The sequence below is a fragment of the Zootoca vivipara genome, chromosome 6 (genome assembly GCF_965207765.1).
Source record: "Zootoca vivipara chromosome 6, rZooViv2.hap1.1, whole genome shotgun sequence".
Lineage (NCBI taxonomy): Eukaryota > Metazoa > Chordata > Lepidosauria > Squamata > Lacertidae > Zootoca > Zootoca vivipara.
Genome location: NC_142589.1, coordinates 79,563,394 through 79,621,663, shown reverse-complemented (window position 1 = coordinate 79,621,663; position 58,270 = coordinate 79,563,394). Strand labels below are relative to the sequence as shown.

General features: G+C 50.4%; 4 protein-coding genes across 16 annotated transcripts; all 4 read right to left on the bottom strand.

Annotated features, from left to right (window-relative positions):
* Positions 1-235: 235 nt before the first annotated feature.
* On the bottom strand, positions 236-10,720 carry C6H19orf47 (chromosome 6 C19orf47 homolog). 8 transcript variants are annotated; one of them, XM_088672779.1, is made up of 10 exons: positions 10,504-10,720; positions 9,679-9,741; positions 9,127-9,214; positions 7,858-7,972; positions 6,318-6,399; positions 5,312-5,446; positions 4,903-5,052; positions 3,716-3,786; positions 2,570-2,989; positions 236-2,103 (listed from the first exon to the last, which is right to left on the bottom strand). In XM_088672779.1, exons 2-10 carry the CDS (start codon positions 9,695-9,697, stop codon positions 2,086-2,088), a joined length of 1,098 nt encoding a protein of 365 aa, XP_088528905.1. In that variant the 5' UTR covers positions 9,698-9,741; positions 10,504-10,720; the 3' UTR covers positions 236-2,085. The 8 variants fall into 8 exon arrangements, with proteins under 8 accessions (XP_088528905.1, XP_088528904.1, XP_034975400.1 ...); XM_088672778.1 differs by having other exon boundaries at positions 10,647-10,720; XM_035119509.3 differs by having other exon boundaries at positions 236-2,989.
* Positions 10,721-11,486: 766 nt separating this feature from the next.
* Positions 11,487-33,653, bottom strand: PLD3 (phospholipase D family member 3). 2 transcript variants are annotated; one of them, XM_035119500.3, is made up of 12 exons: positions 33,520-33,653; positions 26,813-26,887; positions 25,989-26,054; positions 24,754-24,911; positions 23,356-23,539; positions 20,843-20,963; positions 19,850-19,977; positions 18,403-18,603; positions 17,387-17,526; positions 14,511-14,676; positions 14,281-14,380; positions 11,487-13,318 (listed from the first exon to the last, which is right to left on the bottom strand). In XM_035119500.3, exons 2-12 carry the CDS (start codon positions 26,837-26,839, stop codon positions 13,119-13,121), a joined length of 1,491 nt encoding a protein of 496 aa, XP_034975391.2. In that variant the 5' UTR covers positions 26,840-26,887; positions 33,520-33,653; the 3' UTR covers positions 11,487-13,118. The 2 variants fall into 2 exon arrangements, with proteins under 2 accessions (XP_034975391.2, XP_088528903.1); XM_088672777.1 differs by lacking the exon at positions 33,520-33,653 and adding an exon at positions 32,986-33,008.
* Positions 33,654-37,568: 3,915 nt separating this feature from the next.
* Positions 37,569-43,825, bottom strand: HIPK4 (homeodomain interacting protein kinase 4). Its single transcript, XM_035119497.3, has 2 exons — positions 42,127-43,825; positions 37,569-37,881 (listed from the first exon to the last, which is right to left on the bottom strand). The coding sequence occupies exons 1-2, from the start codon at positions 43,771-43,773 to the stop codon at positions 37,699-37,701; spliced, it is 1,830 nt and encodes a 609-aa protein (XP_034975388.1). The 5' UTR covers positions 43,774-43,825; the 3' UTR covers positions 37,569-37,698.
* A 6,368-nt stretch (positions 43,826-50,193) lies between these two features.
* Positions 50,194-57,778, bottom strand: ZNF569 (zinc finger protein 569). 5 transcript variants are annotated; one of them, XM_035119494.3, is made up of 6 exons: positions 57,169-57,778; positions 55,369-55,850; positions 55,149-55,230; positions 54,016-54,080; positions 53,359-53,485; positions 50,194-52,483 (listed from the first exon to the last, which is right to left on the bottom strand). In XM_035119494.3, exons 2-6 carry the CDS (start codon positions 55,780-55,782, stop codon positions 50,982-50,984), a joined length of 2,190 nt encoding a protein of 729 aa, XP_034975385.2. In that variant the 5' UTR covers positions 55,783-55,850; positions 57,169-57,778; the 3' UTR covers positions 50,194-50,981. The 5 variants fall into 5 exon arrangements, with proteins under 5 accessions (XP_034975385.2, XP_088528902.1, XP_088528901.1 ...); XM_088672776.1 differs by having other exon boundaries at positions 50,194-52,477; XM_088672775.1 differs by having other exon boundaries at positions 57,731-57,757.
* Positions 57,779-58,270: the final 492 nt, after the last annotated feature.

The following is a 58,270-nucleotide window of genomic DNA, read 5'->3' as shown; positions in this document are numbered from 1 at the left end:
CTGTGGTTAGCTGGAAATACAGGCCAAAGGCCTCTCCTGCAAGACTTCTCATTGTGTGTACACAAACAAACACCCCAGTGTCAAGACTTAAAGCAGGAAAACTATGAGAAGCTGGATGAGATTTGCCCCCATGGGCTGATCCAGCAGGTTCTGATTATGTGTCTCTACCGTGTCCCCTTTGTGAGGGGGGTTCCCAAAGAGATGCCGCAACTGAAGCAAGCTAAGAGGAGACTCATTTTATTGCAAGAGAACATTCCTTTATTCCCCTACCTGGGCGGCGGGGTGTGGGGAGTGCAGGAACACACCTGGCAGGCTCAGACAGCAGCACTGAGAACCTTGCTGCCCCCCATTCCACTTTTGGGCAACTGACAGCCGAATGCAAGGATACATCCAAATTGCACATTAACTGATGTTTACAAAAAAGTCTTTTTTTAAAAAAACCAAAAACTATCAACCATTACACCACAGCTCTTCTAGGTCTCCCCTCCCTAATTTAATCAATAAAAAAATATTTAAACCATTAGGAATCCCACACAGCTGCTGCCTTATCTGATAACAGGTGCCTGGGGGAGCACCACATCTCCTAAACCGTGCAGTTCGCATAATTCTTTCTAGGGCAGCTGGGGACACAGAAGGCACCTCAGAGCACAGGAAGTGTCTCTGAGCTCCATGCCAATCAGAAGCCAACACAAGGGATACTCCGACTGGCAGTGCATGCTGGGATACAGAGTTTTCGGTCAAATGCAAGAGTGGCCTGGGCTACCTCGCAGGTCACCCACAGTCCACCTCTGCCCCAATACCCCCAACAGCTCCCAGGGCACCCAGCTGTCGTGTTGGTTGGAGACAAGTCACTCACTCAGCCCGCAGGCTAGGCCAGCCTCCTGTTCCCTTACAGAACAACCGAGGCTCCATTTCCCCTCTCCCTCAAAGCAGGCTTCCTTCTTCACATGCATAAATGGGTGAGCACCTGCAGACTTGCCTCTCGGACAAAGCTGCCACCCTCTGGGTGCTGGCAGGATGGGCTGCAAAGGGCAGGCCCACCTTCCTGTTTACTGTCTTCTGTCCTGCTGGATTCCCCCACCATTAAACTGGAGGGAAGGTGGGGCAGGAAGGAACCGGCCAGGAGGGCCCCTCAAGCATTTCCATCTCTCCTGCCATTGCCCAAGACTCTTGGGCATACCACATCACAATGGCCTGTTTTCATTTTCCAAATATATATTGTGGGGAGGACAGCTGGCGTGGGCAACATCCTATGAAACTCAGACGGGGGGGCTCTAGCAGAGACCAAGAGCAGCAGGAGCCCAGAGGAGAGAGAGATGGCAGGTGGCTTGCATAACACCATCTCTCTGGGCAAAACAGGCCTGGCATGAGTGCCCCTCCTGCTGCTGTAGGGCAGAAACCTCTGAAAGGGGGAACCAGGCTCACATGGAAGCTGCAGGGTGAGCCTAGCTTCGCCACAAAGCAATGCGGGTGCCCATCGGGGTTGATGGACAAGCAGAGCAAGGAGATGTTAAAAACCAAACCCACTGCAATTCTCCCCGGAGTCTGACTTCAGATTTAGCCAGGGTCTAGATAGTGCATCTGATCTGGCTCAATGAAGGCCTGAAACTCTGACTCTGGAAAGGAAACCTGGCACTCTCTTCTCCCTTCCCAGCTGAGCAGCGCTGCTTCAGGAGGCTTGGGCAGGAGAGCCAGCCCAGTGAGGGACTCTTGACACATGAAACCATCTCCTGTCCCCACAAGAACCTCATCTCACATGCCACAGCCACAGCCAGGCCAGGAGAAATTACTCTCCTGCTCAAAGGAGAGAGATGGAACCCAAAGAGGAGCCGGCCAGAATTTTCCTCCTCCTGCTGGCAGGAGACAAAACTCAGCACTGGGACCCCGCTGGCCGACAGCGCGATCCCAACATCCAGCAAAAGGAAATTTCTGGTCAGCTGTTCAGTTGCCGTTCCTGGGATACAGGATGCAGGAAAGCAGCAGGTAAACGCTTGGGAAAGACGGAAAAGAAAGCACGGGGTGGGGGGGGGAGGGATCTACTGCCTCTTGCAAGCTCTTTTACGGGGCCCTCAAGGCACCTACTTCCTAGGAGAGAGCAAGGACCTGCAGAGGGGAAACAACAGAGACAGAGAAAGGACGGTTCAGTGCAACATGATTTCTTGCGCCTGGTGGGAGCCCTCACCCTGACCCCAGCAATGCTCCGTTGGGTGGGTGCCTCTAGCACTGGCAGCCGCTGCCTTGAGGTGGGCCATGCAGCCACACAAGACACCTCAGTTCTGCTCCAGCCCCACAGACCTGCGGAAACAGCTGGGACACTGAGCTTCACAGAAGCTGTCCTCCGCCTGGAGGCCGCGCAAGAGCCCGTTTGTGCTGCAGATGGGGGAGAGGGGGTGCCGACTTCAAGCTGTCCAAAGAGTGTCTCCCACACACATGCAGGCGAAGGGCGCGCCGGGGTGGGTGGGTGGGTGAGGGGCCCAGCTCACACCGCCTTCCTGCCCAACCGCTTAAAGACGCTGACGGTGCCCGTGTTGTCCATCTGGGCGCTGGGGCCCTCCGTGGTGCTGCTTACCTTCGCGCTGCCCAAAGTTCTCTTGATGGTGACCCGGAACTCAGACTCCGGCTTGCTCCTGGAACTGGTGACCTGGCTGTCCTGGGCCTCAGCAGGCAGGGGGCGTTTGCCCAGTCTCTTGGCCATGCCGCCTTGCAGCGGGGGCGGCTCGGCCTTCTTCTCCTTCTTTTCCGCCGGGCTCTTGCTCCCGAGCCGCTGGAGGGCGGTGGCGGCCGAGGCCTTCCGCTGGGGCTCGGAGCTGGTGGCTTTGGCTTTGACTGTCGCCCCGGCAGCCTTGGCACTCTCCTTGGGCCTGGAGGGCTTGAAGAATTTCTTCAGCACCCCGGCGTACTGCAAGACGGAGCTGTCATCGTCGCTGTCCACTGCTTTGTCCTCCTCGGCCTCCTGCATGTCCCCCAGGCGGCTGAAGACTCCCGTGGGCTGTGAAGACACCAGAGCGGCTCAGTGAGGGTGGGGGTGGCAATCACGGCAGAGCAGCTGGGGGCACCACCCTTACCCCACCCTCAGGGCCTTTGCTAGGCTCTGCAAAAGGGCTGCAAATGGCTCCGAGGTGGGCAGCACACCCCCTGGGGGCTGGTGGAACTGTATGGGGGGGGCACTAAGAGGCATGGGAGCGGCAGAGGAGCTCTGGAGGCGGTGATTTAAGACTCCTGCTAAGTGGCTTTAAACCAGACCCTGGGAAACTGGCATCACTTCGTCAAGGTAATCCATCACAGGAGGAAATTACTCAACAGTTGAAGCAGTTACTACATGTGCTAAATTACTACCAGGCTTTGAAAAGCAGGCATCCTCATCCAATTCATCTGTTTTGTTTTGAATTAATTCAACTATATAGTTTCAGATGGAATTTCAATAGATGTGCAATTGTTGCTTTTCCAATTTCATTGTGATCATCTTCCTTAGTGGGTTGTGGCAACAGCCCCGCTTGATATCAAAGTGCCACCTCCCACGTCAGAAGAGCTCTAGCGCCACCCTGAACCCCTTGGCCCCGGGAAGTGGAAGTCCACCTCCACCCAACCATACATGTTTAATCTCTGCCTTGCCAACCGCCCCCCCCCCCTTTTGTGGGACCCGAGGCAAGGAGAGCAGGGGAAGGTTCAAAAGACAAGTCCCTGGAGCAACCAGGTCCCACCCTCTTGCTCTCACCTTGCTTCCTGTGGTTGTGTCCACGCTGGTCTCTGCACCCAGGCGGTCAAACACGGAGGTTCTCTGTAGCCCTGTCAATAACAAGGTAGCAGTGGAAAGAAGCCACATAGAGTTAAAACGAGAGAAGGGCTTTTCAAAGGAGCAACAGGGGCCAATGTTTATTTCATAGCATGCATATAAGTATGTGTTTCACCCAAAAAAGCTTTTGAAGCAGCAAACAAGATTAAATAATATATTTTTAATGCACCCAAACTATTTCCAAATACTCCTTTCCCCAGCCTGATGGCATCAATCTCTGGAAGCCACACCATACCAGAAGTCCTTGCCCCTGCAGGTTAGGCAATACTGCCCAAAGTGCATAAGAAAAATTTTGCACCCTGGAGGCCTGCGTCCCCTCCCCCCCACACCAAGACTGCAAAACCTTTGCCAAGTGGCAATCTCACAAGTGGCTGCACCTGTGTGCGTGATGGGGTGTTAGTTCTGGCCAGAGCACGTCAGTCATGTGGAACAAGGAAGCTGGACTTTGCAAAGTGTCACAATTAAAAACAAAATTAGGAAGAGACAGGCATAAGCACCAGAACAAAAACAATGTCCAGTTGGGTGGTGGTGGCAGCAGCAGCAGCAGGGTGACGGCAGGGAGGGCACAGCGAATTTTGGCTGTTGGCTGAACCTGCTTAAGTTCGCCTCTTTTATTTGGGCTGTGCTTTAACTCAGCACATTCATTTTACCTTGGTTCTGAATTTGCTCTTTAAGTGCAGGGTTTGATTTCATTCACCTAAGTATACTGTCCTCTTGCAAAATGTCAGAGCCACAAGGTACAGTAACAAGAAGAACCCTTTGAAAGCCATACAGAGCCTCCCCTTAAAGTGAACGGCTGGCCATTCAAGGAAATGTCAAGCAACTGCAAATTCCATTATAAAAAGAAGCCTACAAGAGATTCCAGAAAGTACAAAGCAAGGGTGCCTGTCGCATTGCATCTCTGCCACAAGCGTGTTCCGCAGCATGGGACCAGTGACACTCAACACCAGTCTTGCAGTGGAGGCCAGCTGGGCCTTTGCACCACAGTGGAAAATTAACAGTACTCCTCCGGATGAGTCAAGGCGGCCACGGACCTGCCCCCATTTCCCAGCTTTAAAGGAAGCTGGCCGGCCTTCAGCCCCGCTCCCCAGAGGAAGTGGCCCAGGTACCTTTGGCTGCCTGCTGCTGCTCCAGGATCTTCTTGGTCCTGGGGGTGGTTCCCTTGGGCATATGGACAATGTACTTCCCTTCCATCTCTGCCGTGACGCGGCGCCGCTTCACTGGGAGCGTGGAATTCTCGGCCTCCGGACTGCAGAGAGCTGTGGCAGCAGGAAGAGGATGGGAGAAAGGCCAGCTCATGCCTGCCTTGAGTCCAGAGGCCTCTGGCTGGGCAACTAAAGGATGGGCATTCAGAGCCAATGGCAATACCCATGGGGAAAATCTGGGCACTAGTGGGGAGCAGAGAGCCATGCCTGGCAGAACTAGGGCTAGAAGAATTTTGAAACAGATTTTTTCTCCTCATTTCCCCAAAGGCTTCGATTTTGCAGATTCCAAAAACTCTCTCACACACACACCTACCTGCTTTGGCATTCTTTGCTGCCATTTTATTGGAGACCGTGATGGAGATTTTGGAGGTGCTGGTGTCGGGTCTTCGGACTGGGGTAGAAGGTGGGGAGTCTCGGCTCAAGCTGTTTGCAATCATCCGGGTGGCAGCTGCAGGAACATCATCATGAATCAAAGTTACACACCACTTTATGTGCCAAAATCCTTAAGCGGTTTTACGTATAACACAGAAAGATAGTCAGAAAAAAAGGGATATACAACGTTTAAAACCAAAAACACAAAGAAACACATCAGTAAAAGCAGAGAAGCCTTCAACAAAACATTCAGATAAATATCAATAAATAAGGAAACTTTGTGATGGATCTTTTAAGCTCGGGAATGGCTGCTTAAATAGATGTGTCTTTAGGAGGGGTTTAAAACTGGCCGCTATTTCTGCCTCGCCAACACCATATGGAAGGTTTTTTGCCCAGTGCCCATGTTGACGGGGCAAATGAGAGCCCAATAATAGCAGGAATGCCAGAGGAGTGATTTAAAAGATACAATCTGCAATAGGATTTGGGGAGCTCTCAGATAAGGCTTTCTCCTCCATGGAACTGCTTTGCCTGGAAGAGGTGGCCATGGAATCCTCTCCCACTGCCCGTGTTTTTCCTGCAAAGTGAAAACCATGCCCACAGCCAGACATATTATTGGAGCGGGGTCACTGCAGGGCAAGCAGGATGTCAGGTGGGGTAGTTCAACTGCAAGCAGGAGGCAGTGAAGCAGAATCAGAGCGGCACATGAGGGTGGGGAAGGCTCCAGCAGAACTACACTGTACGGACCAGTGGGGCTGACGTTGCTTGATATGAACAGACCTTCTTAGCATCCTGGGGTTGCTCAGGTGAGCTCAGAAAGGAGCAGCCAACTTCATGCAGTGAGAAGAGCAAGGGTCTTGGCAGGGAGAGAGAGAGACAGACAGAGACCGAGAGAGGAGGAAAGGCCTGGCCTCCTCCTCCATCTGAAGCCAACCACTTGCGTTACTCACCGCTGTTGGCATTCCGGCGGAGTTCAGAATGCAGGGTGGGTTGGCTGGAAGCCACCGATTCTGTAGCAGCCTTGCACATTTCCTAGGGACAGAGGGAACACCACAATGCAATAGTGAGGGGCAGATGAAGATGGTTCCCCTAGCAAAGTCACATTCTCCCCACAAATGCACCAAGTTCAGGCATGCCCCCCCAAAAAGAACCCTTTTGCAGGAAGGTAGAGGAAAACTATCCAGGTCTGAGATATGCATCACACTAGGAGATTAAATTCCTGGATGCTGGTGCATGGAGAGGAGTGGAGCACTGCAGGTCTTCACCTACAGATCTGGCCTGGGAGTCGTGCAGGGTGTTATGGGGCTTCCAGACCCTTAAGCAGGACTTTTATCATTCTCTGAATACTCCACTGGGCAGCTCACTTTCTGAGAAATATCAGCAAAGAGCACTGAAATCCTTGCACATCCCCTGATGGCAAGAGCTGTTTGACAGTGGAACAGTGTCCACCTGTCAGGGATACTAGAGTTATGATCCCTGCACTGCAAGAGGTTGGACTGGATGATCCTTGGGGTCCCTTCCAACTCCACAATTCTAGGATTCTCCCCTGCACTGAGCAAAGGCTATTGTGTAGCCCACACAATCACTGGTTGCCCATGACAGCCCCCTAGCTTGCAGGGATGCTCACCATAGCCTTCTAGGTTGATGTTTTACTGCTGGATCCCACTCCACCCAAAAAAAACCCTTGTAGACCAACGTTAGAAACTCAGATATACAAGCTAGGTGCCAAATGGCTCCTTAAACAAGGGTTACAGTTGCTAAAACAGAATGCCTAGTCACCATTTTGGGGCCAGGTGGCTCAAAAGTTGTTTTTTCCATACGACCTTTTGATTTCCAAAATTCGTTTAGATTGTGCAAATAAAATATAATTGATAGAATTCTACAGGATGTGCTCCTAGTGCAGGGATCGGCAACCTGTGGCCCATGGGATTCGTTTAACCGGCCCATGGACCGCCGCTGCCCGCTTGGTTGGCTCCCGTGCGCCACGCTAAACCGGCGCGGAGCAGAGTGGGGACCGCCTTCCGCGACGCTAGTTGGCTTCCCATTGGCTGCAGGAGCTCCTGCAACCAATGGGAAGCTGCACACGCCTCCTCTCCGCCGGAAATAGCGTTTGCACATGCATGCATGCACACACACTCTGGCCCACCGTGGTGTCTGCGGGACCGTGAACAGGCCCAAGCCACAAAAACTTTGCCGACCCCTGTGCTAGTGTGTGAAAACAGTCCAGATCCAAGGATCCCCAGGCATGCACCTCCAGGTGGTGGAGACACCAGGCACCATTGTGGCGTCCGGGCATCTTCACTTGGGTGCAAGTGGCCAATTGCCAGGTGCAAAATGCGCCTGGCACCTGGCGAATTTCAAACACTGTTGTAGATTCAAAGATCCCACCCAGAATGCCAGAGGGTTACCAGCCAGCTAGAAGCCAATATCACAGCCATTTAATGCAAAGCATGTGGGAGAAATTGTTAGCTGCTTCCTGGGAGAACCCACCTGCCTATACACGACTTTGGCATGCTTGAGGATGGCAATGATATCTCCAACGATGGTGATGCCCAACTCGTTCATGATCTCCTTGTTGAGGTCCATCAGCATGTTTTTCTGGATCCTGCAGAGGACAAAAATCTGTGGTGGGCACGTACCATACCCCAACTGTGCAATCTACAAGAAACAGCCTGGCACAAGAAAACTCTTCCAGCCACCACTGGAAGGAATGGACAGAAAAACTCCCCACTGCAATGGGGAACTGGTCAGTAGATCATCTGCCTTTATTCACATGGCTTCAGAAATAATGATATTTCCGATATCCATTTGCTCCAACGCCACTCACTCACCCATACAGTGGTACCTCTGGTTAAGAACTTAATTCGTTCTGGAGGTCTGTTCTTAACCTGAAACTGTTCTTAACCTGAAGTACCACTTTAACTAATGGGGCCTCCCGCTGCCGCCACAGCACGATTTCTGTTCTCATCCTGAAGCAAAGTTCTTAACCCGAGGTACTATTTCTGGGTTAGCGGAGTCTGTAACCTGAAGCATTTGTAACCCAAGGTACCACTGTAAAATTTATAAAATTTGGGGAATTTAAACAAATGAAAGCAGGGCCCAATCTTAAGGGAAATCTGAGGGGGAAAGATAAACGTTCACAAGAAGCCATAAGGAACTGATGCTGCTGCTTCACAGATGGGAGACAGAAAGGCATTCCGTAACATGAGGGCAATAGGAGGAAAAGCCCATATGAGGGTCACTGCCCTGTGGTATTCTGTAGGGTGTGGTACCACAAGTGGAATAAAAAATACTTGGCCTTTGTTCCAAGAAACAATACTTGGCCTTTGTTTTTTTTTTCTCAGAGAGGTAAATATTTGAAAAATAATTTTGGGTCACATAATGCATGCTATTTGGTATTTTAAGATTTAAACAAGCCAGTACATCAGGCCGATGCAACGTTCCTGACCTAAACCACACTTCCACAAACTCCACACAAGGGATCCTTTCAGCCATGTAACTCTTTGTTTGGACCACATCTGCTGGGAGGTTTAAAAAAGCATCTGGTGGCTTTAGCATCTGCCACTGAGCACAGATCCCCACCTCCCACCCCACATTATATGGAAAGCAGGGCTGGCAGGTCCTGCCTGCAGTGGGATCCATGAAACACTTTCCCTTGCATGTGAGCTCCTGAAGTCCCACTCTCCCAGACTGCAGAAGAAGCACAGGAAACAGAACAGCAAGATGTTCCACAGAGGCTCCATCTCTCAACAGCCTCACCTATTATCCACAAACATGACAGCGTAGTTGACAGCAGGCCCCGGGGGGATCCCAGCTTCTTTGAAGAACTGAATCCATTCTGACGTTGCTGAAAGACAGAGAAGATTATGTCAGAAGCAAACGGCACCTGAGCAAAGCAACAGGAGGGGAGAAAATGCTCTTGTGCATGCATCCTGCTTGTGGGATTCCCAGGATGGGCATTGGGTTGGCCGCTGTGAAAACAGGGCACTGGACCAAAGAGCCACTGTCCTGATCCAGCAGGCTATTCTTGTGCTTTTATCTCCCTGGTTTGTCTCCCACCCAAGCTGTCACTCCAGCGCCTCTTCCCAGCTGGCCTCAGACTCACATTCTCCACATTTGCAGCTGCTGCCACCCATCTGGGGTTCAGCCAGGCGCCTTGCAGAGAACAAAGGGAGAAGCTCTTGGATTTGGCTGCCCTGCTTCTGCCGCTACCTCTTCCCTTCCTCCCTCCCTCAAGCCCCTCTTGCATTTGGCTTTGCTCTGGCTCCCTTCTAAAGACATACCGGGGGTTAAGGGGGAGGGGCGACTTACCCATCATGACAGACACCATGGTGCCAAGCAAAGGGCAGTGACGCCTGGTCAGCCAAAGGAGACCTGCAGGGAAGGCAACACACCAAGTGAAGCAGCTGAGGCCGCCCAGCGGCATTCCAAGGGCAGGACTCAGGGAGCCAGAATAGGCAGCAGCAGCGACACACACCCAGGACAGCCACCTTGGACCCACACCAGAGCCCTTTGGGAACTCCCACTGCAAGGGGTGCCAATGTGAACAAAATATTGGGGGGGGGAGGGACAGGTCAACCCCTTCCTGCACAATGATGGCATGGCGAGGCTCACCAGTACTATTTTAATGGCGATGCCCATCAACTGGGGCGGGGCAGCCCCCTCTAATAATAATAAAAAATAATAAATCACTTATACCCCAGCCACTCTGGGCAGCTCCCAACAGAAAATTAAAAGCATAATAAAAAGTCAAACATTTAAAAAGTTCCCTAAACAAATATCTTATTGGACGGGGAGAAGGGACCTCAGCCCCAGACAGTCGAAGGGGTGGAAGGAGACTGGAGACGGGGGCGCAGGAGAGTCAGGGGCTGGTGAAAGAGGCAGTTTGACAGGGGAACCCCCGCCGCCCTGGGGTCTCCTCCTGCTTGCTAAGCAAGCGCTCCGACCGGTGAGCCTCGAGGGCCCTTTCAAAACAGCGCGCGGGGGGAGGGGGCAGAGGATTCTTCTTCTCCCCCCCCCAATGGAAGACGCCCCCTTTCTGGCTCCTCGGCCGGGCTGCGTTTCTTGAGGGTCCAGGGGGGAAGGCCTCCCCCAGGCCCCTTTCTGCCCCTTCACACCACCCCACCCCCCACTCACGGGACGGGGAGAATTCCAAAGGGGGCAGCTTCACTTTCGGGGAGTGGGGGGGGAGAGACGTCTCCGGACCTCGCGCCCCTCCGTGGGGAGGGCGGTCGTGAGTAGGGGAGAGCCCTTTCCTCCCCCTTTTTCCTCTCCCTCACCGGCCTCGGAGGCTCCTCTCGTCTCGGGGAGACCGGCGAAAGAAGTCTCTCTCCCTCCCGCCCTCGTCGCGCTCACTTCCGGCCCGGGAGGCCACAGAGACCGGAATCCTCGCCCGCCCGCCTTTCCTAGAGGGGCTCGAGGGTGCTCGCCAGCTGCCCCTGGAGGCCGGAGGGAAGTGAGGCTTGCTTTTGGGTGCCGCTTCTGGGCGACTTCGCGTATCTGCGTCCTCGTCCTCAGAGAGCCAATTGGGCCTCCGTGGCTATGACGACGCAATAGAGATCACGAGGCACGCGCTGCAACGACGGGTGCTGATCTCCAGGTGTTTTGGATCACTCCGATGTCAGCACCACCGGGGGTTGGACTAGATGACCTCCGGGGTACCCCTTCCAACTCTGCGATTTGATGAGCGACTTAAGGTGTGCTTTGAGCGTGAAGTTCCATTTTGTAGATAACAGAACTTGCACCCCCTTTCAGTGAGCTTCCTCAAAGTTTTGCTCTGCAGCACCCGGTGGCTCCAATTCAGGGCGCTGGAGACTGTAGGGACCCTGCTATTGCAGGGGGAGGATCCGACCCCCAGACCAAACCACCACCAGCTGAAGCCCCCCCCCCATCCTAATCTGCAACAGGGGTGGGAGTGCATTGCATTGGAGTGGAGAGAGCAACTCCCTCAACTCCCCCTGGCCATGCAATACAGTATAGGGGAAATTACTACCGCAGGAAGCATTTGCCAGCAGGTCATGCAAAATATATTATTATTATTATTCATGAGCACAATGGCAGCAGCGTTGTGTGTGCCCTCTGCCTTCCAGCCGGTCACACAGCAATCACGAGACCACAGCAAATTGGAAAATTATCCTTTAATTGACCAAAGGTCTATACTGAAGACAGCAAAAATCCAGGCTACCACCCCATTGCCGGGTTGACAGTCCCTAAACCGCATGTCAAAACCCCGTGCAGGATGGATCCCTCCACAGAGACAGTGGGAGAATAATGCCCTTGAAATCACACCCAGAGGGCGCAGGGAGTCTGGGGTTGGACTAGAGGACCCTTGGGGTCCCTTCTAACTCTACACTTCTAGGACTCCCCACTTCGTGTTGATGGCAATAAATGTTTGACCTGGGAGAAAAGGATATGAATCCATCCCTACCAGAATATATGGGCCTGGAAGGTTCTCTCTATAAGCTGCCGATGCTCCTAGCCTGGATTATGACAAAGGAAGACCCATCTCAGCATTTGACACTTGACCCAGCTCTTTTGGTTCAAGAGGACAGAGGTAGCTGCTCTTCCTTTACTGCTCTTTGCTGAGCCAGATGGGTTAAATTGGGCTGCCATAGGAGATGGAGCAGGCCAGTTTTCTCCTGCTCTGGAGGGCAGAACTTGAACCCATGGCTTCAAGGTACAAGAAGAGAGATTCCGACTAAACACCAGGAAGAACTTTCTGACAGCAAGAGTTGTTTGGCAGTGGAGCGGTGTCCCTCAGAAGGGGGTGGAATCTCCTTCCTCAGAAACCGGGATGGTTGGATGGTCACCTGCCAGGGATGCTTCAGCTAGGATTCCTGTATTGCAGCAGGGGGTTGGACTAGACAACCCTTGGGTATCCCTTCCACCTCTATGAGCCTACGGTTCTCATCACCAGCACTCTTTGAGTACAGAGTGCCTAAGAGCCACTGGTCAAGAAAGGACAGTAGCGGTTTCAGCAGCAACAGAAGCTGGTTAGTTGCCCTTGGGGTGCGTGCTGCTCTCCGAAAGGCATTCATGGCAGAGAAACAAGGCAGAACAGGGAGTGCCAAGTTGGACTGCTTGGCCCATCTAGCTCAGCACAGCCTACACTGACTGGCAGAGGCTCTCCACAGGTTCAGACAGGTCCCACCCGACTTGGGAGCTTCTGAGTGGCACATCGCCTACTACAGCATCTCCACTCCTGCAATTCTCCACACTTCTGCTTAACAGGAGGAGGGGATTCCTCCTCGAGGGATCTCTTTGGCCAGGAAGCCTTTTCCGTTTTCTTCTCCTTAAACCTACGTACCCTTTCCCCCTAACTGCTAAACACCCTCTTCTCTACATCTATCCTCCCACCGACGCAAAAAAACCTTTTGCTTCCCAGTTCGAAACAGTGACTTTTTACCCAGTCGGGGCAATTTTGCATGCGCCAAAAGCTCCTTTGCACGTCACTTGGTCGTTTGCGCATGGCAAACCCTGGCCCTCCCCACCCACCCCCAATCCCTCAGTCAGGCTGGAATGTTCCCTTGCAGGAGTTTAGAAGAGGAAAGGCACTCTTCTCTTAGCCCAAACATTTGCCCCCAGGAGGCCTTGGGTACCCCCTAGTTCACTCGGCTGGAGAGCAGGGGTCCCGCAAGGTTCCCCAGGGAGACCCCCTGCCTCTGGGGAAGTCCCTCCACCGGCCTCCAATGGGGGCTGGTACTCAAAGCCCCTCTCCAGCTGGGAACAGGCGCGGGGGGGTGTCCCTTTGGCTAGTAAGTGCCGCAGAGCTGCTCCCACTGGCCCGGCAAGCTCAGCTCCTGGCTGTATTTGGAGTTCCAGTCCCGCTCAAACACCGCCTGCAGCCGATCCCGCACCGTGGGCTGCTCCCCAGCGCCCACATGGCTCTGGTTCACCACTAGTGCGGACCCCGCCGTGTGGAGGAAGTAGTCCCCGGACCAGTTGGACGTTCCTGCCGGAAAGGAAGGAAAATAAACGCTTAAGAGTCCTGCGTTCTGCAGCAAAGCTTGATGACAATGGCATTTGCAGTGGGAGGCAGCCGTGCTTCTGAATCCCAGTTGCTGGAAGCCACAGGAGGGGAGAGAGCTCTGTGTTCGAATCCTGCTTGCTGGTTTCCCACAAGCAATTGTTTCGCCACTGTGAGAAGAGAGTGCTGGACCAGGTGGGCCAGGCAAATACGTGGTGGAGAAGGAGCCTATCGACAGCTACTCAACTACGGTTCTAGTCGCCTGGTCTCAAAATGGATATTGCAGAGTTGGGAAAGGGCTGCCCGAATGATCGAGGGGGTGAAGCAGCTCCCCAATGAGGAAAGGGTGCTGCGCTTGGAGCTTTTCAGTTTAGGGAAAAGGCGAGGAAGAGGCAATGTGATAAAGGTTTATTAAAAAAAAGATGCATGGCAGGGAGAAAGTGGCGAGAGAGGCGTTTTGTCTTCCTTACAATAGAACTTGTGGACAAACCCTGAAGCTGAAGGTTGGGAGATTCAGCACTGATAAAAACAGAAAGTCCTCCTTCGAGCAGCACGGAGTGAAACTGTGGAACTCTCTCCCACAGGAGGCAGAGATGGCCACTCACTTGGATGGCTTTAAAAGGGGATGGCACAAATTCCTGGAGGTGGAGAGGGTTATCGATGGCTCCTAGCCAGTGGGGCGCAGCACTGCTCGTGAACAACAGTTGCTGGAAACCATGGGAGGGGAGAGAGCTGTTGGGCTCGGATCCTGTTTCCGAGTTTCCCCAAAAGGCATCTGGACGAGGTGGGCCTCAAATGAACTCCGTTGTCTCTCTTATGTTCTCCCCCTGGGCTGCTTCTCTCCTTCTCCCACTGCTGGCCAGTTTTCGGCCCTGCTAGTCCCCGGCCAGCTTTCTGCCTCAACTGGCCTCCCCTTTATGACTGCCCCCGCCCCTCAAACTACTCACCAATATAAGCCACCTTGTCTGTCACCATGAACTTGCTGTGGTTGACTCTGGCGTAGGGGATCCTGGCCTGCGTCTCGTTGGCTGGGACCACAAAGAGCCTCTGGCAGAGGAGAGAAGGGGAGAAAGAGGTGGAAGAGGTGAGGGTGCTTGGCACGCACAGGAGCCAGCTGGGAGGCGAGCGGAAATGGCTCTCCAGGGAGCCCCATCCCAGGCATCGGGGGTGTCCTCACCACTTCCATGTTGTAGTGGGTGCGGTTGTCGTGCATGGCAGCCAGGGAGCGCAGGAAGGGGAACATGTTGGCCTTGGAGTGCCTCCAGCATCCGACCAGGAGCCGCACACGGACTCTCCTCTCGTAAGCCGCCTTCCGCAAGTGATCATCAATCACTGGCCAGAACCTGCGCGGGAAGAAGGAAACAAGAGCATTGGGGCCACATCCTGCATTGCCACCTCTGATGTAGAGCTGCCCGCCACCCGCTCTAGCACCCTTGAACGGGGACAGCATGAGCTGGACGTTGAGAGGTGCTATGGGGCCATAAATGTCCATGGGGTTTTTAACTTAAGCAAGTAAAATCTTCAGTGATGCGCTGGGTAATAAAGATAAAGGTACCCCTGACCGTTAGGTCCAGTCGTGGACCACTCTGGGGTTACGGCGCTCATCTCGCTCTATAGGCCGAGGGAACCGGCGTTTGTCCGCAGACAGCTTCCAGGTCATGTGACCACCATGGCTAAGCCGCTTCTAGCAAACCAGAGCAGTGCACGGAAACGCCGTTTACCTTCCCGTTAGAGCGGTACCTATTTATCTACTTGCACTTTGACGTGCTTTCGAACTGCTAGGTTGGCAGGAGCTGGGACCGAGCAACGGGAGCTCACCCCGTCGCAGGGATTCGAACCGCTGACCTTCTGATCGGCAAGCCCTAGGCTCTGCGGTTTAGATATTGGATATAATGTAGATATGAAGCACGGGAACGATTGTGGAATATGGATATAAAATTTACAGCCTGTTATAGTCTGTGACTCCTTCATGGATCACTGCCTTGTCACTGGATGAATCCCAAGCCGGAATTAAAAATGCCGGAAGAAATATCAACAACCTCAGAAATGCAGATGACACAACCTTGATGGCAGAAAGTGAGGAGGAATTAAAGAACATTTTAATGAGGGTGAAAGAGGAGAGCACAAAATATGGTCTGAAGCTCATCATAAAAAAAAAACCTAAGATCATGGCCACTGGTCTCATCACCTCCTGGCAAATAGAAGGGGAAGAAATGGAGGCAGTGAGAGATTTTACTTTCTTGGGTTCCATGATCACTGCAGATGGTGACAGCAGTCACAAAATTAGAAGGCACCTGCTTCTTGGGAGAAAAGCAATGACAAACCTAGACAGCATCTTAAAAAGCAGAGACATCACCTTGCCAACAAAGGTCCGTATAGTTAAAGCTATGGTTTTCCCAGTAGTGATGTATGGAAGTGAGAGCTGGACCATAAAGAAGGCTGATCGCCGAAGAATTGATGCTTTTGAATTATGGTGCTGGAGGAGACTCTTGAGAGTCCCACGGACTGCAAGAAGATCAAACCTATCCATTCTTAAAGAAATCAGCCCTGAGTGCTCACTGGAAGGACAAATCCTGAAGCTGAGACTCCAATACTTTGGCCACCTCATGAGAAGACTCCCTGGAAAAGACCCTGATGCTGGGGAAGATTGAGAGCACAAGATGGTTGGACAGTGTTCTCGAAGCCACCAACATGAGTCTGACCAAACTGCAGGAGGCAGTGGAAGACAGGAGTGCTCTGGTCCATGGGGTCACGAAGACTCAGACACGACTAAACAACTAAACAACAACATAGTCTGAGAGAAATTTATATGAAAATGATATATCGTTGGTATCTAACACCGAGTAAATTGGCAAAAATGTATAAATCTAAATCGAACAAATGTTGGAAATTAAAGAGAAATAAAGTTCTTTTTATCATGTGTGGTGGTCTCGTAGTAAGGTTAAAGCTTACTGGGAAATGTAATACACTGAATTGAAAAGGATTTTCAAAATAACTTTTATTTAAAAAAACCAGCAGCTTTTCTTTTGGGATTTTTTGGGGCAGAACTACATAAAATGTATAGAAATTTATTTAGGTATGCTACTACAGCAGCAAGAATGCTGCTCATCCCAAAATGGAGAGAAGCAGAAGTCCCAGCCAAGGAAGAATGGATGCAAAAAAAAAAAAACCCTTATGGAATATGCAGAAATGGCGAAACTTACCAGAAGAATAAGAAATCAAGGTAACAAACTTTTTATAAAATAATGGAAATGGTTTACTGAATCTTTACAGATAAATTGCAAACAGATAAAAACTTTAGCAGGATTATTGTAATAACCTGCAGTTTCATAGGAGTACAGTGGTACCTCGCAAGTCAAATGCCTCGCGCAACAAAAAGCTCGCAAGACGAAAGCGTTTTGTGATGTGTTTGGTGACTCACAAGGCGAAGTTTTCTATGGTCGTGCTTCGCAAGATGAATTTTTTTGCGGGTTTTTTTTTTTGCTGCGGCAAACCGCGCTTCGCAAGATGAAGTTATCGCAAGACGAAGCGACTCGCGGAACGAATTAATTTCGTCTTGCGAGGCACGACTGTATATATTTAAAGTAGATAATTAAATGAGCAAATTAAATGTAATTGGATATGCAGAAGATATTAATAAATAACTTTAAGGAACCCTAGAAAGAGGGAGGAAGGAAGTCTGAAATATTAAATTGATTGTAAAACTAATCAAATGTATGAACTTGAAAAGTATAAATAAAAATACAGAAACGCTATGGGGCCAGAAATGTCCATGGGGTGGCAGATGGAGCTGGGTGGCTTTGGGGCCAGTTCTGGACACCTAACTGTACGGTTCATTTCTGCTTGCCAGGCGGAATGGCCTCCCCACATGCTGGCTCTCCTCCAGAGCGGATTTGGGGGAGGCAGGCGGAAGGTGAAACCCTGTTGCACCAGCAGGAGCCTCTGCAATGAATTCCCAGCCAGTGCTTAAACCAAGAAGCTTATCCTTCCCATAGCCAAGGGAGGGGAGGGAGAAGAGCTGCCCCCCCCCGGCCCCATCACCTGCACACTTACCTCTTGGGGTGCGAGAACTCCATGGTGGGCAGGTAGCTCATCACCTCAATGTGAACAAACTCATCGGCGTCATCCACGATGCTCACCAGGGACTGGAGGTCCTCCGTCCGCCCTGTGGCACACAGCGCAGGGGGGGCGCTCTGGAGGCAGGCAGAGGGGGAAGAGACTCAGGAAAGGAGGAGAAGGACAGACACCCAAAAGTCAGGCGCACGGTTGACATCCTGAGCAAAGGTAGGGTGGGCAGGGGTTTTTCAGAATGAGGTTTTTAATTTTTTATTGAATCTTCAGGACTTTGCTATGGAGTAAAACGCAGGGGTCAGCAAACTTTTTCAGCAGGGGGCCAGTCCACCGTCCCTCAGGCCTTGTGGGGGGCTGGACTATATTTTCGGAGGGGGGGGAGAGAATGTACGAATTCCTACGCCCCACAAATAACCCAGAGATGCATTTTCAATAAAAGCACACATTCTACTCATTCTACTGATTCCCGGACTGTCCGCGGGCCGGATTTAGAAGGCAATTGGGCCGCATCCGGCCCCCGGGCCTTAGTTTGCCTACCCATGAGTAACAATCCAGGAGGAAATATGAAATAAAGGGAGGAAGGCACCGAAAAACCTAACCAGGGGCCAATGCCATTACCTCGTGAAACAAAGTACATTTTTTTAGAGACCACGCACTGAATTACTGAATTATTCGCTACGGCAAAAGCCGACCTGATACAGAACGAGCGTGAGCCAAGTGTTATGAACGCCAAATAAAGCCGCATTTCATTGGTGACTTGCCACCCTGTGACTTTCCTGTTGGGTAAGGAACAAATGGCCAGCAAATGGAGGCAGAATCCATAGGTTTAGCTACAACCCAATATATGTCAGTTTCTCAGAAATAAGAAAAAATTGTTTTATGGAACCAAAGAATTAAAGAAAACCCCTGAGTCAGCCCCAGGCACCTGAGCATCAAGAATGCCAACAGAGACGAGCAGGGGGTCTTGAGCAGAGGGGCTCCTTGCCCTCCCATCTCACCGAGAAATAGACTCCGGCCTCCGTGCCATTCAGCTCCAGCTCCAGAGGGGTCTCCTTGTTGTAGGGGGTGGAGTAATTGGCCGGCCAGGGCGACGGGATGGTGGCGTTGGGCAGACCCAGGGCCCAGTAGGCCTCGAACATCTTCCCCAAGTCCTGGGCCAGGCAGCTGCAGTTGTAGACAGCCATGCCCAGCTCCTTAACCTGGGGGCCGAGAAAGGGAGAAGTTAGCATGAGGCCGCAGGATAGAGCCCAGGCGCAGTAGGTACAGGCTGCAGGATCTAAGGGGAGAAACACCCCTTAGATCCTGAAATCAGCCCCAGAGGGTAGTAGTCCCACCTTGACTCAAGCAGCCTTCAGCAACCTCGTGCCCTAATAAGCAGGTAAGAAGAGCCTGGCTGCTGGATCAGACCCAAAAAGCCCCCATCTAGTCTGGCCTCCCAGTGGCCAAATGCCCCTAAGAACCGAGGAATTGAGATAGACTGCCTCTAGGCCTGGAGGTTCCATAAGAACATAGGAATGGCCTGCTGGACCAGGCCAATGGTTTAAGTAGTACAGCATCCTGTTCTCTCAGGGGTCAACAAGATGCCCCAATGGAAAACACACAAGCAGGATTAAAATAGAAGAGAAACTCTCCCTGTGGTTTCCAGCACCTGGCATTCAGAAGCATTGCTGCGTCCGACTGCAGAGTCAGAGCAGAGCCATCCTGGCTAGGAGCCATCAAGAGCCCTCTCCTCTTCCATGAATTTGTCTATTCCTCTTTTAAAGCCATCTAAGTTGGTGGCCATCACTGCCTCCTGTGGCAGGGAGTTCCACAGCTTGACTGCGAGCTGCTCCTTTTGACTATACAGTATCTGCAGCAAAGCCGTAGGACGCCAAGGTTTGGAAGCAGCACAGTGATCCTGGATGGGAAGGATGGCAGCTGCAGCCCAACAACGTGTGGAGGGTGCCAGGTTGGCAAAGGCTGACTTAAAAATGCCAAGATGCCACCGTTCACCTTGCTGGATTTGATAGGAGGCGGGTTCACAACAGCATAAACACACACAAAAAATTTATTTGTTTGATTTTATTTTATTTGTTTGATTTTATTTTATTTTATTTTTATTTACTAAAAGCAGCTGCTCGTATGATTGCCTAATGCCCAGGTGAGTGAAGAGAATTTCCCCTGCACCCTGAAGGCGAACCATGTTGGCACCAGGTGGGCCTCCCTCTCTCCCTTCTTGAGGAAGCCATTCCGGAACTGGGGTGCTGCTGCAGCCGAGGGGAACCCCTGAGCCCCCACTTCAGATGTGGGAGGTGGCCAGAGGACTCCCTCTAGCAGGTGACCACGGAAACTATCAGGCCAGGTCCCAACCATCCCGTAAAGAGAATAACCCTGGCCCCAGCCCCACAGGCCAGGACGGGGGTGCCCTGCCCCACAAAGGCCCTCCTGGAGGGTCGCAAGCATCACCTGGGTGAGAGCACGCCAGTCCATATTCGCACTGCCGAGGAAGATGTGCTGCTGGTCCACAATCCAGAACTTGGTGTGCAAGACCCCACCGGTCAGCTGGGGGAAGTCGACTTTGCGGATCTGGGCACCTGGAGAAGTTTGGGAACAAGTTTGGGAGAAGTTTAGTTCTCAGCACCTTATACAGCCTCGCCCGCAATACATAGGCAACCTTGGCTCTCCAGATGTTTTGGAACTACAACTCCCATGATCCCTGATCACTGGCCCTGTTAGCTAGGGATCGTGGGAGTTGTAGTTCCAAAACATCTGGAGATCCAAGGTTGCCTATACCTGTTTTAGAATGTAAGCTCCTTGGGGCGAGGACCTGCTTCTCTGATACTGCAAGCAACCAATAGTAACTGAGCCCTTTCAGTAGGTCTGGCCTGAATCTCTTGCAAGAGAAAACCCCTTCTATGGGAGGGCTCCTTGTTCTAGTATTACGAGTGAGGGGGGGAGTCTCTTACATAATTTTACCCATCTCTGTCATCTTTCCTTTTCCTTTTCTTCTAAGCGAAACAGCCCCTGAATTCAAAGCCTTTTGCTTCTAGATTAAATCTTCCCAATCATTACATAACTCCAAACATCTATCTTTTGTTTTGTTGTTTTGTTTTGTTACACCTTTTCTTATTGACTTCCTTTCCCTCCTTTCTGAATTTCACACACACACCCCTTTGAAGCTGCATTAAAACCCTCATTAAAACCAGATGCCAAGGAAATAAACTACTATCTGACTTTTAGAAGACATCTGAAGGCAGCCCTGTTTAGGGAAGTTTTGAATGTCTGATGTTTTATTGTATTTTTAATATTTTGTTGGGAGGCGCCCAGAGTGGCTGGGGTATAAATAATAAAATTATTATTATTATTATTATTATTTTGGCTGTCTCTTTTGGGGGGGGGTGCAGAGAGGAGACGCCCACCCCCCTGCGCTAAAATCCGTGAGGACGCTCTCTTTCTCACCACTCTCCTCCAACAGTTGCAGGTCAGAGCATGGCATACGGGAAGAAGGAGGATTAACGGCTATCCGCAGGGTGACACCTCTGCCGGGCACCTTCCTCAGTGCTGCTAGGATTTCCTCCCCCTGTGGGAAAAGGGAGGGGTCCGTCAGCGGCCACAATCCGGGCCAGGTGAACAGGGCCCTTCCTGGACAGGCCATCCCATTCCCAGGTGCAGGATCCGTCCCGCCGATTAACCCTTTCAAATTGGTTGGGTGAGCCCTTCGACTGGCAGTCCCTTCCAACTCTTTGATTCTATGTTGGGGTGGGATAGAGGCATCTTGGGAAAAACTGGGGGTGGGGGGAGAAGAACATCTTGAATTTGCACATTACCCACCCAAATGGGGAAGCGGGAAGCTGAGCTCTTCAGAAACATGCCCCTCAGCCAGCCAGAGGCTGCTAAATCCTCTTAGTTTGCAACTATTTTGAGGCTGCAAGCCAGGACTGGGCATCTTAGAACTCAGGTTGGCTAGTGCATTAGGGGTGGGAGGGGGGGGGCTACCCATTTTGTTCACCTGCTGACGACAGAGCCAGGCAGCCACTAGCCAAATCTCTAGCAAGCCAGACCCCACAGGGAGGCTTTGGGTTCGATGCTCATCAAAGCAAAATACACTGCCTTGGGCAGAGCTATGGGACATGCCCATCTAGCTCAGTACTGTCCTCACTGGCTGGCAGCAGCTCCCCAGGGTTTAGGGATGGGGAGCCTTTCCCAGTTGCCCCCAGGGGGCTGAACCTGTCATCTACCACGTTTATTACTTTTATATTCCACCTTCTTCTCCAAAGAGCTCCAGGCGGCGTCCATGGCTCTCCTCCTCTTCCTTACTGAAGCCCCACAACGACCCTGTGAGGTAGGCCGGGACATCCAGTGAGCTGGATGGCTATGGGGCGGGAATTCAAACCCTGGTCTCTCCTGGGTCCCAGTCCAGCCCTCTAACCACGGCACCATGCTGGCTGCCCCGCAAAGCAGGTTGCTCTAACCACTGAACCGCCGCTGTCCCCCCAATGTAATAATTTGCAACACTGCATTTCTGTTTGGAGCTGCCTTTTTCAGATCATCCCGCCGCTAAAGGTCTCGGCTGCCTCTGCAACTTGGGAGGCTCTGGGGTTTAGAGCTTCTCACACAGCCCAGGACAGGCGTGAATTCTGCTCTTGAGTTTTAACAAAGGCGCCTGCCTCTCCAACACACCCGCAGGCTCAGGCCATGACCAACATGCGAAAAACGGATGTTTTGCTTTCCTCAAAGGGCCCTTTGACAGGCACAGAGGCTGAAGGGGGTGCCGCCAGCCCAGGCAATTAGACGCCTGTTTGCAAGCAGGTTTCTGCCGGGTGCAGAGCACCTTCACTGCTGCACATCTTGGCACAGGCAGGCAGCCACCTTTTCAGACACACCAACAGGCAGTGTGGTGTAGTAGTAGTAGAGGAGGAGGAGGAGGAGGAGGAGGAGGAGGAGGAGGAGTTTGGATTTGATATCCCCTTTATCACTACCCAAAGGCGTCTCAAAGCGGCTAACAATCTCCTTTCCCTTCCTCTCCCACAACAAACACCCTGTAAGGTGAGTGAGGCTGAGAGACTTCAGAGAAGTGTGACTAGCCCAAGGTCACCCAGCAGCTGCATGTGGAGGAGCGGGGAATCGAACCCGGTTCACCAGATTATGAGTCTACCACTCTTAACCACTACACCACACTGGTGTAGACTAGGCCCTGGGAGACTAGGCCCTGGGAGAGACCAGGGTCCAAATCCCCTACTCCCTGGGTGACCTTGGGGGCCAGTCTCTGCCTCTCGGCCTAGCCTACCTCACAGGGCTGTTGGGAGTATTGAACCTGGGAGAGTGTTGGAGCAGGACCTGGGAGACCAAGGTTCAAATCCCCCCCCACACACACAGCCATGAATCTTACTGGGCGACCTTGGGCCGGTTGCTGACCCTCAGCCTGGGCCTACCTCGCAGGGTCACTGGGAAGATTAAATGAGGAAGAGGAGGAGGAGGAGGACCATGCTAGCTCCGTGGAGAAAAAAAGGTGGGCTAGAAATGCGATAGGTACATAAAATACTACGGATCCCATTTCTGCTTTGTTTTACACACGAGAATGGATGGTTTAGCTTCACCCCCAAGAAAACCGCTGCAGCAGCCAGAGGGCTGGCTGGGTTGATCAACCAAGGGGTACTTTTCTTGTTGGAAGTAGGGAATGTGGTGGGTAGACTCCAAATTCCCATTTGTAACCCCTGGGCATTTGTAACCCCTGAGCAGGCTTGCTGGAGGAAAACCATTCTGCAGCAAGGGAAGCAGCTGGTACAGAGTGCTCCACCTCGCTCAGGATTGCCTGCACCAACTGGCAGCAGCAGCGCCTCTCCAGCGTGTCAGGTGGGCTGCCCTTCCCAGCCCCACCTGGAGATGCCCCCGGGGACCGAACCCCTGAGCCACGAGGGCCCCTGAGTCACGAGGGCCCTTGACTGAGACCGTTTCCGGAGAGAGCTCTCCACCTGGCCGGCCGAGGGGTCCTGGGTGCGAGTGTCCTTGTTGCTCAGGGTCCAGTAAAAAGAGGCAATGTCCACGCTGCGGCTGGCGTCTCCCAGGAGGGTCTTCCAGGCATCGAAGATGGAAGGGTTAAGGGTGCTGTTGTCGTCGTACGTCAGCCCCTCGGGGATGCTCTCCACCAGGACGCTCCTGAGGAAGAGGAGGAGGAGGAAGAGAGGAAGGGCAGCTTTTGCAAGAGTGAGGGGGGCGCAAGACATCCTCTTCCCTTGCAAGTTTCCCTGGGCTGCAGACTGGTTGGTCTGGAGGACCCTGTGTGTGCCAGTCTGAACTTTCTCTATGCTTTATTATTAGAGGCAGGGTTAGAAACTCAGGTACGTAAGCTATTCGCCAAACGGCACCTTAAAACCTAGATTACAGTTGCCACAAGTCAATGTCTAGGCACCTTTTTCCTTTTGCAAGGTTGTCAAGCTGAAAATGAATTGTGCTTATCGCCATCCCGGCATCCAGAGATTTCCACATGGCCCCCATGCGCTGCCCTGTCCCTCAGCTATAAATCTCAGTGAGCTGAACAGCATTTAATCTGGAAAGAGGAAGCCGTCCCGACCAAAGAAGACTGGCAAACCAAGTTAATGGACTAGGCTGAAATGGCGAAGCTAACTGGAAAGCTCAGAAATCAAGATGACAAGGAATTTAAAAATGAATGGGAAATGTTTATTATGTACAGGTTAATACACTGGCAGGATTTTTTTAAAAAAAACACTTGTAATTTTAGAAATAGTACAGGAAATCTGAGGTAAATAGTAATCATTTGGAGTAGAAATGATACGGAGCTGAAAAGAAAATTTGAGGAACCAGGGGTGGGGTGGGGGAGGGAAGTCACAGGATTCGGAGAATCCCATTTTATGAATTTGATCTTGTTTTTGTGTATATTTTTCTTTGTTTGTGGCTGTTATTGCATTTGTTATTGTGTGTTTTTCATTTTTGTTATTTTTGTTGAAAATTTAATAAAAATGTTACGGAAAAAGAAGAGCATTTATTCCGTAAGTCACAGTCTCAGCGGAGAAGCAGCTCACGCTTTGTTTAAATTTTTATTATGTCTTTTCTGTTTTTCATATTGTCATTCTATGTTGTGAACTGCCCTGAGATCTATGGGCATAGGGCAGGCATCCCCAAACTGCAGCCCTCCAGATGTTTTGGCCTACAACTCCCATGATCCCTAGCTAACAGGACCAGTGGTCAGGGATGATGGGAACTGTAATCCAAAACATCTGGAGGGCCGAAGTTTGAGGATGCCTGGCATATGGCATTATAAAAATTGAATTGATTTATTATAACCCCTTCCAAGGGCAGGAACTGTGCCAAGAAGAGGCCCAGAACAACCTCACCGCAGGCAGAGCCCTCACCTGCAGGGATCCTTGCACCTGTTGCCCAGGTAGGGCCCGGCAGCCGCCGCCTTCCCTGCCGAGGTCGGACCACGAAAGGGGAGGATGAGCATGTGGAAAAGGAGGGCGGTCGCCAGCATCGTCGAGAGGATGGCCACCACGAGGATCCAGCGGAAGTCCTGCGAAGGAAAAAGAGGAATGGAAGTGGTCGTCCGGCACTTCCAGGGCAATTCGGCAGCTGGACCTCAGCGACCCAGGATTGTGGAGCCGCGTGGACAGGGAAGGGGGCAGCTCTCTGCCACCCTCCGCTGAGTGACGAGGAAGCCGTCTAGGAAGCCCCTGGAAGTGGGGGAGGCTTTGAATGACGGTCTTCGAAATCTTGGCTTGTAAACGGAAATGCTGAACCAATTGGGGGAAAAGACATAGGGAGGGGGGAAGGAGAGTGTAATAAAGTATATGGTTAAGATTTAGTGTAGAGATTTGATGTTAAGGGGGGGGGAAACTGAGTTTTCTGGAGGGAATTAAAAGAATGGCTGAGGAAAGAATTTTATTTTATAGTTTAATATTAATTTTTGTGAGGAAAGGTGTCTGGGCAGAGAGCTGCCTACCCTTCTCTCTTTACTTGGAGACACCCAGTGGCAGGGGGTGCTCGGAGGGGAGAGGAGGGGGTGGAAGGAAACCCAGACACAAAAAAAGGAACCTTGGAAGTGCTGTGCCCTACAGGTCCCTCTTGTGGCAGAAGGGGGCCTGTGGGAGGGCAGCATGGAAAAGGAGGAGGATTGAGTCAATATTATAAGAAAAAGATTTTGAATTGGAATAGAAAACCCGCCACAATTAGTTTGAGAAGTTAGGAAAACCAGGAGGAAGAGTATCGAGGAAGTCACAATTACAATGTTAAGACAATAAGAATTTGGGAATTCATGTTTTCCCTACTGTTGTGTGTGTTTGTTTAAATGTGTTTTTCTTTTTGAAAAAGCTGGGGGGAAAACCAACTCTCAGAGCTCCTCCATCCTTGTCCTTTCAGTGGCAGGGAGGGGATAGGGGGGAGGGGGGAGGGGGGAGGTCAAACCCAGCCTACAATGGACCCCCTTTGATTCTCAATGCCCACAGGTCCTACTGGTGGCAGAAGTGGACGGGTGGGTGGAGGGAAATTGAAGGGACAGTGTTATATTATATGTTTTGTGTGTCTTGTTTGTATAAAACTAATAAAAATTATTATAAAAAAAAAGGAAGTGGGGGAGGAAGAGGAGACCAACCTTCTTTGGAGCCAAGCTGGGCTGCTCGGTCTGTGGGGGCTCCTCAGGGCTGTGCAGTGTCTTCAGCTGAAAGGAAGGAAGCGGAGACATGAAACACCCTGGGAACTCCAAGCAGCAGGATCTCAGGATCCACAGTGTGTGCAGACGGGGAGGCGAACTGCACTCATCTGTGACCCCCTTGGGGACACCCAGCCCCACGTCGGAGCCAGAGCGAGAAAGCCCAGCTGGCTTCCCCTTTCCCGCACATTTAAGTCTGCCTCCTCAAGGGGAACGGGGCCTGCGCAAATAGCTCTCCCAGCTCCCATTCATCACAGCGGAGCAGATGTGAGAGGAAAGGGGGGAGACTGGCAGAACTGTCCCTGTCACAGCTGCAACATGATCCCTGTTCTGCCTTTGTAAGAACTTGACCTTTTAGTGTGGCAGACCGCACACTTCGGAACTCCCTGCCTCTTGACGTCAGGCAGGCGCCTTCTCTGTGCTCTTTTCGGCACCTGCTAAAAGCATCTTCCTTTCGACAAGTGTCTCCAGAATGGTGATCATAGAACTAGAGTTAGAAGGGACCCCGAGGGGCATCTAGTCCAGCCCCCTGCAAACGCAGGAATCTCTTGCCTGACTTGGGGCTTGAACCCACGACTCTGAGATTAAGAGACTCACGTTCTCCCAACTGAGCTATCCCAGCTCTTGAGGGTATCAAACAGAACGAGGTTCCCTCCTGCCCCCCGTGCACTGTCCTGAGGAACTCTTTGCCATGGCTCCTGCTGGTGCAACTGTTTAGTTTGATCCGGCCCTTTGGACACAGCCGATTTAGGCAAGCAAGGATTTACCTGGTGGTAGGTGACATGGGGCTTCATTTTCTCCCGGTGGCAGAGGCAGAACGAGCAGGAAAAACCTCCGGAGGCCTGGGAAGGAGACAAGGAGGAGAGTGAAGGCAGCTGCAGCCTCACGGAGGAACTTTGCAGCCCGGAGTCTCCCTGGTAGCCAAAGGCAAACCTACATCTGGCCAAGTTGCCTCGTGTTCCAGGATGCTTCCTGCCCATGCGGCCTCAAGCGCAGGAGCACACCTGGACAGCCCAGAGCACCTGCGCACGAAGCGAGAGGTGGAGCCCTAGCATCCTCTGCAAGGCCGGCAAGAGACTCCACAGATGTGCTTGATTTGGACTGGGGGGGGGAATTGGGGAGGGCTAGAACCAAGGAGCCACCCTCCGCTCTCCTCCTGATGTGCCCGGTCAGCCTTTCTGCAGGTCATGAGGAGGAGTAGGAGTAGTAGTAGTAATAATAATAATAATAATATATTTATACCCCACCCATCTGGCTGGGTTTCTCCAGCCACTCTGGGCAGCTCCCAACAGAAGATTAAAAACACGATAAAACATCAGACATTCAAAACTTCCCTAAACAGGGCTGCCTTCAGATGTCTTCTGAAAGTCAGATAGTTGTTTATTTCCTTGACATTTGGTGAGAGGGCGTTCCACAGGGCAGGCGCCACCACCGAGAAAGCCCTCTGCCTGGTTCCCTGTAACCTCACTTCTCGCCGTGAGGGAACAGTGAGAGAAATAATATAAAAAGAGACTTGCTGGATCAGGCCTGTCTAGTGCAGCACCCTCTCCTCACAGCGACTAACCGAATGCCTGTGAGAAATCCCCCAAAAGGACATTACTGTACATTCTTTCTGTATGCCACAACTGCTACGAGGCTACTACTCATGAAGAATTGGAAGAGTCAAGACGTACCAACTATAGATGTAGAAGAGAGGAAGAGTTTGGATTTGATACCCCGCTTTATCACTACCCAAAGGAGTCTCAAAGCGGCTAACATTCTCCTTTCCCTTCCTCCCCCACAACAAACACTCTGTGAGGTGAGTGAGGCCGAGAGACTTCAGAGAAGTGTGACTAGCCCAAGGTCACCCAGCAGCTGCATGTGGAGGAGCGGGAATGAGAACCCAACTCTCTATTTGCTGCACAAATAAATACTTCCTTTTATCTGTCCCAAAACTTCCAGCGTTGTCATTCCTCCCCACCCCCCATCCTGGCAAAGAACTGCAGCATGAAGAAGACAGTTCTCTGCACAGAAAAACACACACACCCCCGCATGCCCCTCAAGCAGGCTTTGCCAACCTGGCGCCCTCCACATGGTTCAGACAAAGGCTTGGCCAGGTCCCAATAAGAGGGGGGGTGGGGAAGCGCTTGCCTGGCAGGCAGGTGCTGTGAGTCAGCCCAGGCAATTATGGAGGAGAGCAACAACTCCTCCAAAATGCAAAGCCAGCCGGCAGCTGGATTAAAGGAGTGCAACTTCCTGCTTTTATCTGGGTCACAAGTGTTGGATTAAGCCTGGGAGCAAAGGGATAGTCTAAAGTCTCTCCTCTGCCTCTGCTCCTTAAAAACCCGCAGCAGCTAGGTGCAGAGGACCCAAATTCATTATGAAAGTGAAAGAGGGGAAGGGGATCTCATTATCCACTTTCCACAGCCTCCCCTTTTCTCTCCATTTCCCCCCAGCTGTTAGCTTCTCCTCGATTTTTTTTTTGGGAGGGGTCCTTCTCCTGTTAATGCCCCCCTTTGCTCATTCTGACCTCTGCAGAGGTTTGGCACCCCTGGGCTCCTTTGGGAGGAAGAGTGGGGGAGGAATTTAAGATATCTTTTAAAATGAAAGCGCCGCTTTATTACAAGAGGTGACCAAAGTGCTGCTCACTTCATACCTACTTCAATTCAGCATGTACCCACAGAGAGACCCATTTTTTTAAAAAAAACAAGTTAAGGAATGAAGGATGGGAGGGCTAGCTGTGCCAGTGGCTCTCAAAATTAGGACTTACTCCCAGTTTGCAACCTCTGGGCTCAAGTCCTGGAACCCATTAAGTATAGCCATGGAAGAGAGGGTCTCTGAGTTTGTGCAGAGTGCACTGTCTTCTCCTCCTGCCCATGTTCTCTGGGGTTTCATGCCACAATGTTGGCATTTCAAACAGACCCATATTTCACTTGAAAAAGCAGGGTAGGGTTGGATGTCAAACCACCCTGGCATTATTAGTAAAGGACCAAAACATATATAAAAATAACAATAATTATTACATTTTTAGAAAATTCATGCTGTACTAACCAAAAGCAGCCTCTCAGGACCAATGTGTTGAACGGGCAGTTGGCAAGGCAGACCACAGAAAACAAATACATTTTACATCATAAAATCTATGTTGATGCAATTTCTTTTCTCGTATTTCACCATGCCCCTAATTTGCATTTTTTGTTTTCCCTTCTTTTCCTTCTCCTTATTTTTTAAAAGATGCAAACCCATTGAATATTTTTTTAATTAAAAAAAAACCCAGAAACTTCTGGGCAGGGAGAGAGATTTGGCTGTTTAATTCTTATAACACCTGCTCTTCCCAGGAGTTTTTAAAACTCTTTAATTTTTATTCAACAGGTATTTTTGAATTAATTTTAATTCAAGTGAAATGTGAATTATAGACATGGTGAAGAGGCAAAGGAAATAAAATAGCATCAATATGGATTTTACGAAAGTATATTTATAATACACATTTAATACACATTTACTGTATACTAAATCCAGTGAAAGAGCATTAGCATCTTATTAAAAAGAGAAGTTGCAGCTTGATTCCTTTCCCTGCCCAGAAGTTGGTGTCTGTCCCCTGAGGGCCTGACTCTGGACCCTAAAAGTATGAAATCCACCCATTTTCCATGCCTGGTACTCAACCAAGGAAGCAATGCAAGGAAGTGATGCCCAAATAGGAGCCTCTCTCCCATGCAGGACAAACCTGTCTCCCTACAGGCCGGGCACTCCCAGGGACAGGCATGGCCACACCTCAAACCACAGAATTGCAGACTTGAAAGGAATCCCAAGGGTCCTCAAATACAACCCACTGCAGGAACCACACCTGAACAAAGGCCAGGACCTACGTAAAGTGCCCTCCTGCCAGCACCCGCTCCTGTGCCAGAGTTAACCCAAAGCCACTGCCCTGCCTAATATCTTGCCCTGGCTAGTCTGTGCCAATGCTTGCAGATAACGAACAGGAAGCAGACATGGAGATCTGTTGCACCCGACACCTACGTAGTTTGTAAGAGCATCTGCTATATCAGGCCAATGGCCTCTCGAGTCCACCATCCTCTTCTCTCAGTGGCCAACCAGATGCCCATTATGGGAAACTTGCAAGCAGGATCCGAGCACAAGGGCAACATTCTCCCCCTCCTGCACTTTCCACCCACTGGGATTCAGAAGCATCGCTCGGACTGTGGAGGCAGAGAGCAGAGCCATCCTGGCTAGCAGCCATCAATAGACTTCTCCATTAAAAGGTAAAGGTAAAGGGACCCCTGACCATTAGGTCCAGTCGTGACTGACTCTGGGGTTGCGCGCTCATCTCACATTATTGGCCGAGGGAGCCGGCGTATAGCTTCCAGGTCATGTGGCCAGCATGACAAAGCCGCTTCTGGCAAACCAGAGCAGCACATGGATACGCCATTTACCTTCCCGCTATAGCGGTTCCTATTTATCTACTTGCATTTTGACGTGCTTTCGAACTGCTTCTCCATTAGTTTGGCCAATAAGCTTCTTTTAAAGCCATCGAGTTGGTGGCCTCCTGTAGCAGTGAGTGCTGCTTGAAGAAGGATTTCCTTTTATCTGTTGTCCTGGATCTTCCAACCCAGGGGATGAAGAAGCAGGTGGGTTACCTGCGGCAAAGGCGATCTGGGATGGGGGCTCCTCCCCAGCTCCCTGCCTGTCCTAGCCTAACCCCCCCCCCCAAGTGGCCCTTGCCCTTCAAAAGTTACATGTGGAAAGTCAGGAGGATTCCAGACTCCTGGCAAGCGCTCAGGCGCCAACTCCCAGAGAACCCAGGCCCAGATTCACCCCCTGCCCCAAACTCAACAAAGGCCCACTCTGAGCACCCCACCCGCCTCTTCTGGTGTTGCTTTACCTGTGGGCACCCTGTCCTGGAGGCGAAGGATATGGGCAAGGCTCACAGCCAGGGGTCAGCACCCTTTTTCAGCTGTGGGACGGTCCACCATCCCTCAGACCTTGTGGAGGGGACCGACTATATTTTTTGGGGGGGGGGGATGAAGAAATTCCTATGCCCCACAAATAACCCAGAGATGCATTTTAAATAAAAGCACACATTCTACTCATGTAAAAACACGCTGATTCCCGGACCGTCCGCAGGCCGGATTGAGAAGGCGATTGGGCCGGATCCTTAGGTTGGGCCTTAAGTTGCCTACCCCTGCTCACAGCCCTTTTCCGAGGACCCAGCCTCAAAACCCCCACAACAAGCAGAGAAGACCCTCCTCCATACCCTGGGACAGAGTCCAAGAGTTCTCTCTCTCCTAAACCCCCCACCGCACCCCGGCCAGGCTTCATCTCCACAGTCCACCTGCCACAGGGCCTCTCCGCCTCCTGGGGGCATGTTTCTTCCTACCCTCTGTGACCCCCAGGCAAGAGAAGGTTCCTTGCTCCTCCTTTCTTAGGTCCTTGCAAATTTGGGGCTGTTATCCAAGGGTAGCCGGGACTGCCTTCAACTGAGGCTGGGAGCAGAACATGGCCCCTTGAACTCTCCTCGGGCCACAACCCCTCCTTTGCACTGCTTCACGGAAGTGTAGAGTCGGAAGAGGCCACACCAGGGTCATCTAGTCCAACCCCCAACTTGCTTCATACCCGGAGTGCTTCTGCCTGGCTGGAAAGGGTGTCCTCAAATTTCAAGGGGGGGGGTTGTGTGCTCAGGAAGACATAGGAAGGTAGAAAGTCCCACTTGGTCCTTGTCTCACAGTTGTCACTGTTTGATTTGGAAGTCAGGTCCATTGGTTCCAATGAGGTTTTTAGTCAAGGACTGAAGGATACTAGGGATCATTTTTGGGATTCCCAACGGAAAACTTCTAATCTATAATAAAAGGGAGGCAGGCAACATCATGGAGCGGAGGTGTTCATATGAGTTGTGCGGGAGGTTATTGGTTTTATATGTCATTGTGGTATGTATTATACCAGCATGGTGTAGTGGTTAAGAGCGGTGGACTCGTAATCTGGGGAACCAGGTTTGATTCCCCGCTCCTCCACATGCAGCTGCTGGGTGAACTTGGGCTAGTCACACTTCTCTGAAGTCTCTCAGCCCCACTCACCTCACAGAGTGTTTGTTGTGGCGGAGGAAGGGAAAGGAAATTGTTAGCCGCTTTGAGACTCCTTAGGGTAGTGATAAAGCGGGATATCAAATCAAAACTCTTCTATTATGGTTTGTATTTTTGTGTTTTTATATTGTAAACAGCCCTGTGGTCTTGGAGTGAAGGGCGGTATAGAAATTTAATTCCCGAAGGGAATGTGGCCCTCAGTGTGAAAAATCTTCCTCACTCATGAAGCATACTTCCCCACTGAGCCTTGCATTGCATGCTCTGGCTGGCAGCAGCTGAGCTCTCCAGTTATTTTAGGAGAGGAGAAAGGGAGCCTTCCCAACCCCGCCCCTTTCCTTAAACTGGAGGTGCCAGAAACCAAACCTGGGACTTTCTTCACGCAAAGCCAGGCTCTGCCGCTGAGTTAAGGCCTCTCTCCTGAAATGCTGACACCGCTCTCTTGAAGCGAAAATTATCAGGAACAAATCACATGGTTTTGGGGAAAGAAGCCCCAAGCAGCTCAGCATTATCAGCCTCCACTCTGCATGCAGGAATGTAGGAAGCGGCCATATACAGTACAGAGTGAGGCCATCTAGCAGCAGATTGGCAGCAGCAGAACTCTCCCAGCCCTGCCTGGAGATTGAATTTGGGACCTTCTGCATGCAAGGCAGATGTCCTCCGGCTGAGCTATGGCCCTTCTCTGGTTGAAGCCTCAAAGGCATCTCCAGGGGCAACTGGGACTGTCCTCCCACCTGCCAGTCAGTGCAGACAATACTAGCCTAGATTGGCCAGTGGTCTTTGCCTTATGGGTCTGAACTCAGCCGGAGGACACTTTCTGTAATCCGGATTGGGAGGAGACACCCAGAGGGTCAGGGGACCCACACCCACTTCCAGCTCGGGGCTTCTCAGACCTGGGAGATGCTTTGAGAGCCTCGTAGCGGTAGCCAACGTGGTACCCTCCAGTGCTGCCGGACTGCCTGATCCTTGGCAGTGTGGGGCTGACGAGAATCGGGCAACCCCTGACCTTGCCACCTGCTCCAGGGAGGCGGACTCTGCTGGACTCCGGCTCGGCGGAAGAGAAGTGCGCTCGCCAGGTGACTGGGTGCTGCACCCGTCGGCACCCCAGGGTGCCCCCCGCGCGTCCAGGGCGCCGTTCCGACGTGACGCAGGAGCCCGCAGGTGCAAGGCAAGCAAACCAGGCGGGGCCCGATTCTATCCGAATAGGAAGCTGGGGTGGTGAGAAATAAATAGGGGGGGACCACCTCCTCCTGCAGCTGGAGCCGGTTTCCAGGCTAGGACAAGGGAGAACCACAGACGCGCCCCGATCCGAATTCAATGCGCCTTCCAAGCCGTCTCGTCGGGGCGGAAATCTGTGCGCCCCACAAAGCGGCTCCGCCCCACCAGGGACTCCCGGCCTGGCCCCACTGCCGCGCACCCCCGTTTACCTCGGGCCGGCGGAGCAACAGCTGTCGTGGCGGCGGCGGCGGCGCTTTCCTTCGGACGGGGACAAGGGGCAGCCCCGGCCGGGGCGGAGACGCGGCAGCCGGCGAGCCGGCCCCCAGGCGGGGCACCCGCTCAGGACCCGCCCCCTCCGCCCCGGAACCTACTGGGTGGGGGTTACGCCTCTGAGCACGTGCAGAGCGCCTCCCCGCTGCCCACCCGATACGAAACCAGCAGCCAGACTGAGTGAGAGGACGGAGGTGGTTCTTGTTGTTATTTACTAACATATACCGCCCTTCGCCCTGAAAATCACAGGGCGGGCCACAGCCTCCCACCCCATTTCCCCAGGGTTGCGAGCGCCTCTCCGGCAAAGAGCGAGTTAAAAGCAGAGGCATAGGCTCCGCCCCCTGACTGGAACCCCTCTAAGCACCATCTGGGACCGTACCATCTGCCCTCGGGAGAGGAGGAGGCGAAAGCGTGTTCTTCACAGCGCGGAAAAGCCGAGCAGCGCTGCTCCCAGCTTATGGCCCTGACTTAAATTATTCTGCGGCGGGCGGCGGGGACAGCTTTGACTTTGACCGCCGCTCTTGGAAAACGAATTATTCTATTTCCATTCCCCCCTCTGTGAGAATGGTTCCTTCCCAGGACGGCGGAGACAAAGGGAGCCGCGACCGCTCAGGACGAACCATTATATCCAGTGAAGGGGGGCACTCTGAAGCGGCAAGGGAAGGAACTGGGCCCAGTAGCCCTGAATAGTAAGGGATAAAGTGGGATAAAAAGCGGGTGGAGATTTTTGTTGTTGTTGTGCCCTGGGGAAAAAGGTCAGAACCCCCTGCTCTGCACCCGTCCCCCCCTAGGCGTCTGATGGTACCTCCCCATGCTCTATTAACTCTTAGGTGGCCGCGACGAGGGCGGTAGGAGAATGTCTCAAACTGCTGCGTTAGGTTCTTTAATTCTGCCTTCAGAGATTTTTGCCTGGTTCATCTGGATCCTTCCTACACCCCAGATCGAAACTGGGCTCCCCCTCTTCCGCAGTGCTGTCTTTGTGTCATTTGCAAATGGCAATGGCCGTGCAATTTTGGAGACTGATTTGCCTCCGCGGTCGAAGGTAGCAGTACTGCACAGTACGTATTTCTGAAAAGCAGTTGCAGGAAGCGAGAGTTGCCCTGTAATCGTCAAATAATAATAATAATAATAATAATAATAATAATAATAATAATAATAATAATAATAATAATAAAAAATACCAAAATTGAACCTGTCATGCAGGGCCGATTCCAGATTGTCGCTATTTTGGGTTGGGATTCAATCCCATACTGGCAAATTCAGGTTCCGCAACTAAGGTTTAGGGCTCTTGACTTGGAGCAACAAACCAATTCCACCACCCCACCCAAAAAAATGTGACAGGGAAATTAACTGCAAAGTATGAGAAATGGTTGGCATCCATCTGTCTCTAGAGACAATGGAAGGGTGTGCCTTCAGGGGTGAAGTCAAACAGTTGGAGAATCACAGCACCTGCTGTGGCTGCAGAGACCAATACGGGAGAGACATGTTTTCTTGCAGCCAGGGCAGAGGAAGGCGTCTGGTTATGCTGCTGTAGATACACCAGGGCGTTTCTTCTCTCTCTGCTCCTCCCAACGGCCATTCCTCCTCTGTTCACGGCTATGGCTACACAACCTGTCTGTCTCCAGGCACTGTGGTTGTCTGCAAGGGATTCCCACATGATGGATGTTACCAGCCTAATGTCATGATTGCAGACATTTTTGTAGTGCAGACTTGGTCTGCCAGTGAGACTAGTGCCTGAAGCCATCTCCCCATAGAGCACACCTTGGGGATCCTGCTATCTTCCATTGTGCGGCCTTAACCAAGCCAGCATAGATAGACATCACTGAGACTGAAGTGCAAACATGCTGGGAATGCGCATCTTTGAGGCTCTGTCCTCTCAGGGAAACTTCCTTCTCTGTGTGCCCCAGAGAGGCCATTTCCAAGGCCTACCACACCCTTTCCCTGCCAGGACTCTTCCATGGCCCTGTGCCATGGATGCTTTAGTTGTAAAGGTAAAGGGACCCCTGACCATTAGGTCCAGTCGCAGACTCTAGGGTTGCGGGTCTCATCTCACTTTACTGGCCGAGGGAGCCGGCATACAGCTTCTGGGTCATGTGGCCAGCATGACTAAGCCGCTTCTGGCGAACCAGAGCAGTGCACGGAAACACCGTTTACCTTCCCGTTTACCTTTCCCTAACTATTTATCTACCTGCATTTTGATGTGCTTTTGAACTGCTAGGTTGGCAGGAGCTGGGACTGAGCAATGGGAGCTTACCCCGTCGCGGGGATTCGAACCGCCGACCTTCCACTTGGCAAGTCCTAGGCTCTGTGGTTTAGACCACAGCGCCATCCACGTCCCATGCTTTAGTTGAGGTTCCTGCATTTCAGGAGGGTCCCCTCCAACCCTATGATTCTAATAATTCTGTGGCCGCCTGCCAATGCACTTGCAAAGAAAGGGCAGCTGCCCACAATTCCTGTGTGTCAGGGATCTCCTGCCAAGCCTCCTCATATGCAAAGAGAGCACTTAAAGTGAGTACCTGAGGGATTGAGAAACCTCACCACACAGAGCCAAGAGAGTCACCTCCTCCCATGAGAAAGGGAGCAAGGAGCCTTTCCAAAGGTGGACTGCTTCTTGCAGCTCCTGCCCCTCCCAACATGAAGGGATCCTTTTCCCTTTCCAACGTCAGGGATCCAAGGCAGGATCTTCCATAATAATATTATTAATAATTTTATTATCTGTTCCCCAGCCACTCTGAACAGCTTCCAGCAAAACATAAAAATATAATAAAATGTCCAACAATAAAAACTGAAACTAAAAAAATTCCTTCCAGTAGCACCTTAGAGACCAACTAAGTTTGTCATTGGTATGAGCTTTTGTGTGCATGCAATGACAAACTTAGTTGGTCTCTAAGGTGCTACTGGAAGGAATTTTTTTAATTTTGTTTTGACTACGGCAGACCAACACGGCTATACCTACCTGTAAATAAAAACTGAAGTCAACCCATCTTGCTGATACTTGAACAAGGAGTGTAGTTGGCTTGGATTTGTTCCATTGCAGAGGCACAGACAGTGCTCAGGTTATTTCATATTCTGCCTTTCCCTTCTGCCTGCTTCCCCCTTCCCTTCCCTTTTATTCCCGAGCAAGTGCCTGAATTTAAGGCTGAAATGTGTGTGCGGTGGCCACCCTCAGGGTTTTAGGATTGCCTGGCATTCAGGCGACCACTACTAGGAATTCAGGACTGGAGTTGTAAGTGACCATCATACCCTTCTGAGATATGGGAGAGAGTGTGGGGTGCTTCTACACTCCCAAGTAAACCGCAGGGGTGTGGGTTGAACGGAGGAGTGCTGGGTGCCCTGCCTCAGGACCTTTAGAAAGTAATCCCTTCGTCCCAGGTTCCCTCCCACCTGGGGCTGCAAGAGAATGAGCCTGGTAGCCCTGCAGGGATGTTGTGTTGCAAGTGGGGCAATGCAGCGGGTGCGAGAAGCCTCTGTTGCACAATCCCTTTGGTCACAAACCCCATGGGCAGCCCCACAAGGAGCTGTGCCGGTCTGAACCACCGTGGGGCGAGGGTGGGGGAAATGAGCACCCAGCTAGCAGATGGGCTGATGGGGCCCACAAGGAAGTGGCTGGCCTAAAAAGCAGAAGCTGCCCAGTGGGACTGAGACCCTTCCATCGCCCAGGGTGGGGAGCCATGCATTGGTCTGGGTAGGGCGTGGACCAGTCCCTAGACAAATGTGCCATCAACGCCTTCTGCAATTGGATAAAGAGTTTATTATTGCTGTGGTCAAGTGTGTTTGTGTGCATCTGGCGCTGCTGGGAGGACAGAGGCGGGGGGCCCAGGCTGCAGTTTGCCAAGACAGACTGGCAGGCCTTTTTGCTCAGGGAATAGAGGGGATTCCCCCCCCCGCCCCGCCCCGCCCCATCCAGCCTGGTGCACCTTTTCGCACTGCCATCAGGGCTCCGCATAGTTCGGTAAGAGTAAGGTGGCTTTTATTAAAGCAAGTAGCTTTGGGCAGCGAGGAACAGTCTATATATTTAGTGGCTACAAAGGAATCTGTTTCGAGGGCCCCCGGCTGGGGCCATCTCTCTGCTGCGCCTGCCCTCGTCCGGGGTGGGGGGGTGGGGAGGGCCCGCGGGGTCAGTGGTGGCTGGCGATGTGTTGCAGGTACGGCTGCAGCTGGTGGCGGTTCCGGGAAGCGTGCAGCACTGCCTTGAGGGGGCCCCTCTCCATGCCATGCTCTGCCAGCCAGTTCTCCTTCGGCAGCCAGCTGGTGGGCCCAGGCAGCTGGGCGGCTGGCTCGTACACCTCTGGCTGCGCTCTCTGCCAAAGAGAAAGATGGCACCGCGTTACCGGACCCACGTCCAACACCAGCCCCTGGTTCCCTGCAAGCTAGGTGGCTATGGGGGGTCCCCTTCCAGCTCTGCTGTTCTGTGGTTCTGTGTTTTGTGCTGCATTCATGGGAGCAGCCCCAGGATATGTTTCAGGGCACTTGTGAAGCAGTAGCTCTAGGTGATTGGAGATAATTGCTATATAGAATTGTAGAGTTGGAAGGGGTCCCCAAGGGGGTCATCTAGTCCAACCCGCTGCAATGCTGGAATCACAGCTACAGAATCCCTGACCGGTGGCTATCCAACCTCTGTCCAGGAGTTCTATCTAGCACAGGCTTCCCCAAACTTCAGCCCTCCAGATGTTTTGGACTACAATTCCCATCTTCCCCGACCACTGGTCCTGTTAGCTAGGGATCATGGGAGTTGTAGGCCAAAACATCTGGAGGGCCGAAGTTTGGGGATGCCTGATCTAGCATTATGAATTTTCCCCACAGCATGAATAGTTTTAGAAGCTTCTTTCACTTATGTTTTCTCTAAATTTAAGTCCCAAGCACTGCAACCTTTCTATAATAATAATATTCTCTCCCTCCTCCCTAACCTTTTCTCGTATTATCCCCTATTACAGATTCCCCCACCTTATCATGCCTGTTGGTTTATCTGTCCCTTTTTTGGAGGTGGGGAGTAAGGCAGTTGGCCCTTTTCCCCAGCTCTGCTATATCCACTGGGAAGTTGGAACTACAACCCGTTTCCTGATGTGCCTAAGCCCATGCACAGCTCACAGAAGCAAGATACTGTTTCACTCTGCATCTCTTCCCAGAGGTTGGGCTTTGCCTCTTTCGCTGCTGCAGCACAAAGCTGGCACAAAATTCTCTCCCCACAAGACCCAGGAGTAGCCAGTGGTTCACTGGAGTAGGCGGAATGGTTTCACCCCACACCTGGCGCTGTGACCTGAATCTCACCTGGATTTTGTGATAATAAGACAGCTGTGTCCTTTTCACCATCGCCGAGGGATGGAGAAATTCTGCTTTCCCCTGCTGAATATTTTGATGTCAGGCTTCACTCCCCACTGCACCCCCATTTATTTTCATCTTCACATAATTTTCTCTGCCATTTACCCACAAGCCTCATTCACTCATTTACTAGCCCATCTTTCCTCCAGGGAGCTCAATGTGATGTTCATTGTTCTCCCCTCCATTTAATCTCCACAACAACTCTGCAAGGCTGAGAGAGACAGTGGCTGGCCCCAGATCACACCCAGTGAGCATCATGGCCGAGTTGTGGGGGTGGAATTTGAGCCCTGGTTTCTCCCAGGTCCTAGCCCAACACTCCTAACCACAACGCCACCCCTGGCTGTTGGCACCTAACCCTCATTTCCAGGCTTCTGAGCAGCTGCTGTCAAGGTAGCACTGGCCTCCAAGCCAAAACCGCAACAAGGCGAGTGAAGCTATGGTCCTGGCAGGTTGGCAAGGAGCATGTCTGTGCTGCAATCACCATGCGCCAAGCAGAAAGTGGAGACAGGCTGGGAATCCCCCTTGCCCTGTTGTGTTTGCAGTGGGAGAGGGAGGTCGGAGTCCTGCAAGCGGCTGGCAAGTTGTTTCTGTGGGGAGCAACTATTGACAACCAAGCTCTGAAAAGTGCAGATCCCCCCCTTTACCTTGCTCTTCCCATGCCATGAAAGGAGACCTTGAGGGAGGGGGACCCCTGCACCTTCAAACCACCCTGACTTTGTGCTCTTCCTTCACCCTGGCATTTTAATGTTAGGCTCCTCCTGGCTCAAGCTTGTCTGGAAGGCAGGAAAGATCTAGACCAACAGTTCCCAGAGGGAGGGAGTGGTCCCACCCTCTGGGGAGACAGTGGAATTACTTAGTGGGGGTGCTAAGAGGCAAATGGGTGGCAGGGAGGTGCTGGAGGTGGTGATTTACGGCTCCTGCTAAGGGTCTTTAAACCAGACACTGATATCATCCATCCATCGTGTTAGGATTTGACTGAATTTGCTGAATGTGGTACACAAGACTCTTGCCAAAGGACTGTCAGATTTTGAAAATCAGGCATCTCTGGACCAAGTTAATCAGTTTTGCTGAATTAATTCAGCTAAATAGTTGTAAGTGGCTTTTGAATAAATTGTGAATGTTTATAATTTTTATGGCGATGCTGCCTTCCTTGGTGGGTCATGCCAAGCGCTGGTCTGAATAATGCTTCTAATAGGGTGGGGTAGGGGGCACTGGAGAGAAATATGCCCCGCGGAGAACCTTAAGGTCCACAAACAACAATACTCTGGAGATCCCAAGCCATAAGGTGGCTAGATTGGCCTCCACTAGGGCCAGGGCCTTTTCAGTATTGGCCCCAACTTGGTGGAACGCTCTTTCACAGGAGACCAGGGCCCTGCGGGATTTGTCATCTTTCCGCAGGGCCTGCAAGACAGAGCTGTTCCGCCTGGCCTTTGGGTTGAACTTAGTCTGACCCCTGTGTTTTCCTCCCTCGTGGCTTGGATTTATGGACTACTTAAAATCAGGCTGCATTTTAATACTGTATTTTAATCTGTATTTTAATTAATTGCTTTTTATGTTTTATTGTAATTTTATTGGTGTGAGCCGCCCTGAGCCCGGTTTTGACTGGGGAGGGCGGGGTATAAATAAAAATTTATTTTTATTATTATTATTATTATTATTATTATTAAGTTCGTGGAACCAAGGGGGCATGTGTGGAAAGCAGCAAAGCAATACAGAGGGCAAAAGGAGTCACTGTTGGTCTGAGAGCAGGTGGGCAGCCTCATTTTTCTATCTGGGTGGAGGGGGAGGGAGCCTAGCCCTGGTAACTAAAGTATTGCCAGAGTTTCCAAGAGTTCTCGTTAGAACAGAAGGACACCAAGAACTCTGGCCAGAAATTTCAGTGTTAGGAATAAATCCTACTCGTGAGTTACAGTCAAATAAAGTATGTATTCTGGTAAGACTAACAGTCTTGAAGAGAACAAATGAATACAAACAAGGAATGAGCTTCAAGTTCACTAGATTGTATGTAGTTTGAAATAAATGTTACAACTTAGAAAATAATAGTACATTACAGTGTAACGACACAAAAGATATCAACTAATAATATCCGTAAATATCAGTCCGATTCCAAAAGTGTTCAAAAGGGTCGTTTTATATAGAGCCGGAATGCCAAGTCGATTCAGTAGAAGAACCCAGGACAGACAGGGCCCTGTTTTGATGTGAACGTCTTCATCAGCTGGTAATATCAAAAATATCAAATAATAACAAATAATACATAGATTACATCAAAATTCTCAATCGGCATGGCTTAAGTTTTATAGTATGACATAGCATTATATAGCATTTGGTCCCTTACATAATTTATGAGGTATCTACTGATATTTACGGACATTATTAGTTGATGCCTTTTGTGTCGTTACACCGTAATGTACTATCATTTTCTAAGTTGTAACATTTATTTCAAACTACATACACTCTAGTGAACTTGAAGCTCATTCCTTGTTTGTATTCATTTGTTCTCTTCAAGACTGTTAGTCTTACCAGAATACATACCTTTTTTGACTGTAACTCACGAGTAGGATTTATTCCTAACATTGAAATTTCTGGCCAGAGTTCTTGGTGTCCTTCTTTTCAGAGTTTCCAAGAGACCTTCCAGCACCTTATGGATCCCTGAAGACCCTTCCTTCCTACTTCACCCACAGGTGCACCCTCTCCTGGCTTAGCCCACTGCGGAAGTTGCCCCGGAGGCTTGGTGGTCGCCCAGTTCCAACACTTGGGGACACGCCTTGGACTCTTTCTTTGGTACACAGGGGAGTCAGGCCATTTTGGCCCATCTTAAGCAGTATTGTCCATACGGACTGGCAGCCATAGCCCCCTGGGGTTGGTTCTCAACAGTGGAATGGACTCCCATGAGAGGTGGTGGACTCTCCTTCCTTGGAGGCTTTTAACCAGAGGTTGGGTGGCCATTTGTCATGGATGAGATGCTTGCATTGCAGCAGGTTGGACTAGATGACCCTCGGGGTCCCTTCCAACTCTACAATTCTGTGATTCTCCCAGCCCTACCCAGAGATGCTTTCGGTGATTGAACCTGCAACGCAGATGCCCTGCCCTGAACCATGACTCTTCCCCAAGACCCATCTTCAGCCGAGACCCATCCCTTGCCTCAACTGTTGGGCTCACGGCTCCTCTGAGATCCCCACATCAGTCCCCCCACCCTGCTGTGGCCCCTTCTCCCCAGCCCTCGTTACCTGAGTGGTGGGCGAAAGCACCAAGCCCTTGGGGTAGCCGGGGTCTTCCCTGGCGTTGGACTCTGGCAGGGAGGCTGTGCTGGTGTTGCTTTCCTTCTCCCACGTGGGGGGCTCCTCGGGGGAGTATTGCCCCAGCAGGATCAGGTTCTCAAAGGTGGGGTCTGGCTTGGCATGGTGGGATACCTTGCGGTGCCGGGGGCTGCCGCGGCGGTTCCGGTAGTAGGCCGGGATGGGCTCTTGCTGCGGTTGCTCCTGGCGCAAGCGTAGGCTCTGCAGGACAGGCTTGCGCCGGCCGGATGCCGCCTCCGGGGGCCCAGGGTGGGTCGGCTCATACAGCCCCCCACTGGGCCCTTCTCCCCACACCTTCAGGGGTGCCTCCTGGCCGGCCTCGGCGATGCTGAGGTCATCCATCTGGCTGGTGGTCCTCTGGATGCCATGGGCGCTGTTCTCCTCCTGGAAACTGTCGCGCGCTGAGTAGAAACGCTCTTCTTCCATGGCACCGTAGAGCTGCGCCTCCTCCTCGGTCTTGCCGTGGCTGGGCAGCGACTCGTGGAGGCTGCGCAGGCAGAACTGGTAGTACTGGGTAAGGTCATAGTTCTGCTTCAGCGGCTGGGTGGAGACATACGGGTGCTTCAGGGCAGCGCTGGGCGTGATGCGCTCGTGTGAATCCCAGGTCAGCATGCGCTTGATGAGCTCCACCATGCTGCGCAGGTCGAAGTACTCGGCCAGGGCCTCCGTGTCCGGGTAGATCATCCTGTGGACGTTGACCGTCTCCATCTGGTCCAGGGACTTGAGCACGTACTTCCTCCTCTCCACTGACTTCACCTTGGTGTCGGCCAGGTACTCTGCCGGGGTCTTCAGCTGCCAGGAGTTGACCACCTCGGGGTGCTGGCTCCTCTTGAAGAAAAGGTGAGCCTTTCTGGCTGCGTTGAGCAGGGCAGGCCTAGGCATCCCCTGTGTCTCGCAGATGTACCGGATCTGGTCATACTCGTTGTTGCCAGGGTAGAGGGGCCAGCCCAGGTGCAGCTCGGCCATCACACAGCCCAAGGACCAGACATCCACCTTCTCGCAGAAGGGCAGGCCCAGCAGGATCTCGGGCGCCCGGTAGAAGCGGGACTGGATGTAGGGCTCCTTGACGTAGCGCACCTCGTTGAAGATGCTGGCTGAGCCAAAGTCGATCACCTTGACTCGGAAAGGGTACCTAACTTGGTCCACCAGCATGATGTTTTCGGGCTTCAGGTCTGCGTGGATGATGGAGAGCTCCTTCAGCTTAGCCAGGGCCCTCAACACCTGTATGGTCACTGTCCGGATGTGCCGGACGGGCAGCGGGGAAAAGTTGTGCTCCTTCTGGAAGTCAAAGAGGTTTTGCTCCAGCAGCTCGAAGACCAGGTAGAACTTGAGCTCGTCGTGGAAGAACTCGTGGAACTGGACGATGTGGGACTCCTCTGAGTCCACCTCGGACATGGTCTGCAGAAGCTTCAGCTCATTCTTGATGATCCTGCTCCGGTAGGAGTCGTTCTTTAGGATCTTGATGGCCACCATCTCGCCTGTGCTGCGCTTCCAGCTCTTCACCACTTCCCCGAAGGTGCCCTTCCCCAGGATCTCAAACACGTCGTAGAAGTCCGATTCCGACTCGATTGTGACCATCGTTCTGGGCTCGCCCAAGCTCAGAAACACGGGTGCAACGTGGCTTCTTGCAAAGAGAGGTTCAGCCGCGCCCTGGAGCCAAGAGAACCCCGGCCTGACTCCGGAACGAGAGATGATGCAACAGTCACTTGGTTCCAAAGTTGCCAAGTCGAGAAGGTTCTGTTATGGAGGTGGGAGGAGGGAACCGACTCCACCGAGGGGGTCCCCAACAGCACTTTTTTATGTGCTAACAAATGCTTTCCTGCCAATGTGAAACCGGGACGTGGGGGGGCACTAGCAAAGGACCCCTGAGATATGACCATTCTGTACTGCAGCGCCAGGATCGGGGTCCCACACGTTGAGTCTTAAGAGGCAGCCCTCACTTGAGGAGGCTCCAGTGCCCATGGATGGGAATGAAGACGACCTCTCGCCAAAAGTTTGGTTCTTCATGTGAACGTCTGTAAGGAGGTGGGAGTTCTTCCTTTATCTCCACACGCACACACCACCTTCAGAGCATGTGTTGTGTGACTGAAAAGCAAAAGATCTCTAGCCCCAACTTAGCCATCCCTGCAGTTTATATGTGGGGTCTTTCCAAACTGGCACCTGACATTAAATGGGAACGGCCATAGGTAGAGCATCTTACTTGGCATGCCGTTGTCTCAGGTTCAATCCCCAATGGTGTCACCAGGTGGGGCTAGGAGAGGTTCCTACCCTGGAGAACTATGGCTGCCAGTCCGTTTAGACAATACTGAGCTAGGTGGATGAATGATCTCAGTATGAGGCAGCTTCCTATGGATCAATGTGTATCTTAAAATAGGCTGTGGAGCCGACAGCTCCTCCAAACTTGTGCTGTGCCTTGTTTCTTCCTTGCCCCCCACCCCTTTCCTAGGGAAAAAAACTGCTCTTTAGCGATAATTTGGCAGAAATGGCTATCCGGGGGAAATCCAAATTGTCGTTTGCACTGACAGAGAGTGGTTTCCCCCAGGGGAAAGCAGTGGCCAAGAGGAAGTGTGGCTAAGCCCCAAGTTAACTTCCGCCCCCCACTTTTGTTGTAGGGGAGAAGAGTGAGCATCGCAGGCCAAAGCCTCCCCCCCTTCTATCCCTGAGTATCCCAGCTCCTTTCCCCGGGTGCAAGGGAGCCTAGGTAGGCCTCTGCTGAAGAGGGAGACTCTGCCCGTGGCTTCTTCCTTGAGTCTGATATTAGACAAAATTTGGGGGTTGGGTTGTACAGCCCAACTCCCCATTAAGGGACCCAGTATCCCCCTAGGTTCATTATCTGCCAGAGAAGAATGAGTGGAGGCAGGAACTAATTGGAACAAATTTGGGGGGTTGGTGAGAAGTTTGTCTATTAGTGGATTTGAGGGATTAGTAAGTGAAAAGAACTCCACCTAATGGGAAAGGTTTTGTCAAGAATTTCCTTCTACCTGCTTTAAAGGGGGGGGGTTAGAGTTGAACTGGGGGCTAAAGATGGCCTTGGTCTTGCTCTCATGTACCATTTCAGACATGTGGTTTATGCACATGTACCCTGTTTCTCATATTTTAAGACATACCCATAAAATAAGCCATAGCAGGATTTTTAAGCATTCAAGGAATATAAGCCATACCCCAAAAAATAAGACATAGTGATAGGTGCAGCAGCAATGCCAGCCGTGGCAGGAGGAGGAGGAAAAAAATAAGACATCCCTTGAAAATAAGCCATAGTGTGTGTTTTTAAGGAAAAAATAAATATAAGACGTGTCTTATAATATGAGAAACACAGTATGTTTACCTTGTGCACTTAGGAACATGCGTCTTATTTATGACACCTTAAAATTCCAGAAAGAGGTGAGCTCTTCGTGGCCGAAGCCTTTCTCCCTGCAGCGGAACTAAACCCTGCTCTGTGCTTTCATAGTCTCATAGAATTGCAGAGTTGGAAGGCACTTCAAGGATCATCTAGTCCAACCCCCTGCAATGCAAGAATTGCACCCCTGACAGATGGCCATCCAACCTCTACTTAAAAACCTCCAAGGAAGCACATCTGGAAAAGGACTGTAGAAGATTATTCCAATATATGATTACAGCAGCGAGGTTGTTATATGCACAAACATGGCAAGATGGAGCTCTACCTACTGTAGAGAAATGGTTGAGAAAATTATTGGACTTAGGTGAGATGGCAAAGCTAATGTGTTTAATTAGAGAAAAATCATTATTGACATTTACTAAGGTTTCGAATCTCCTTATGGACTTTTTGCATGAAAGAGAAAATGAACTTGTGACACCTGGATTTGAAGATTGAAAAAAATCACTGGCTTTTAGATAATAAAATAGTTGGACATTAATGAGTGGATACTGTATTTAGCTGCAGGACAGAGAACCAGAAGTCTTTTAATCCCCCCTCCAATTTTATTTCTTTTTTCTCTCTCTTCTGTTTCTTTCCCCCTTTCTTTTCTTTCTTATTTTTGCTACTGTTCCTTTTTTTAAAAAAGATTACTGTAGATCGTAAAAGCACTTTTATTCTGCTGTATCATTAAAAGATACTTCGTATTTGGTGTGAACTTTTGTATATCTTTGGACAATATTTCTTAAAATACAAACAAGCAAGCAGACCTCTGAGGAAGGAGAGGCCACCATTTTCTGAGGGAGCCTGCCCTCGGCTTTCACCCAACCCCTTCCCGGAAATGATGGGGGCTCAGAGTGAGGTGGCTGCCCCTCCAGTGGATCAGGCTGGGAGGCCCCCCAGCTCAGCCAACCCCAGCCAGCCTTTGCCCATAGCTGTGAGGGGTTTTTGGTCAGGCCAGCTCACCCCAAAAGTACAGTGGTACCTCGATTTAAGTACACAATTGGTTCTGGAAGTCTGTACTTAACTTGAAGCGTACTTAACCTGAAGCGAACTTTCCCATTGAAAGTAATGGAAAGTGGATTAATCTGTTCCAGATGGGTCTGCGGAGTACTCAACCTGAAGCGTACTTAACCCGAAGTATGAGTGTAACTGGTTCCGGAAGTCTGTACTTAACCTGAAGCATACTTAACCTGAAGCGTACTTAACCAGAAGTGAACTTTCCCATTGAAAGTAATGGAAAGTGGATTAATCCATTCCAGACAGGTCCACGGAGTACTTAAACTGAAAGTACTCAAACCGAAGCGTACTTAAACCGAGGTATGACTGTACATAGGGCATCCACTTTCAATTCATAGTGTCTTTTATTAGATGGGGATGACTCCCCTTCTGGAGACAGCCAGGGTCTTCGTGTGTCTGAGAGAAACAGTTGCCAGTTTCCCTGAGTTTCCCTCTTGGCTGCTTCGCCTCCCAGCTTGTCGTTCACCCCCCCCCCCCATTGTCTGGGGCTGGGAAGAGTTTGAGGGCAGCTGGATTACACACACACACACACACACACACACACACACCATGGCCAGGCAGGCCCAGGAGGAGCCCACGGAGGCGGCCAGGCCAGGAGATGGCGTTTCCTGCCCTTTTCCGTAGGTCCGGCCCTGCTTCTGCTTCATTGATTACACGAAAGCATTTGACTGTGTCAAATGGGGGGTTCTTAAAGAAATGGGAGTGCCTGACCACCTTATCTGTCTCTTGAGAAATCTCTATGTGGGACAACTGTTAGAACAGGATTGGTTCAAAATTGGGAAAGGGGTACAAGTCTGTCTGTATATGGTCTCCCTGCTTATTTAACTTAGGTATATGCAGAATACATCATGTGAAAGGCTGGACTGGATGAATCCCAAACTGGAATTAAGATTGCCGGAAGAAATATCAACAACCTCGGTTATGCAGATGACACAACTTTGATGACAGCTCAATATAAAAAAAAACCTAAGATCATGGCCATGGATCCCATCACACCCTGGCAAATAGAAGGGGAAGAAATGGAGGCAGTGACAGATTTTACCTTCTTGGGCTCCATGATCACTGCAGATGGTGAAAGCAGTCAAGAAATTTAAAAAACACCTGCTTCCTGGGAGAAAAGCGATGACAAACCTAGACAGCATCTTAAAAAGCAGAGACATCACCTTGCCAACAAAAATCTGTATCAGGCATCCCCAAACTTCGGCCCTCCAGATGTTTTGGCCTACAACTCCCATGACCCCTAGCTAACAGGACCAGTGATCAGGGGTGATGGGAATTGTAGTCCAAAACATCTGGAGGGCCGAAGTTTGGGGATGCCTGATCTATATAGTTAAAGCTATGGTTTTCCCAGTAGTGATGTATGGAAGTGAGAGCTGGACCATAAAGAAGGCTGATCGCCAAAGAATTGATGCTTTTGAATCATGGTGCTGGAGGAGACTCTTGAGAGTCCCATGGACTGCAAGAAGATCAAACCTATCCATTCTGAAGGAAATCAGCTCTGTGCTCACTGGAAGGACAGATCCTGAAGCTGAGGGTCCAATACTTTGGCCACCTAATGAGAAGAGAAGACTCCCTGGAAAAGACCCTGATGTCGGGAAAGATGGAGGGCACAAGGAGAAGGGGACGACAGAGGACGAGATGGCTGGACAGTGTTATCGAAACTACCAACATGAATTTGACAAACTGCAGGAGGCAGTGGAAGACTGGGGTGCCTGGCGTGCTCTGGTCCATGGGGTCATGAAGAGTCGGACATGACTAAACGACAACAAAAACAACATGACATATAGAAGAAATCTGAAGGCAGCCCTGTTTTGGGAAGTTTTTAATGACTGATGTTTTAATGTATTTTTAACCTTCTGTTACAGGGATGCGGGTGGCGCTGTGGGTTAAACCACAGAGACTAGGGCTTGCCGATCAGAAGGTCAGCGGTTTGAATCTCCGTGACGGGAATCTCCTGCCAACCTAGCAATTCAAAAGCACGTCAAAGTGCAAGTAGATAAATAGGTACCACTCAGACGGGAAGGTAAACGGTGTTTCTGTGCACTGCTCTGGTTCGCCAGAAGCGGCTTAGTCATGCTGCGCACATGACCCAGAAGCTATACACCGGCTTCCTCGGCCAGTAAAGCGAGATGAGCGCCGCAAAACCCAGAGTCGTCCATAACTGGACCTAATGATCAGGGGTCTCTTTACCTTTACCTTTTTAACCTTCTGTTGGAAGCCACCCAGAGTGGCTGGGGAAACCCAGCCAAATGGGCGGGGTAGAAATAATAAATTCTTATTCTCAATTTGATGCCAACTGCACCCTGAAAGGACTGAGACCTGAACTCTGAGGTCAAACACTGCCTTTAAACTGCATCAACCTCTTCCCAACCCCATTTCCTTTGGTATTACTATCTTATTTTTTCTTTCTAACAAAGCATTTTCCTTTTAGTGTTTGCTACTTTCCCAAATAAAGACAACCCTTCTTGGTTTTTTAAAATAAATTTATTGAAAGCATCTTAAATCCATACCAATTCTCAACATTACAAATACCTCCCCCCCCATTTTTCCCATTCCCCCTCCCCCCAGGACTTCCCCCAGCTCCCATAACTGTTTTATAGATCTATATTGTTTCTGCATGTTTTACAATTGTAACTGTTATTTTTATAATGTTCAAGTTTATATTATACTAATACAATTTGTGTACAGTATGTTTATTCAAATCCTGCCAGTGAGTCTAAGTCTCTTTGTTGTTTCTTCAGATAACTTGTAAAAAGTTCCCATTCTTGCTTAAAGTCTCGATTGTCCTTTTAACAAAGTTTGTATGTTAATTTTGCCAGTTCCACATAGCTCATCAATTTTTCTTGCCATTGTTCCTTCATTAGTATTTCTTCTTTCTTCCATTATTGTGCTAGCAAAATTCTTGCCGCAGTTGTAGCATACATAAATAAATTCTTAGTCTTCTTTGGTATGTGTTGTCCTAAAATCCCTAATAAAAAGGCTTCCGGCTTTTTAACAAAAGTCCTTTTAAACATTTTTTTCAATTCATTACACATCATTTCCCAATATTTTTTAACTTCTCTTACATTCCTATCACATATGGTAAAAAGTCCCTTCTTTTTCTTTACATTTCCAACACATCTTGTTCCCAGTTTTATACATTTTTGGACTGGTGTAATATACCATCTATACATCATTTTCATATATTTTTCCTTCAACAAAGAACAATGTGTAAATTTCAATATTACTTTCCATAGCTTTTCCCAGTCGTCAAATTGTAGATTATGTCCAAAGTCTTGTGCCCATCTAATCATTATTGATTTATCCTCTTCGTCCTTCATTTCTCACTATGACAAAATGCTATAGGCAAAGACAACCCTTCTTGTGATATGTGGAACCTCTAGATAAACTTACGTATAACTATTGGTATCACCATGTAGAACTATAATCCGTTACAGAAGACATTTGAAAAACTGAGGTGCAAAGGAAAAAAATTGAAAAACATGCAGTGGAAGATGTTCGACATCTGAAGTGCATTCGAAAACGGAGGCAATTACTTCCCAGTTTGCAGTATTCGAAAACCGAAACGTTCAGCTTCGAAGACACTAAAAAAACAAGGTTCCGCTGTATATCAAATAAACTTTATTTGTCTAGTGTCCTTTAGATGTCACAATATAACCCTGGTGGTTGCTCAACTCCTCCCTCTTTCCCAAAACATCACCTGCCCTTCTAGGGTCAGATAAGGCTGGAAGTGGTAGGCAATGTACACATCACAGCTTTACACAATGCAGGAGGGTGGCATGCGGATTACAAAATGCAGGCATACACAAATCAAGCCTCATACATTCTATCGAAAAGGCTAAATGCAATAAATACTAGGACACTTCGAACAGAATCAAAATCTATAATATCTAATATTCATTCAACTACCACAATTTTCACACCAAATCCTTCCTAGGAAAGCTCAGCATGGACAGCAACCTCATCAGTGTCACCAAATCACTCTTATTCCTCACCCCAGGGCATGACATGAAGAAAATATTCAATGAATGAATAAATCTTTATTTGCGTCAGCCACCGGCCATACCAATAAAACAACAATACGATATACAGAGAATAAAAATGAAAATCCATTATATAAAACACATTTTAGGGTTCTGAGTCAATAGTCAAATAGTGGATCTTATTCTAATTGTCCCAGCTAAAAGCCTTGCAACCTTTGCTGTCACCTGCTCATCTTGATCTGACAAGAGAAAGGAAACTGTAAAGAAGGCATTAAAGGTCTGGGTCAAGAACTTATAAGTCACAGTTCTGGGTACGTATTAGGAATAGCTATGGGGCACCAGATGGGGCAAGGAACCCAGCTACAATCCTTACCTCATACAAACTAAAGTCTCCTAAAAAGTCTCCAGTACTATAATTTGCCCCCAATGTGAGTTCTTTGATGGGAAACGAGATGGGCCTGGTGTATGAAGCTCTCTCCACATTCTTGGCACTGAAATAGTTTCCCCTCGCTGTGAATTCTTTGATGGATTGTGAGTTTGGCCTTCTCAATGAATCTCTTTCCACATTCCAAGCACTCATAGGGTTTCTCCCCTGTATGAATTCTGTGATGGGTTGTGAGATGGGCCCTCTGGGTGAATTTCTTTCCACATTCCAAGCACTCATATGGCTTCTCCCCTGTATGAATTCTTTTATGGACACTGAGAAGGCCTCTGCGAACGAAGCTCTTTCCACATTCGAAACACTGATATGGCTTCTCCCCTGTATGACTTCTCTGATGGGAAGTGAAACATATTTTCCAAGTGAAAATCTTTCCACATTGCAAGCACTGGTAGGGTTTCTCCCCTGAATGAATCCTCTCGTGGACAGTGAGCTGGCGTCTGTCAATGAAGCCCCTTCCACATTCCAAGCACTGATAAGGTCTTTCCCCTGAATGAATTCTCTGATGGGAAGTTAAACTGTCTTTTTTTCTGAAGCTCTTTCCACATTCCAAGCACTGATGGGGTGTCTCTCCTGTATGAATTGTTTGATGGACCATGAGGTGGCATCTTCGAATGAAGCTCTTGCCACATTCCATGCACTGATAGGGTTTTTCCCCTGTATGAATTCTCTGATGGGAAGTTAAACTGCCCTTTTTTCTGAAGCTCTTGCCACACTCTTGGCACTGATAGGGTCTATCTCCTGTATGAATTGTTTGATGGGCCATGAGGTGGCCTTTTCGAACGAAGCTCTTTCCACATTCCAAGCACTGATAGGGTTTCCCCCCTGTATGAATTCTCTGATGGGAAGTGAAACTGTCCTTTCGACTGAAGCTCTTTCCACACTCTTGGCACTGATAGGGTTTCTCCCCTGTATGAGTTCTTTGATGGACAATGAGCAGGCAGCTGTGACTGAAGTTCTTGCCACACTCTTGGCACTGATAGGGTTTCTCCCCTGTATGACTTCTCTGATGGACTGTGAGCTGGCTTTTACCTCTGAATCTCATTCCACATTCTAAGCACTGATAAGGTTCTTCCCCTGTATGGATTCTCTGATGGGTAGTTAAACTGTCCTTTTTTCTGAAGCTCTTGCCACACTCTTGGCACCGATAGGGTTTCTCTCCTGTATGAATTGTTTGATGGGCCATGAGGTGGCCTCTTTGAACAAAGTTCTTTCCACATATCAAGCACTGATAGGGTTTCCCCCCTGTATGTATTCTCTGATGGGAAGTGAAACTGTCCTTTCGAGTAAAGCTCTTTCCACAGTCTGGGCACTGATAGGGTTTATTCTCAATGGGATTTCTTTGATTTGAAGTGGAATGGGAGCTCTGACTGAAGTTCTCTCCACACTCTGAATATGGATATGACTTCCCCACTGTATGGATTTTTTCGTGGTCTCCCTCATTCTTCATCTCCAATTCATCACCACCTGCAACTAAGTGACAAACAGATTAGAGCCTCAGGAAGCAATGGATCCGCAAATTATGGAGCAGTGTTGGTTAATGCTTGTGACAGGGAAAGAACTGAAGGGAGTTAGATGTGAGGTCTTCCTACAGGGTTCACTTCCTGAGATTCAAAATTCAAAAAATCTGGATATTTTTCTGGGAAGGATTCTGTTTGGCCCAATCATGGCATCTGTGGAATCTCCAATGTCACTCATCTCTTTAGTCAACCAGGGACAGAAAGAAGCAAGAACAGAAACAAAAAATCTGACAGAAGCTACTTCTTGAATCACCTTGAAGCCTACATTTAAGATGCCCTGGGCAGTTTAGAGGAACCTGGAAAAAAATATGTGAGGATGGTCTTATCTCCACAGGAGGGTCTTCTGGTGAGCTCCTTTCCCCCTCCTCAGCACCATGCAACTCTGGAGGCCCTGGCCCTATTGGGGGGGGGGACAAGGATGGAGTCTGAGGGGGAAGGAATGCAGTCAGTCTTCCTTCTTCTTCTCCTCTGCATCTGGCCAGATGGTTCCCAGCCCTGCTGGAGTAATGGCTGCTTTCCTGAGGCCCTTCATCTTAATGGGTGGCTGTGGGAGGCTACAGACAGGACAGGCCTTCAAGAGTGAAAGGGGGGCCATCTTGGAGGGGGACACGCATGATTATAATAATAATAATTTCATTATTTATAACCCACCCGTCTGGCTGGGTTTTATGCTTTGAAAAAGCAGAACTGGAGGAAGAATATTCACAGGGAAAACAGTCAACAATCTCAGGTGCTGCTGTTGAGCCCCATCGAAATATCAGAGGCTCCTCCCATAGAGGGATGTGTTGAATTTCAAAGCAGGTAGGATGAGGCAACCGAGAATCTTACCAAGAGAGTCCAAGATCCCACAATTCTCCTCCATAACCTCCTTATGGAGAGCTCTCTGGTTAGGATCCAGCAGCGCCCACTCCTCGTCTGTGAAATACACAGCTACATCATCAAAGCACACTGGACCCTAAAAGAAAAAGGTTGTCCTCTTAGACAAAATAAAGGTGAACTGTTATACTTTACTCTATTGTTTTCTGCCTCTTAATGAATGTTCTGTTTTAATGGGAATCTTTTTCTGCACATTTTATGGATGCATATTTTGATGTTTTAATGGAATTATTCAGTGTGTATTTTCATGAGATCATTAAGAACCTGATGTTCTTCAAATCATGTGAACAACCATTTCCTTTTGCCACATGGTAGGATCCCCTTTCTTCTGTCCCTCTGTGCTGCTCTTGATGGGTGGGGAGGACCCTCCTGATGCCCTATAGACAACTTCAAGGTGCGCAGGGGGGCAACAATATGGGGATGAGAGGGGGGAAGCCCCATTCTGCGACTGATGATGTGAATCCTGGCCACTGTTTGGTATGGTGTATAAACTGCTTAGAAGCCTATTTTAGCATTCAACCCTTCTTTCCTTGGCGGTTCCTTCCACCATTCCTCTGTGTCCAACCCGTCCACGACATCCTCTTTCCCCACATGGCTCCTTCCTCCTACCTGATCCAGTTCCGTGATGTCAGCTTCCCCTTCGCCACCAAGAAAAGATGGACAGACAGGTCTTGCTACGAGAGAAAAAGGTACGTGCATGCTTTACTCAGAAAGAAAACTACAGTGGGCCTTCAAAAAAGTATGAGTTGCCACATAAATGTGGATGTTTGTACCCATTTCAAATATTTTTTTTATTTTTTTTATAAAGCATTTTATTAAATTTTCCAAATAAACACATTTAAAACAATAAACAAAACAAACAAACATTCAAAAACAAATACAACACACACAACTATCTTTTTAACAATTCTTTCCAAATTTCTCCTTCTCAATGCTCTGCCGAGCTTGACTTCCCTCCCTCCCCTCATTTGGTTTTCTATTCAGCTCTTATCTCGCAGTTCCTTTATTCCATCCATTTAAAATCAATTTGTAGGATTTATTTCAGTCCTGCAAGTGTCTTTAAACTTCTACAGTTCTTTTCCATATAATCCACAAATTTACTCCAGTCTTTTTGGAACCTTGTTTCCCCCTGGCTCCGGATCCTGCTAGTCAGTCTCGCTAGTTCCGCATAGCCAGGCATGTCAAACCTGCGGCCCTCCAGATGTTTTGGCCTACAACTCCCATGATCCCTAGCTAGCAGGACCAGTGGTTGGGGAAGATGGGGATTGTAGTCCAAAACATCTGGAGGGCCGCAGGTTTGACATGCCCGGCATAGTCTATAATTTTTGTCTGCCACTCTTCAATCGTCGGTAAATCCTGAGTTTTCCATTTTTGGGCTAATAAAGTCCTAGCCGCGGTTGTCGCATACAAAAATATTATATAGTCCTCCTTTGCAATCTCTTGTCCAATAATTTCTAATAAGAATGCCTCTGGTTTTTTGGGAAAAGTATACTTAAGAATCTTTTTCAATTCATTATATATCATTTCCCAAAATCTTTTAACTTTTTCGCATTTCCACCACATATGATAAAAATCTCCTTCCTTCTCATTACATTTCCAGCACTGCACCCATTTCAAATATTACTGTAGTTGTGCAAAAATACATCTCCCCTCCTCTGGGCTCTTGGTCCCCTGTGACCTCCCCCCCAAAGATGAAAAGAATTCACAAAATGTGACCAGAGAAAAAACTCCTCCCTCCTTACCCAGTGGCCTCTCTCTGGAGTCCAACGGAGTTCTGTCTACCTCAGAGGAATCAAGACTGATTTCTGCAAACAGATCCTTCCCCTGCAAGGGCAACAAGCATTCAAAAGAATTAGATTAGAACTGGAATGGCAAAGGATGGGCAATTTAGTATAGAATTGGGGAATACTCTCCCTCATGTTTTGAGCCCCTTGGGAGTATCCAGATGAAAGTCTCTCTCACCTGCTGCTCTGCCTGCTTTCTCTCCTCTGCCTGGCTCAGGAGGAATCCTTCGGCCAAGGCCACTGCCTGGGAACTGGTCTGTGCTCCACATTCCCTCACCCAGCTCTCTGTCTCTGGAGGAAGGAGAGCCAACAACTGCTCCAAGATCACCAGGTCCAGGATCTCAGCTTTCGTGTGCCTTTCTGGCTTCAGCCACCGACAGCAAAGGTGATAGAGTTGGTTGCAAAACTCTCGGGGTCCTTTGGCCTCCTGGTAGAAAAGCCGCCCGAGCTGCTGGCTCTGCACATCTGAGCGGAGGACGTCCTCATCACCCAGGATCCTTTGGACAGACTTTCCCCAGATTCCTCCATGGCTATGAGTTAGGATGGAATGGCCTCTTCCTGCTTCAGTGCCAGCCGAGTCTTCCTCATCCATCTCTGTTCTCAGGACACCTCCAAGAAATTGAAAGTTATGTCTGTCCTAATGTGTGGTTTTAGCAAATCCTAAAAAGCAAATACATTTTTTCTGATAAAAATGAATACACAATTGGGTGAATGTTCCCTGGGCAAACATGGATGAGTCTTTCTAGGAACCAGGGCTGGACTGTACCACAACTCAGACTGATCTTTCTTTTTAAAAAAAAGGAAGGAAGAAGAAGGAAGGAAGTCAGAATGGATGAGTTTGTGCTAAGTACCACTGGGACCCAAGGCAATAGTGGGGGTCTCTCCCACCCACATTTCTTTCCTGCTTCTGCCTCATGTTCCAACACTTAGAATCTCCCATATTCTCAAGACGCCTTCAGTGGGTCCCTCTTTCTTTATTCTGAGGGTCAGATATTTACCTGGCCAACCCCCCCCCCCCCGAGAGCCAAGTGGGTGGGGCAAAATAACTTGTGGGCAGGGCTGGAATCATCCCTACCTCTTGGCCTCCCTCATCCCACTCTCCTGCCTCTGGGTTTAGATTGCTCTCTGCCACAGATTCTCCCTGCTCACTGAGCCCTGTTACCTCTTCAGCTTCAGATACCTCCTCCTCCCAGTCTTCTCCCTCTGACCAGTCATCATTGCCCCCAAACCCCTCCCCTGGCCCAGAGCCGCCTTCCCCAGCTGGTTCCCCTCATCATTCCTCTGTGCCCACCCAGTCAACGCAGCTCCCTCCTTACATCCTTTATTCTGTTACCACCAGGTTGGGCTCTGCTTTTCTTTAGGGTGAAGACAGTCCAGCCTCCTGTTCTCTCCCAAGGGCAACTCTCTCCCCCTGCACTTCCCAGCAGCTGGCATTCAGAAGCATGGCTGCCTCCAATTGTGGGGGCCAGGAGCCATTGCTAACCCACTGCTCCTCCCTGAATTGGCCTCATCCTCTTCTAAAGCTATCTCGCTTGGTGGCCATCCCTTCCTCCTGTGAGAGGGGGTTCAATGGGTCTAACTGTGCACTGTGACATGGAAGGACTTTATCATAGAGACCAAATTTTTATTTCTATCTCCAAAGGTGTCCATCTGGCTGCCACCTGGGCTGATGAACGTGGCTGTTTCCTCAATCCCATCGGGGTTCCTTTGCATGCCCTTTACTTCCTGACTCAGTGACCCTCCCCCAGGAGCAAGCGGCGTCTTGATGCTAAGGAAGAAGAGAGTTGCAGACCTCCTGCTACTTGCAGCCTCCCTGGTTTTGCAGAGTGGAAGCGGGGCAGAACCTCTTGTCCCTGGCTTGGGGATCCCCCTGCAGGAACTGCGCATGCTCCCCATGGACCCGCCCCCGCAGCCCTGGGACACCCCCGCCCCACTTCTCCCCCAATGCACCCTAAGCCAGAAAAGTGAGGAAACTCACCAGGTCCCTGAAGGGAAACTGAGGCGGCTCCTGCAGAGGAGACGAAAGCCACCTTCCCCCTCTTGCAGGGAGGAACCTGGGAAAGTGGGAGGGGCTTTGGCTCGGGAGGACCTCGCTCCCTTTATTTCCTGTCCACTCTAGCAATGCATCTCAGTTCCTTTTTACCCTTGCAAGCTGGAGCAAACCAAGCTCACATTTTCTCTCTCTCTCTCAGGAACCCAGGAGGAGCCACGTGAATTGCAGAAATAAACCCGAATAAGACAGGAGAGATCTGCTGGTAGAACACGAGTCTCTTTGATCTCAGGGTCCTGGGTTCGAGTCCCAGGGGTTGGGCTAGATGACTTTGGGGGTCCCTAATAATGACGACTCCATGGCTCTCGTGGTTGGCCTTCTGCGCTGTTCCTTTGAACCCTTGCAAAGCGGAGCTTCCCAGGCTCCCTTCTCTCTCTCTCAGGAGCCAGGCACCCAGTGGGGTCTTCTTTGGAGGACCCTCCTGGCTGCCCTGCACTCTCCCCTGCAGCCCTGGGACTCCCTCATCACCCCAACGAGAAAGGAGACTCACCGGATCCCAGAAGGCGCCACTGAGGCAGCCCTTGCGGAGCAGAGAGACAACAGCCCCCCTCCCCTTGCAGAAAGGGGGAGCCTCCTCCCTTTATTCCCGGTCCTCTCTAGAAATCCAGCTCAGTTCCTTTTAACTCTTGGCGAGCCGGGCGCACCCATCTCCCCCCTCTCTCCCTCTGCCAAGCAGGCTCCCCGGGCATGGCCTGCACCCATGGGGGTCTTTTTGGGGGCCCCTCTGGACTGGCTTCTGAGCTGTTCCCTCCCTTGGAAACAGAAGCAGGAAGAGCACGAAAGGCCCGGAGGGGGAGAGGCTCTGCAAGGACATCCTCCTGGCCGGCCTTTTCCTCGCCAAGCTCTCCGGGCACCAGCGTGGCTTTCATTTTGATGCCAACAGCACCCTGAAATAACTGAGACCTGAACTCTGAGGTCTAACACAGCCTTAAAATCGCATCAGTTTCGAATTTTCCGTATCTGGGCAAGGTAATTGAGAGAGCTGTTGCTGAACAGCTTGGCAGGTACTGGAGGTTTCCCTCCTGGTTTC

Excerpts from the sequence above, each read along its gene's own strand:
- C6H19orf47 (XM_035119509.3), bottom strand. Across the intron at positions 6,400-7,857 it reads CCAAAGTCGTGTATAGGCAG|GAAATGTGCAAGGCTGCTAC; the intron begins GTGGGTTCTCCC and ends CTCTGTCCCTAG. Across the intron at positions 5,447-6,317 it reads CCGCCGGAATGCCAACAGCG|CTGCCACCCGGATGATTGCA; the intron begins GTGAGTAACGCA and ends ATGTTCCTGCAG.
- PLD3 (XM_035119500.3), bottom strand. The coding sequence starts at position 26,839 with ATGAAGCCCCATGTCACCTACCACCAG. Across the intron at positions 17,527-18,402 it reads AGGCCGGAGTCTATTTCTCG|AGCGCCCCCCCTGCGCTGTG; the intron begins GTGAGATGGGAG and ends GCCTGCCTCCAG. Across the intron at positions 14,677-17,386 it reads GAGTTCTCGCACCCCAAGAG|GTTCTGGCCAGTGATTGATG; the intron begins GTAAGTGTGCAG and ends CTTCCCGCGCAG.
- HIPK4 (XM_035119497.3), bottom strand. The coding sequence starts at position 43,773 with ATGGTCACAATCGAGTCGGAATCGGACTTCTACGACGTGTTTGAGATC. Across the intron at positions 37,882-42,126 it reads TGCTTTCGCCCACCACTCAG|AGAGCGCAGCCAGAGGTGTA; the intron begins GTAACGAGGGCT and ends TCTCTTTGGCAG.
- ZNF569 (XM_035119494.3), bottom strand. The coding sequence starts at position 55,782 with ATGGATGAGGAAGACTCGGCTGGCACTGAAGCAGGAAGAGGCCATTCC. Across the intron at positions 55,231-55,368 it reads GAAAGCAGGCAGAGCAGCAG|GGGAAGGATCTGTTTGCAGA; the intron begins GTGAGAGAGACT and ends TTGCCCTTGCAG. Across the intron at positions 53,486-54,015 it reads ACATCACGGAACTGGATCAG|GGTCCAGTGTGCTTTGATGA; the intron begins GTAGGAGGAAGG and ends TTTTTCTTTTAG.